Source organism: Ruditapes philippinarum, unplaced genomic scaffold (assembly GCF_026571515.1).
Source record: "Ruditapes philippinarum isolate M1 unplaced genomic scaffold, ASM2657151v2 ctg700_1_1_1_1, whole genome shotgun sequence".
Lineage (NCBI taxonomy): Eukaryota > Metazoa > Mollusca > Bivalvia > Venerida > Veneridae > Ruditapes > Ruditapes philippinarum.
Window position 1 is genome coordinate 88,012 of NW_026855624.1, and position 72,089 is coordinate 160,100.

Sequence of the window (72,089 nt, forward strand, 5' to 3'; positions counted from 1 at the left end):
GTCAGGAGTTTTTGTGTCCTCTATGTGTGGATAACCACAACAGTTTTTCTATTCTAACAGGACACTCCTTACTAGATAAATCACAGTTTGGATCTCTGGGGGGATCAGCTGCACCGAACGCCCCTCCGTTGCCGACAGAGAGGTGCAAGGTGCATTTAACGAAGTTAGTGGACATGTACTGCGCAAACCACGACGCTGTTGGCTGTTCTATATGTTTAAATATCGACCACAGGTATGTTAAAATTTAAGTTTTTATATTCCGATACTCTGTTATTAATATGTATTTTGCAACAACGAAATGATACATCCACCCGTTCGTAACTATGAATTTCTTATTTATAATCTATATATGCCTTGATACTAACTTTTTAACTTTTATGAGTCTAAAAATATCAAAATATTTGTTTACAGTTAAAAATAAAATTTGCAGTTTCCATGAGATAACTGTGACCTAACGGTTGATATATGTTTCAATTGACACAGATGTATAAACACCCCTATTATCACTCCTGTATATAGCCAGATGGATAGCAATTTCAGTTATAAAACCAGATTATGTTCTTTTTTTTTGTCTCTTTTCATAGAAATAATATCTTGGCAATGGATTTCAGAAGGGCAGAAATTGATAACCCGCAACCATTTAACGGATGTGCTTATAATTTAAGTAAATATTTACAAAATGAAACGTTGCAACGGTTTAAAATTACAGGAGGATTAACTTTGCAAATACAGTAAAATCCCTCAATTAAGACCACCATTCGAGACTGAACCAAAGTGGTCTAAATTGCGGGGTGGTCTTTATTGTGAATATTTTTATCATTGCTTACACACCTTTTGATAATAGTCTTTTTTAGTCATTTTGTTTGAACAAACAATGTGTACCTTAACCTACAAATACAATATAAAAGTATGTTATAATTTAACATCTGATGGGAAGGAAGAAATTTAATATCAAATTCTATTTGGTCTGATTTCAATATTATATCATTATATGATCCATCAAAAAAGAAATAAATTCTTCACCTAATCAATGTGCTTAATGCAGCATTCAACCACTTTAAAAGTTACTTATTTACCTTATTTCATACAATATCCCAATCATATAATTCGTGTTTTTGACACCTTGTGAAATCAAGTGTCCTGCCTTATAGCATTCAAGCAGATCATAGCAACATAACAAAAAATCAGATCTAGGTAGGTGTTGACTTTAAATCAGTGGTTTTAATAGTGGGGTCAAATAAAGAACAAAACAAAGAATTGGGACTGAATCTGGTGGTCTTAAAAGTGGATAAGCGAGGTGGTCTTAATTCTGGATCATGTAACCATTGAAATAAAGTACAGAAAGAAACTTCCGTACTTTAAAAAAGTGGTCTTAATAGCGGTGCGGTCTTAATTCCGTGGTGGTCTTAAGTAGGAATTCTACTATACTTGACTTAAATGTTCTTTCATGGGACAATACATGTTTTAATCATCTAATTTCCATATAAATGTATGAGCCTGTGCTTTTTTGGCGACATTTCATTTAAAAATTTATTGAATGATTATTTATCAAATTATTTCTTTTGTCAAACTTCTCCTGTTTGTTTGAATGTCAATATCTTAATCACAGATACTAGTATCAGATTGGTCAAAAACGTCAATTTGGTCATAAAAAAACAATGTTAATTAAGTGGATTTTTAAAAAATACTTTTTACGTTTATTTTGCTTTAGTATAAAGACTGATACTAGCACTTGTGTACATAATCAATATGCAGGTCTTTTGTTAGCTTCAAAACGATAGAAATATCCATTCAAGTCAGCTAAAGCATTTACAAATCAGACAATGATAAAAAAAATTATAATGTTATCTTTCTATAAATAGGATAAACTAGCTAAATATTAAACGTCGGATGTGGCCATTTATAAAAACAATATAGTCACCGCTATGTAAAAGGTTTCCGCGTATATTACAAGTCATTATTGAAACTTGATTCGCGTGTTTCTAAACATTTTCTAGTGAGCTTCTGGTGAAATTATGTTGTCTGTTGTACACCTCTATTCACAATTTGTTTGAACGACACATGTTCCGAAACCATTTTGTGAATTCACATCGATATTCTAAATTTGGCAATTCTAAGGAAATAAACTGGCAATTGTTTAGAAATTAGGGCCAAAAATATAATACTCATGCCAAATTTACAATAGTTAATTTCATTTGACCAAGGTGACGCAGACAGTATCAACTATCTATATTTATGAGACTGATAACTATTTTTTCTAGTTTGTACTTTTGTGAAGAAATAAACAGACAAAAAATGACATCGAATTAAGTATTTTTGTTTAATGTAAAATAAGTGTTGTCATCTATTCCTCCAGGAGTTGTCAGGATGTACATTACGTACCTACATATGTCCAGGGACTGGAGCCATCTTTGCAGACGTCGAGTTTAAAAAGTCAAGTTAATGCCACTATTGTGAAGCTGGAAAGTCTCATGAAACGGTACAAGGATACCAGGGGTGAATTTGACACGAAGAGGGTTTCTTCCCTGAAAGATATCCAAGAATTCAGAAAAGAAATCAACAAAACATTAGATCGATTAGAGAAAGCATCAGTACAAAACATTAACAAACAGTATAAAGATTTAGATATTATTTGCGAAAATGAAATGGCAGATATTCAAAGAATGCTTGATGCATTGAAAAGAGGTAAAATGTCGTTAGAATCATCTGTGACGAATGCATCACAGCAGTTTGTAGTTGATATAAAATGCAAATGCGATGTTGTATATTCAGAAAGTCTTCTAGGACGATCTATGATCCATGAATCAAAGTTTATACCATTTAAAGGAATCAAAGAACTTTTCGATTTTATAAAAACATTTCATTCCCTAGATCAGAGTATGCAACACAATCCACAGCAAATCAAGTCAAATAAAAAATTGTATAAATTAAAAAGTGCAGACACATTTGATATAAGACAAACAGACGAGATGTTATGTGAGATTCGATCAATGTGTATACTTGATTCTGGTGACATTCTAATAGCAGACGTTACGAACAAAGCATTAAAACTGATAGATGGTAAATCGTATAACGTTAAAGACTCACTAAAGGTTCAAGATCAACCGTCAGGAGTATGTAGAGGTCGGATTCATGAGGCGGTAGTGTGTTTAGAAAGTACAGGAATACAATTCGTTTCTACTAAAGAGAACCTTGTACTTACTCAGACATTAAGTATGAATCATGATTGTTTGGGAGTTTGTATGATTTCGTCTCGTGTATATGTCACTGACGGCCAAAATAGAAATATATTCAAGTACGACATAAACGGAAAACTTTTGAAAACAATATCTGGTGATAAAATATTTTCATGGAATCGATTTTTAGCTGGCAGTAACAACTTGAGGTCTTTATATGTAACTGATTGTGACAATGGACTGTTAAAACTTGATCTTGAAGGCAATGTTATTTGGAAACAGTCGGCAAATATTATTGAATCAGCATATGGTGTATGTATTGACGGACTTGATAATGTTTTTGTTACTGGTCATATTTCAAATAATGTTGTTCAAATTACTTCTGATGGAGCGTGTCTTGGAGAGGTGATTACAAAAGACAAGTGTGTCACTCGCCCCTTGGCAGTTTGTTTCGACAGACTGAAGTCAAAGCTAATTGTTGCAGGGCAACACACAGGAATGCTTCACGTCTATTTGTTGGAGTGAAAATACCACTTTCTTTGCATGAAACAAACGTTTGTGTTTTAGCAAATGTCTTGTAGAATTCACTGACCAAGAGAAAAACTATCATACTCTAAATTATATTTTAATGTGCACTTACATACATACATTTCTATCCAAGTTAGTTCAACGGGAGAAGTATTATTTTTTCACGTTAAAATATGATATTTATATATAAATACAATGTGCATGTACATGTATATATCAATATATATATATATATATATATATATATATATATATATATATATATATATATATATATATATATATATATATATATATAAATGAATAATAGTCAGTTCTAACTAAACTTTGTCGAGTGTTTGACATACTCGAAATAAAAGCGTTAAAAGTATTTTGCCTCTCACAGGTGTGGGTTCAATCAGAACCTTTTATCAAGGTAACGAACTATCCATGTAACTTCGGTAAGGTCACCAGTTCTACTCGGGTACTCATTTTAGATTATCTCCGCCTTCCATTTCGAAACCTTGACACCGTAACATGTTTAAAGTGTGTCAAACCGATTTAGATACCAATCAGAAGTGAATCATTTTATTTTTAGTTTACCAAAATAATTTATTTTCTTAAAGAGATCATTCTTTGTGTATTTTTCATCTTAAATATGTTAAACCATTTCCTTTATTTAATACCATCTCATTTTATTTTTCAATAAAAATCAATAAATGTATAATGTTTTTACAAAGCAAATTATAGTAAGTGAATATTTCTGCAGCAATGCATTTCATTGTTCTAAAAACTATAGTTTACAAACAGTAAATAAACATTTCAATAATGGTTTAAAACACTTACAAACGTACAATCATGTACAACTTCACGATCATTGAAAACACAACAACAACACACATATCGCAAAGTCAAATAATTACGGATCCCAAATATACCAATGAGTAACATTAGTATCAATAAAATGTACTGAAATAGAATGTCTCACGTCTTAGGTCCCAAAAATCGATAGTCATAAAGTAAATAGTTAGTCACAAAGTGTAATTATACTGAAATGAATGTCTTACGCCTTAGATCCCATTAATCGATAGTCATGAAGTAAATAGTTAGTCACAAAGTGTAATTATACTGAAATGAATGTCTTACGCCTTAGATCCCATTAATCAATAGTCATAAAGTAAATAGTTAGTCACAAAGTGTAATTATACTGAAAATGAATGTCTCACGCCTTAGATCCCATTAATCGATAGTCATAAAGTAAATAGTTAGTCACAAAGTGTAATTATACTGAAATGAATGTCTCACGCCTTAGATCCCATTAATCGATAGTCATAAAGTAAATAGTTAGTCACAAAGTGTAATTATATGAAATGAATGTCTCACGCCTTAGATCCCATTAATCGATAGTCATGAAGTAAATAGTTAGTCACAAAGTGTAATTATACTAAAATGAATGTCTCACGCCTTAGATCCCATTAATCGATAGTCATGAAGTAAATAGTTAGTCACAAAGTGTAATTTATACAGAAAATGAATGTCTCACGCCTTAGATCCCATTAATCGATAGTCATGAAGTAAATAGTTAGTCACAAAGTGTAATTATACTGAAATGAATGTCTTACGCCTTAGATCCCATTAATCGATAGTCATGAAGTAAAATAGTTAGTCACAAAGTGTAATTATACTGACATAGAATGTCTTCACGCCTTAGATCCATTAATCGATAGTCATAAAGTAAATAGTTTAGTCACAAAGTGTAATTATACTGAAATGAATGTCTCACGCCTTAGATCCCATTAATCGATAGTCATGAAGTAAATAGTTAGTCACAAAGTGTAATTATACTGACATAGAATGTCTCACGCCTTAGATCCCATTAATCGATAGTCATGAAGTAAATAGTTAGTCACAAAGTGTAATTATACTGAAATGAATGTCTCACGCCTTAGATCCCATTAATCGATAGTCATAAAGTAAATAGTTAGTCACAAAGTGTAATTATACTGAAATGAATGTCTTACGCCTTAGATCCCATTAATCGATAGTCATAAAGTAAATAGTTAGTCACAAAGTGTAATTATACTGAAATGAATGTCTTACGCCTTAGATCCCATTAATCGATAGTCATAAAGTAAATAGTTAGTCACAAAGTGTAATTATACTGACATAGAATGTTTTACGCCTTAGATCCCATAAATACGAGATAGTCATAAAGTATAACAGTACTGAAATAGAATGTGTCACGTCTTCAATCAAAAAGTGGTTTCCTCAGCCATAAGGTGGCGCAATCAATGATATACATAGTCACAACACGTTGGTCTATACTATGAAAAAAGCATCCCGATAAATGTTTCTGCTTGATGATTCGATATATTTTTGAGTTATCTCCCTTAAGTTAGACTAGAACTTCTAAACCATTTATGATACTACATTTAACTAATGAAAGATATTTCTGTAGTATAAATGAACCATATCTCTTCATTACTTTTAATTTTCATTATCTCCCTTTATAATATTAAATTGTGTTTGTCCGGAGAATAACGTTAAAAGTATTGACGGTATTTGATTATAGCTTCAAACAGTGAAGAAAGAGTATAGTTAGAGAATGTGAAGTGTTCAGGAATTATAATTCTGCCTTGCTTACTGTCTTTATTTTTTGTACTGATGTGCATTGAAACATATTGACATTTTGTGCAGATCAGAAGAGCCTTAAGCGATATTGTTGCATTCCAACAACAAGCAGAATATTAGCAACAAATGAAAATAAACACAGGTATAATTACAGAACAAAACTAGTACAAACAAGTTGATGTCCGACTACGATAATAATGTGTAGCATTTTGCCCGCACCATTTGCGAGCACACTTAAATATTATGTGTGTAAAATTGTAATAATATGTAAATACATGTAATGAGTTAATTTATACAAAAAATTTTAGTTATCGTAAATCCATCGTCGGTTACCCACGGTTTATATTCCGTACATACTACATTATCTGTTACACGCGGTATATATTCCGTACATATTACATTATATGTTACCCACGGTACTCCGTACATATTACATTATCGGCTAACGACGGTACTCCGTACATACTGCGTCATCGGTTACCCACGGTATATATTCCGTACATATTACATTATCTGTTACCCACGGTACTCCGTACATACTGCATCATCGGTTACCCACGGTATATATTCCGTACATACTACATTATCTGTTACCCACGGTATATATTCCGTACAATCTACATAATCGGTTACCCACGGTACTCCGTACATACTACATTATCTGTTACACGCGGTATGTATTCCGTACATATTACATTATCTGTTACCCACGGTACTCCGTACATATTGCATTATCTGTTACCCACGGTACTCCGTACATATTACATTATCGGTTAACGACGGTACTCCGTACATACTGCATCATCGATTACCCACGGTATATATTCCTTACATATAACATTATCTGTTACCTATGGTAAAATACTTTGATACCTTAGTTGGTAACTAAAGATAAACATATAAAATGTATTTTCTTCTCAAATCTACAATACCCAAATTTTAGACATCTGTCATGTAGCATCATCACCTTGTGGTTCTTTAAAAAAGCTTGGTAAATTGTGCACATTGGGTAAAAATTGGCCCAGCTTTAGCAGAACTTTAGAAATATTTCATAAATCATGCAGCTGCTGTGAAAAATGAGACACTCAATTTTTATCCTGCATCGAAAAATTGTGACTTTTATTACGATGGATCACAGATAAGCAATTTCGGGTCTCAATGGCTACAACGTTTTCTTCTTACCTACGATTAACGACTCGGTCAGTCAGTTTACAGTGACCACAAATGGCATCACTCTTGAGGGTCAGATGTTCAATATTAAGGAGAAAATCACGTAAATTCCACGTATATAACATAAAAATAAATAATTAGATGTAAGCATACAAGAATGTATAATAATATACACAAGGAATGTAAGTGGAAGAAGAGTCATACAGGGTTATCATTTGATAGAATGGTAAATATTGGAAACCTTAAAGAAAGTCGAAATTTGAAAATGTTGTGGACTCAGTTTGATTGAGCCTAACCATGAACATAAAGATGTAAATCTGTTATTATAAAACCGGTAATCTACTACTATGTGCTTAGATTTCAAAACGAAAAATCAGAATAATTTGATGTCCATTTATGAGAGAAGTGCAGAAGAAATATGATACAAACAATCATGTCTTAAAGGTACATAAAGCTTCAGAAATGATAAAAAAAAACATTCTGGAGAAAAGGGGCAAATATGTATTTTAAAATGTTTAGCAAATTGGTTGAAAACATGTTAATGCTTATCATCTGAAGAGAAAAGCGCTTAATATGAAAAATCTTATGATATAAAAAGTAAAATGAAAGCAATATACTTACAATAACTGTACTAATTGCCAAAAACAGATGAAGAAACTGATTGGTTAGCTTTATGGTCAATGAGTAACTTTTTGAAACTGTAACACACACAAAAACACACACAGGCGCGCGCGTGCGCGCACACGCACGTACGCACGAACGAACGCACACGCACACACGCACGCACGCACGCATACACGCACACACGCACACACACACACACACACACACACACTGAAAAAAATCCACATGCAAAACCCTATAGCTTAACAGTGATGTTGATCATTATTCCTGTAAGTTGGTTGATTCTAACTCAGGCACTAAAGGAACAAATAACACAACATAATTGAAAGATTTTTACTACGTCAAGGGCAATAACGCAAATTACAAATTTTACTAACTCAAGGGCAATTACTCTATAAATACAAAATAAATCCACACGTAAATGCCCAGGTGCACAACGTCACATGTTGAGCAACATTCTTGTAATGTTTCATGACGCTAGGTCAAATTATTTTTGAGCTATGTGCGACACAAAATGAGAACTGATGGACGAACGGATGGACGGACGGACGCACAAAAAAGAAAGAAAAAAATCTAGAAATCAAGTATGCTAATTTAAGTTCGCAATAGCTTACGGCTCTTCTGCCATCTTCAGTGACATGTATTACCGAATATAAATCAAAACAAAGGGAGTTCCGTTGCGTTATGGCGCTGCTTGAAATTGCCCCCTGCTGCATTATTTCTTAGTATTCTTAGCGGACCTTATGGTGGGTAAGGTCTATGTGTTCTTGCCTTATTTTTCTCAGTTGTTTGATTACTTTTCTGATTTTGTCGTTCCCCTTTAATTTTTCAAGCCCAATAATCGAAAAGACACTGGTAATGTGATCATTTGTGTGAAAATGTGACGCTACCGATCGTTGTATTTGGTTTTTATACAATTTCATTTGTAATAAAATAGAAGCTTAAAAAGTGAGAGGGCATGAAGTGGAATCCCCTCTGCCCCCCCCCCCCTCTGGAAAAACAAAGCAGTCTGAAGAACAGCTAAATCCCTTCCGCAGTGAATATGACAGAGTACCTCTTGACCTTTTACCAACAATGACCTTTACGTTGTACCATGCATATCATAAGCACATATCCTCACGATTATTTGTGCGAAGTTATTTTAAATCTTCCATAAAGTCAAAAACTTATGGAGAACATATAACTTTGACCTTCGGGATAGCAACCTGGATGTTGAGCTCTACAGATTGTATCATGGTGGGGATCATTTGTGCCAAGTAATTTTAAAACCTTTATATTGTAATTAAATTAAAGAGCGGATATGAAAAACAGATGAGCATCATTGATAATAATTTATATAACATGGCATTATTAAACATTATTGCAGTTTTTAAATATGAATAAAAAGCTATATGCTGCTTTTGTGAATTACACTAATCAATAGGCGTTTGATTATTTGGTAAGAGATGTTATTTGATATAGATTAATCTAATTTGGAATAAAATGTTATAAATAATTAAGTCCGTGTATGAGAATGTAAGGTTACGGGTAAAATAAATAAATAATGTTAGTGAAGAGTTTGAATGCAGTTCAGGACTATTTCCTATTTCATTTTCTATGTATTTAAACGTATAATGTTAAATTAACTGTTAACTGTGCAAAGACAAAGGCTTTGATTTTTTTCTTAAAAAGGGGAAGGCGCAGACTTTGACACTTTTCACTTTGATTTTTTCTTTCAAAGACAAATCACTTGAAATAGATAAAACGTGTACATATTGGTTGTACTGCAGGCGGATCTTTTATTAATAATATGACTTTCGAAAAACTTTCTTTGTACATTATATAAACTGGACCTGTTTGATAAACGTATTGTACCAATTTTAAACTATGTATCGCAGGTATGGTGATTGATTAATAGCCATGTGTTAATATATACATCGAAAGTATTTTAAGAAATTATTAGGAGTTGAAAAATAAAACACAAAATAGTTTTTTATCTATGACGAATTAGGGAGAACATCTTAAAAACAACAAGATTTGTTAACGTTATAATACACTGGTTAAAGTTGTAAAAAATATGTTAAAGTTGTGTATGACCTTATGTGTATAGAATTACAACTAATTTAAAATAAATTCAATGTCCTGGGGTATTATGTTTCAGACTTCATTTAAGTATGGATTAATCAGGGTGTTGAAGATGTAAATATGTTTTAGTACTGTAGTGAAACAAAGATTAACAGATTCATTTATACAAATTGGTATACAACACTAAGAGATTCATCAAGAGCAACAAGTTAGTTATGTATTGTCTTGCGATTTTGGCTTCCAATCATATATCTGTCAATGAGTAATATTGAAAAGTTTAGGAAATCTTTATCACGTGTTAGGACTTCTTCACATAGAAACTGGTAGATTACATTAAACCATAAGCAATGATATATTTGCTCTTAATAAGAAGATGGACTTCATGCGTTATTGGAATGTCCCCTGAACAATGTTTTGAGAAAACAGCTTATAAATAAATATTTTTGGAAAAGTTCAAATACACGTCAATATATTGAATTGATAACAATTAAAAGAAAATCATCAATGTTATTTTCAAAATGTCTGAATTAAGAACAAATCTTGTATACTGTAAATTATATTTGGATGGTTAATGTAATGAATACTTAAGGGAATTTTTAAATTATGTGAAACTTTTTTGCTTTTTAAAACATAATCCCTTATGGGTTTTATAATAGGGTTTTATTCTGTTTTAAAAAAACCAAACGTCAGTCTAAATTTGCATTTTAAAATATATGTTGATTTGTCGTCGTTTCCTTGATAAAATTTTTCTATATGTGCGCATATTTTAAAAGTTTTAAAGCTACAAAAAAAGCTTAAAAATTTTGGTTTTAAAAATTTTGACCTTAAAACTAATGAAAAAAGGCCTCCCCACCCTTTCCCCGGAAACACATTAAAAATGGTGTTTCCCAGTGTTGAAAACCCAAGGCTTTGTTTTCAATCCTTTCTTCTTCTTAAACTTTGTTTTAAATTTTTTTAAACTTCAAAAAATCCCCAAAAGTGAATTTTAATTATATAGTGTTTATGCTCTTTCAACACAATTAGTTGTAGGAATCTTTTTATATCAGGAAGTATTTGACACTTTTGAACTAAGAACAAAAACTTATAAAGGGAATTTTCTCCTGGTTCATATAGCTATGGAAGTCATACCATCAGTTTTAAGATTTTTATTAATTGTGTATTATCCGATTATATATATGTCATATGTACTGGTACATAGCACTGCCCTGTCTGTAACACGAATGTATTTTCTGGCCATTGCTCTTTCAGGAATAAGATGGCAATATACAACAATGTATAACTAGTAAATCCATGCTACGCAAATTGTAACAATTCTCGCCATGTTAAACAAGTCGTCCAATGAAATCATGATTGGCGAATAACATATTTTTAACATTTTGAGTCAAATTTGTTTTCGAAAAAAATGGTGTTGAGGTTTGTGGAAAATAAAGTTGCTTTTAATATTCCTTATTAAAATTTAATTATCTCCGGGTGAATTCTGTTTTCAATCCAGGCAGGTTCCTTCCCTGGAGAGGCCCAAGAAGAATAAGATCTGAACAGCAACACGAGTACGCCCACGTGTACGATCGACAAGGAAACTATTACTTCTGCAACATCCAGGTATTGCCCCAAATAGTACGCCATACTTATATGGACCACACTATCCAAAGTAACACCAAAAATTGAGTCGAATTCCCAACGTGTTCTGAGGTCGCTTTTAAACCAGTCTAATGAGCTCCATGTAACAATCTTAAAGTGAGAATTCAAATAAATAATATAGATAGAAGATCAACACCTTAAATGAACGTAAAGCTGTCGTATAAATTAAGCAAGAAATCAGAAGAATATTAGTTCGAGCATGGGACACAATTAGTGCAACATACGATCAAAGCACAACAACAAATACTTCCGCCAACTAAAAAAGATTTTGCATTGCCAGGTTCTTTACTTTTACAATTAAAAGACGACTTATAACGTAACCTTGTATATTTCATTTCAAATTAAATTTTTAAAAAAAATAAAATAAGTGTTGAAATTTTCCCCCATCCCGTACCGTTTATAAAAAAAGGGCTTTTTTAAAAAAATGTGTTTTAATTTATAAAACTAAATTCCCCAAAAACGAAAATATCATAAAAAAAAGTTTTCCATTAAAAGAACAAGTTTCTGCTTCCTGTCAGCATGGACCAGTTGCTAAATTTTTATTTTGAAATCACTACATACTCGAATGGACTGTTCCAAGTTTCAAGTGAACACTTTTTGGCAACCATGAATAATCAGTATTATTTAAACAAGAGGGCCAAACTGGCCATAGATCGCTCACCTAACACTTCGAACTCATCCAAGCAATATTCTGATCAAGTCTCATGACAGGTTAGTCAAAAATGTGACCACTAGAGTGTTAACAAGGATTTTCTATGTTTGAGCAGTGTCACCTAGTTTTTGACCCCAGGTGACCCATATTCAAACTTGACCTAGAAATCATCAAAACAAACTTTCAGACCAATTTCCAGGATATTTGGATCAAAACAATAGCCACTAGAGTGTTAACAAGATTTTTTTTTGTATTTTTAGCTCCTGTGACCTAGTTTTTCATTCGAGATGGCCCATGTTCAAACATATCCGAGCAATTACCTAGACAAGCATCATGACCAAGTTTGATGAAAATTGAGTAAAAAATGTGACCAGCAGAGTGTTAACAAGGTTTTTCCATATTTGGGCGGTGTGACCTAGTTTTTGACCCCAGGTGACCCATATCCAAACTTGACCTAGAAATCATCAGAACAAACTTTCAGACAAATTACAAGGATATTTCGATCAAAACTGTAGCCACTAGAGTGTTAACAAAGATTTTCTTTTTTTAGCTCCTGTGAACTAGTTTTTTCATCCAAGATGACCCATGTTCAAACTCGTTCGAGCAATTTCTTATGCAAACATCCTGACCAAGTTTGATGACAATCAAAAATGTGACCACTAGAGTGTTAACAAGGTTTTTCTGTTTTTAGCTCGTGTGACCTAGTTTTTCATCCGAGATGACTTATGTTCAAACTTATCTGAGCAATTACCTAGACAAGCATCAAGACAAAGTGTGATGATGATTGAGTCAAAAATGAGACCACTAGAGTGTTAATAAGGTTTTTCTATTTTTAGCTCCTGTGACCTAATTTTTCATTCAAGATTACCCATGTTCAAACACCTCTGAGCTGTTACGTAGACAAGCATCCTGACAAAGTTCGATGATGATTGAGGCGAAAATGTGACTGCTAGAGTTTTAAAGAACAAATGTGGACGGACGATGGACGACAGACGACGAACGACGGACATTCAACAATCCTAAAGCTAGCTCGAGCTAAAGAGATAAATGTCTATAATATCAAACTTATTATTTTCACGTACATAATGTGAAGAATGATTGTACGATTTCCCTTAATACAAAAACTAACTAATTACACTTACATATGTAAAAATCCCGGAGATAACCGACCGCAAAATGTGTTACATAGAAGTTATTTGTTTGTTGTTGTTAAATAAAGAATTAAATTACATCTAACACAAAAAGTTATGATTCCTTTTTCTGTGATTCTTCAGGTTTATCAACCTGACATTTATACATAATGAAACCCAATTAAAAACAGAAATTCATCAACCTGACATTTATACATAATGAAACCCAATTAAAAACAGAAATTCATCAACCTGACATTTATACATAATGAAACCCAATTAAAAACAGAAATTCATCAACCTGACATTTATACATATTATAGCATAAAATCGGCTATTTTCCCCTCTTTTGCCCATGTTATAACGGGACCAAAACCATGTGTTAACATAGTCACGCGCTCTTGTTATAGCCCGGTTTCATCTATGCGCAATACATACAGGGCCCAGTAAACAAACAAACAAAAATGACGATTTGGCCTGTTTGCCAAAGAGTCATGCGCTCTTGTTATATTGAAATTTATTGATTCGAGGGCCTCAGACGCATATTCAAGTAACTATGCCGGAAAAACGGCGTATAGACATAGGTGCTAATCTTGGTTGTCGCCCTTTCTAAGAAACGGACAGTTGTCAATGTAAACAAATACAGTAGAATCTACCTGTCATTCAGTTTAACACTCCGATTAACTTACAAAACTAGATAACACAAAATTAATATGAGAAACTGTTTTTTATTTATGTTAATGTTGATAAATGCTCATTATATTTCTTTAAGAGAATAATGCTTAGTGCCTGACTTTTTTTATAAACTTGTTTGCTTGAAAAAAAAACCCGATTCTGATGTCACTGATCTTTTTTTCTACCGTCAATCTGAAATCATTCTAAGAATTTCTGAGGGTCATGTTTTGTCTTGGGTAGAGGGTAAAGTAACGTAACGTTTTATTTTTTTCTTGAGATAATAAATCTCCAAAGGCCAAGCTTTGTTAAATCAATTAAAATTCAAAATTTCGTTTGGTTCCGAGAATTTTCCAAGTTGTTGGCCCCGGAAAAATGAAACGGATACGTAAAACATAGAATTGGATAAATACCGTCCAAGCACAAGAGTTTAATGTAATTGTGTTTTGTATAAACTATACATCACGAATTTGTTTGAAAATTTTATGCTATAATAGCGTCAACGCACGTTTATTTCGTGTTATAAAGTCTGCAGAGTCCCTCGGAACTGTTGGAGCCCTCGCCCTACCGGGCTCGGGCACCAACCGTTCCTCGGGACTCTGCAGACGTTATAACACGGAAATACGTGCGTTAACCCTATAATGAAACCCAATTAAAAACAGAAATTCATCAACCTGACATTTATACATAATGAAACCCAATTAAAAACAGAAATTCATCAATTTCAGCTTTGTGTTGCTGCAAACAGTCCTGATTATGTCTGATTGTTTAAAAAAGCGAAAATAAAAGTGAGGTACATTGTACCACATAGTGAAATAATTTCAAAAAATAGTCATTGAAAAGTCTAAACTTATATTTTGATTATGTTCATTGTGAAGTTATCAAATATATATAATTTATCATTATTTGTCTCAAAAGCAAAAAAGTGAAAGATGGCTCTAAAACCCTGATTTGATGATTACATTAAATTAACAATCTATTTTCCATTTTATAAGGAAATAAACAGGCCATTCAAATTTTGTTATTAAATGGTCAGCGTCGATACGCTTCAGATCAACCGAGAAATATTGTTAACTTAACACTTGGTAAAAAATGTTTAAATTATTTATGTTGTATCCGTGGACGGAAAAGCCAAAGTAGAACGTCTGACTTTCGATAACCAGAAATGATTTGACCTTTAACTTTTTTTGTTTACCAGTGGAAGCATACCATAAAAGTGTTTACACCTATCTTGTAAGTATTTTAACATATCTCAAAGTAAAATAACTTCATTAGTCAAAATAAGCTTGTTCTTACATTGACTATTACCATTAACTCTTCAATGACTTTGATGATCATCTAAATGCATCAGTTATTCATTTATCCAGATTGTTAAAACTATGAGAGTCATCGTTTAACAGTGACAAGATCATAATTCCTCTATTGTGAGGACTCCTCCGAGGTTTTCTTGACATGACTGGACTAAAAATATTTTAGATTGATATACCATTTAATGTAGATCTAGAGCAGTAACCTAAGTGCAATATTTCAGATAAATTGCTCACTCGGTTTTTCAACAAATGTTCTAAATGACCCATAATTGGTCAAATCGGGCAACGAATATAACACCCCTTCCACCTTTTCATCATGTTACATCTGTAAACTTCCTGTAATATTTACCTTTCTAGCCACCCAATTCTTCTCCCAGAAGATGAAGTAGAATGCATGCGTAATGACATGACAAGCAGCTAGCCATTTTAGCTTCCCCGTAAACAGCATTGATGATGAAAACATTGTGAGAACCTCGACCAAGAAGTAGTACCTAATTCGGACCAAATCCTCCCGCGGAGGTAACCGCACTCGAAACAAAATCAGTGTGTGACCCCATATATGAAAGCACTCTAGTGTAAACAAGAAAAATGCTATAAACGTCTGTAAAAAACTTCCCAACATTGTGTCCGTCTGTTCGTTATTTACTGAAAGAAAAAAATCATGTGAAATTAGTGCAATGCTTTTAAAATCTTAATCACAATTTACCCCGGTGGTCAATTGATGTAACCAATTTAAAATGTTATTGTAGGTATAAGCTTGACGCCCGTTATTATAAAGCTATCCCATCTAAGTTTCGTATTATATCTAATCTAGACGAAGACAATATACAGCCAATATAAATAAGATAAATCAACATATCTCCAATAGTGTCAGTTTTTATTCTTAATACATAAACTTAATAAAAATAATTAAATATAAAAACCACCAAATAAAAAAGTAAATATTACATCCCGATAGTCAACATTGAAATAATTAAATATAGTTATCAATAAATGCATCGCATCAATCTAGATTACTTACTTTGTTATCACCTGAGTAATAAGCGTCCAAAATATTGGTCATGAATTATAAATGTCAAACCGGGAATATGGTCCACATTGCATTTTGTTATCTCCTAATTCACACCAAGAAGTTATACATGCATAGAAAGAATTAAAGTAGAAATAAAATAGGAAGAAATAAAGAATCCCTAAAGAACGCACAAAACGAAAAAATTGATAATGTTGCGGACTCGGTTTGATTGAGCCTGTTCATGGACGGTACTGGGAAATGCTAATTACCGTCCACGCCTCCAGCATCGGTTTAAGCAGTATTCAACATGAAATGGTAAAACTTGGAATTTTGAAACATCCCCAGATGTTTTCATGCGGCAGTCATCATGGAACCTTCAATGTGCCACATTAGTGCCATTCCATATAAAGCGACGTATTGCCCCAAAGTTAAAGAATGTGTGTGTGTTAAACGAAAAACAGTCTGCGGAACTAAATAACATGGAATTTTGAAAGGGAATCAGAGGTTATGATGCCTGCATATCACAGATAAGCTGTCAAAAACAATTAAAAAAAGCAGGCCACATATCCTTATAAAGATGATTAAAAAGTATTCAAGTGGGAAATACTGGAACCACCCAACTAGAAAATAGTCGAATAGAAAGAACTAAGAATACCACACGCACAGCTGAACGATCTTTAAGGATCGGAAATTAAACACTTACCAATATGAAATCCTTAACAGGAATACTGCTTACTTTGATCAAATGGTTACTGAAATATTTGTATATAGATTGAACTTAAATTGAATGAAACAAACACTTCAGAGGTACTAAAACTTTTTTTAAATATATACATTCCTATCATTAACAATACTATAGTAACTAAAATCTAGTAAAACAATGATGACTTTTATTTCGATAACTATCCACATTAAGATGAAGATGTACCTAATGCAATATTTTATGGACTATATTTTTCTTAGTAAATTAGATTTGATCAGGCGTGCAGTCGTATGGATGTTTTGAATTAGTGCAATTTGGTTTTATTACTGGCAAACTACATAACGTTATCATACATTACAAAAATATGTCACAAAGTGATACCATCGAAATTAAAATTTATCTGTACCTCATGGACCATCATATGGGGTATATATTTCTTAGTAAATTAGGCAGTCGTATGAATACATTTTTTGTTTTTTACTAGCAACCTACTTAACGCTAACATACATTAAACAATATTTAACATAGATCTATCATCGTAATTAAATTTTATTGTAATTTAAAAACTCTTTTACAACTAAGTATAAGCAAGCCTGATTTCGTTGGAGATGTGGTTTATTAACTTAGTAGGATTATTGGCCATTCACTGTCTTCACTAAAATTATCAAACCATTTTCTAAAAGAGCATATGACCAAATATTTTTAAGCATACCGTTAGATTGGTGTTCAAGCCTTTTGCAGTTGGACTCTATGCTTTCCTCCATTGATTACATCCGACGGACCTAGTAGAAAACTCTATGATAGACAGTTCTGAAAGATATACTATGCTCGAATATGATATAAGAAAATATTGATAGTTGCTACAGTCTCTTTGTAAATATAAAATAGTTATGGTTTGACTTCACACAAAGTAGATATGTTATGTGTTATATTCTACACACTATAGATGGTCACACAATTAATATATAGTGTTATTAAAATGGTAGATTTTTTTTAAAGAAAAGACAAACTATAGGGGACGCAGTTTCCCGTATACAATTTATTCATTTTTGTATTTAAATTTCATAGATCAATACATATCTGTGATTTAAATATTTTACTTAAGGATGAGCGTAGTATATTTTGTAAGCCTTTCGGTCAGACGGACTGAATTGTTTTAATTCTGTCTGCTATTTCCATTGTATGTGATTTTCCTGTTGCTCTGTCGAGTACTGTTGTTATGGTACATATTAAGATGATCACTTATGGTCTAATGTAACCATGGCTATTGTTAGAATTTCACTTGGCATGGATTCATTTTATGTACACTGTCTCGTCATATAGGGACATATTGGGGCTAAGAGTGAGATTTGGCACGTCTAAAATCGTTTTAAATTTACATATGTCTTATGTATTGTTACATGTTTTTAATGTTTGCAAGTTTTGTGATGCTCTATCTTGTTACATCATCGTTAACGGTACGTGTTTTCTTTCCATTCCCAACTTTATCTCATTTGCTGTTGTAGTGTAACGCCCAGATCTGAATAACTCAATATTAATAAGTCAACACAATATCAAGTTTAAAATGTCATATATATGTGTTTATTTAGTATAAGATATTATTCTATAAAACAATTGTTTAATCAGTGTCTTTAATAATTTCACAATTCTTAAACAAATACGTAAAGCAATAAGAATTAATGTCAACTGCGTATCTAGCATAATTTAACCTGAGTGAGTGAGTCTATATAACATAAAAAACCACACTAAAGAATGTGATATTTTGCTTACCTTAAATAGTAAAAATATATACGCCTTAAACTTTATTAACCCATAAGTCATAACTGCAAATATGCGTTTCCGGACAGCTAACAATTAAGTTAACAATTATGTTTACTCCCTATCGGTACAATCACCGCTTATGTGATGACATGCCCATCAATTAACTAAATTAGGCATATCTTACTCGTGTGTCCGGTGACAGCTACTATCATAATTAATATCCGCCTATGTTTTGTTGACTAATTACCGTCTAATTACCGTTATCCTACACTGTCCTGCCACCGCCCCTTATCCTTACACTCATTGTCCCTTTAACCCATTACGCGATATACACACCTTTTAACGCCTTTTTCACACCCCCCTTTTTGTGGTCTCAAATGGTGAAAAAATGCCTTATTTAGGCCCCCAACACTTGTTTTTGTTTAAGAAATGTTGTTAAAAAGTGACCACTTTTTCGGCGCGGCCCCCAACTAAAAGAAACATCAGGGGGTTGCCAGAAGGGGTGTGTGCCCCCTTCTGTTTGGGAGGTTTGAAGGGGGCGTCAGTCCCTCTCATCACCAAGATAATTTTGGACTTGTGAGAGGCTAAAAATGACCCCAGATCAATCATAAGGTAACGTGTAACCAACGCTGAAAAGCATTTGAGTCTATTTCAATCCACTGAGAAGTTGCAGCACTTTAAAATCAATTTTGATGGAAAAAATCAACGCAAAATAGTGATATTTGGCAATTTTGAGATGTTCCCTCGTTGCCATGGTAACAGAAAATTTAAACCATGAGCATGTTGTCGCAAAGGCAATGGTCTAGAAGTATTGAAGCAGTTTTTATAGTATTACATGTGTGTATAGCAATTTGAACTTGTAACGGGAGACTTTTGAATGAAAACAGCCATTTTTCACAAAATGCTCATGAAGTCATGGGTTAATACCGGATCGGTCCTTATTATTTTGGGTTTAACGGCACATAAGCACATGACTGACCATACCGCGCCGAACACTAAGATTCTTTAAATAAGGTAGTGTTAGTATAAGGTTATAAATCTTAGAATACAGGTTTATTTCTTTTAGGTAGTCGATAAATGTTTTGGAAGGAATAGAGTAAAAAATTTCATATAGATCATATCAGACATTAGGAAACAAAAACAAATATATATGTGGTTAAGGGGACATCATTGAAAATTATGTTAGGAAGGCCTTATCCAAGTCACTGTGAGCTACTCTTTATGTTCCTTGTAGCTTTTGATCATCCAATGCCATATTTAGATAACATCAAATGCATGATATAAATAAAGTCAAAGGATACATTGTATGCGTTATTTATACTGTCCTTTACAGAAAGCAGTAATGTAGATATTTACATAAGCAATGTACTATGTTAATGTTTTAAACACAAAGCAAATATTCATTGGAAAACATTTACAGCATATGCTAAAACAAAATGAATTTGCATTACTTTAGGATCTGATGCTTTAAAAGATTTTAAATATGACATGTTGTTGGTGTTTCATATATATGTTTAAATATTTAATATAGTCGACTACTTAAGAAGAAAAAAAATGTTCATATTGATTTTAAAAAGTCTTTCATATTGCTATAACACATGTACAAATTTGCATAGAAAATAATTGCGTGTTTCGTTTCAATTATATTTTGTACGTCTTTGAGTAAAATTGATTAGGGTCGGCGAGAAAAATAAGGGAAGGTCGGGTTCCCTGAACCACATACGGACATAATCCCCTTCGGACAAAATCCCCTTCATGTATTTTTGTATATCTGGACATAATCCCCTTCATGGGTGGACATAATCCCCTTCATGTGTGAAATTTTGAAGTGGACAAAATCCCCTTCATAAAGTTGCTACCTCGGTTAACATCCCCCTTAGAGGAATTTTGGTTTATAAAGTGGGTATGAGAGCGACATACTGCATTATGCTGTGTGGTAAATATCTTAATGTATAAATAAGTAGAAAATATTTCGGCAGAAAAGCACATTCAATTAGCACATTTTAATCACATTAAAATTGCTTTGTTAAAGCATTCATAACAATCAATCGAGTAGTGCAGTGATCTTGTTTTGATAAAATTATCACTCTTTCTTCAATAGAAATTGTAACAATGGATAGTATATATCAATTAGAATTATCAACTTATACAATCAATGAAACAATTATTGGCTAATAAAAATGTTTTTCATAATAATTTAAAATAATTAAAGAAATTGCCTAATCAAATATGTGTTATGCAGTTGATAATTTACCATAATTTTAATGAAAACTTTTAAACTAAATAAAGGTTAACTATTGATGGATTATTATAAATAAAAAAACAAAAGTTCATTATTCATCAATTTTTAGGGAGTATAATAATACATTATTCATCAATTTTTATGGAGCATAATAATACATTAGAAACCTATGAAACAAGGGGATTTTGTCCGGGTAGTGAAGGGGATTTTGTCCAGCCTTGCAAAAATTTGAAGGGGATTATGTCCACCCATGAAGGGGATTTTGTCCGGGTAGGTGAAGGGGATTTTGTCCGAAGGGGATTATGTCTGACATTCATATTTTTGACCTAATGTACTTTAACTAACAAAACGATTAGCTAATTTATCATCTTAATATATCAATCGGGAAGGGGCCAATTTCTTGTCAGGTGACTTCGGCTGCCTACATAATTAATAAAAATCAATATATTTCCTGGATAGTAATTTCGTTCTGGATGATCAACGGTAGATAATGTTACGATAATTTTACCATTATCAAATAATGACATGATTATAAGCAGTACAATCTGTCTGTCTGTCTGTCAGTCAGTCAGTCTGACGCTAAAATATAAATACAAATCAATTTAGAGTATTACTAGATATGCCCGTGTTCTAATCCACTTGCCTCTGAATATCGAAGGCAAAACGTTTAGTCTTATGTAAATAACTATGATTAACTGTAAAAAATATTTTAATTTACTTACTCCTATAAAACTCCAAAAACGTAATTTATTCGTGTGCAACTCCTTCCTAACACCGCGTACAACTGTTGGTATTCTGATGCGGATAAAGAAAATATAATACTTATGGTTAAATAACATACATGCCTTTTGGTTATTAAATTTCAAACTTTTGAAAGGAATTGGACCGAGAGCTACAATAGCTCATGGTAGTCCTCTCCTTTAACAAAAGCAATATGTTCATATAATACATGGCGTATTATAATCTTAATTAATCATAGTTAAAGCCTATAAAGAGATAAAATGAAGAAAAAAAAATACCAATTGTAAATTATTAACATTTATATACTACCTTCAATAAAAATATGTTTAAACCAAACTTTTGAAAAACGTTATCTAAGTTAAAGCTATTAGATAATTTACTGCCGTCCATGAAAATGCACCATCAACTTACTTGTGTTTCAATTTTGTCATACATGTCATAGTTTTCCATTTGTCTATAATAGGAGGAGATAAGCTTGTATCATGTATGACTATACAACCGGCCCACTTCTAACCCGACGCTTGTATTATTCGTTATTGTTAGGATAATTTGTAAAAACACTCAATCAACGAATAATTAAGCATACAACACTTATTGCTTCAAGTTCTATTAAAAACCTGCAAAATTAAGATTAATAAAATGTTTAACGAATTCACACGAAACCATGGGAGGCTTGCTACTTTATTGGTTGGCCTTCCTGGAGAAATACTTATACTTTCTCATATTGTGGTCAAAAGTTACTGACGAAAATTATCAGAATTTATAAAGATTTTTTTTAAAGGATTTTCATAGTTATTGTTAAACAGCTAAAGAATTGATAAAATGGGGGTAAAGGTATAGACTGAACTTAAGACGTCCTAGATAGCGAATGAACATGTTAACGGAGCAAATTGATGGGCGGATAATCAGTACGATGTGCAATGTACGTATATACTGGAAAAAATGATAGTGGCATAGGCTTTTGCGGACTGATTGCTATTCACATATGGTCATTCACAGCTGTATATTTTCTTTGTATTTCTTGATAATACTCCAAACCTCCGGTTCTCAAAGTGAATTTCCATTTATGCGGATGGTACTCACAATGAATTTTTCATTTATTCATTTTATTTCATTTCAATTTCACTTATACTGTAACCATCCCAGAAAAACGGAGAGCAAAAAGGATGAGTTGAAACAAAAGGCACAACGAACTATTCACCTGTTAGCTTCGCTTTAATAAGCTAGAGGACATACGCAAGGATTGTTTCAGTCAAGTTTAATTGGTGAAAGTGAAGACCAATATAATGTCCTAGAAAATCATAACAAACTTGACAGTGCAATGGAAATCATCAGGATTGGGAACTTTGAACCATCTGATAACCTGAGAAGTGTTGTAAGCATATAATGCATCTGCAGAGAGTAGCGAATCTCAATCTATATTCACAAGCATCGTTGGCCATAAAAGTAAAACGAGCAATCAACATCAGTTTATGTGTTCTTCTTCTGGGACAGACATTAGTGATGGTCATTTTACGAGGTCTATGAAGAACCACGTCATTGTAAGGTTTTCACAGCAGTCTGTGAAAAATGTCTACAGGTATAAGCCTCCGCTTATACACTCGGACCGTTTTTTTTGCAGAAAATCCGTCGACTCGAATGTAAAATACAATTTTAATATAAAAAAAACGTAACAGTATCAAAAATCTTGTAGTGCACCAAAGTATGGCTATAGTACTTGAGATAATTGTAAAAAAGTTTATAGATTTACTGCCTAGTTTAGGCCTGAAAACGGGATAAGTGTTTTTCTTTGAATGCTTCCACTCGGACTTTTCCCGAAACATATAAGAGATAAGGTTGAAAACCTTTTTAAATATTATTTTTAAAGTACCGGAATATAAACTGAGTCATGTCTACACATTTTTCTAGATTGGTTTTAAATATTTCTATCAAAAGTCAGCTTTTCTTAATTCTTTTTATTAAAATGGAAAATGCTCCCACTCGGACTCGATTTCAGAGATGCTCTCAATCGGACCTAAATGTAAAAACACTTTCCCCTTTTCAGGCATAATCTATAAACGTTTTTTACAGTAATCTTAAGTACTATAGCCATTCTTTGGTGCACTACATGATTTTTTGATTCTGTTATGTTTTTTTATATTAAAATTGTATTTTACATTCGAGTCGACGTATTTTCTGCAAAAAAATGATCCGAGGTAGAGCATTCAGCAGGTGCGCGATGACGTAGTATCCTATCATTGTTATTTGTTTTGATCAAATCACGAAGGGCAAATGAATTTACGTCATTGGCAAAATGACGAAAAACAAGCTCTGTATGAAATTAATGAAAATAAGGAGCTCAGCTTGAAGCTGAGTATGATCGACAAATTCGATAAAAGTGTCTTACTATATGACATTTACAGAAACACTATAAATGCCCACGTTACGTGCCTGTCATTAAATCAATTGTAATGTCAACCAAATTGCAGCAGACGATATTTCACTCGCAATCTTCGTGATGGTTTGATTGTTGATTTAGACGTTGAAAAAATATTGCTTTGCACTTATTAAACTATGATCACACAGGAACAGTATTCATAAAATAAAATTGTATCGGTCTATGGACATGGTATATTAAAAGGTCGGTAATACTTTTTTGGCAAAGTTAACGATTGATTGCAGAATTATCTCTCTTATTCTATATAAAAATAATCTGAATATTATTGAAATACAATTTTTTAACTGTGAAGACACCTATTGTTTTTTTGTTGTTTTGTTTTTATTCAAGTAGCACCCACACGATGCCTTTTGTGATCTGCTTGAATTGTACTGACTAACCAAACAAAGAAATTAAAGAAACTTAAAATCAGTTTTTTTTTACTGTCACGTGGATCTTATCTTATGAATCTTAGGAAATCTTCTATTCGTCGGTCTATATGTCACGGTGTCCTACTAGCCGTCTATTGGCTGACAAAGCAGAGCCATGTCGGGGCATCCAGTTCTAGTAAAGAACATAAAAATGATAGATATACTACGGCATTAGTAACATTATTTTGCATACAAAAGATGTTCTCGGTAATCGCTGCTGGAAACCCAAACGGGGTCTCACTCTAGGATATTGTTAGCCATTTAAACTTCAGGAGGATAGTAAAGTTAGAGTAAATTTACGATTTTTATTCAGCAAATTTGAAAAGCACAAGAAACACTAAAATTGTCAATTACGTGGAACGTCCTTTTATATATTTATATTTTCAATGTCATCTTGAAGAATGTTGGGAATTTAAGTAACTCGCGGTCGCTTTATTTGTAGTCAGACGGTGTAACCACTGCGTCCTCTCCATGCTATTAAGTTATACAAATTGGGTAAGTGTTATTACACTTTTAGAAGATTGTCTATTTCCTTCCTTATATGAGATATGGAGACATCTACTCTGTCATGTTTTAAACAAATACCTTGTCATTTTACTGATGAATGTGTCTAGACGTGTATAAATATTTCTTGCTCATTTTCCGCATCAGGATCCTGTCATTGATTCTTTTGCCAACAAAATAGAGAAACAGGTACTATAACATCATTATCATTAGTATACTGTATATGATCTTCATCATCGAACCAATGAAAGAAATAAAAGAAAAACAGAACAAACCAAAACAACGAATAAAATATAACAATTTAAAAACGACCAAGAGAACAAAATAATCTGCATCGAAATATGTACTTATCAACTAAAAAGGTTATTTTCCGCATACGGATCCTGTCTCAACAGATATTGAAACAGGTACAAATGTAGTCATGAATATATTAACACTCACGTAAGAAATGATAATAGAAACAGGTAGTAGTGAATATAAAATTCACGTGAGAGATGATAATAGAAACATTTCATTTTGAATATAACATTCACGTAATAGTGCTACTGAATTGAAATTACATGTATCTTAAAGCTGCATGTCTCCAGATAAGCCAAACTATTTCAAGTAAATCAAACTTGGAAACATGTACTAAGCTTGTACGAAAACTAAAACGATTTCAGATTCAAATAATAATTTACATGTAATGTGCGACTAATGACAGATTTTGCAGTCCTTATTACGATCTTTCTACTTCATGACTAACGCAAGCCTATTTTGACATATTTTGACATATTTGTGGTAATTTACGTAGATTATAAGTGCCGATTGCAACGTGTAAATAACTTTCTTTGTTCACTTCAGAAAATATTTTACTTTAAAATACATTTTCAAAATAATTGTCATGACATCAGCATGAATCCACATTGCTTTGAAAATCAAAAAAGCTCATTGATGATTGGCTGAAAGGTCACGAAAAGGTGACAACTTATTGATATTCGTAAGATCGTAATGCGTAGCGTTAATAAGGAGCTGATTTCAATCAGAGTGTGAATATTCTTTGATTCAATTGCCAGTGTTTCACACTATTATATGACTGACATATTAGTAAACTTCAAACACAAACCAAATATCCAAATTGTAAAGCATTGATAACGTAACATGAATTATTGTTTCGGAAATAAATCTAGACCCAAATATTTAGATGTGATATAGATATTGCATTATAAAAATGATGCAAATACAATATTAATGTTATAGATACATAGATGCTGAAATGTAATATTACTGATTACTATTTAACTCGAATGAAAGACAGAAAGTCCTTAAAAAGGAAAGTTATTCGAGAAAAATGATGTAAATCATTGTAAAAATGCGTCACATCTAATTTATTTTATCGGCTGAATCGTGATTCAATCGTCTACACTCAAAGCATTCATTTTGATGTCAATGACTACAAAAAATCCGTTTACACTTATTATTAGATTTATATGTGAAACAAACTAGTTAAGGCAAAGCAATTATTCAATTCCAGTTATCGCAATTTGCAGGTATCCAATTAAAAGGTTATTTAATAAAGCTCTGAGATTGCTTTTAGATACCATCAATACTAAAAATTCTAAAAGCGTCTATCCTCAAATATGTCTACAAAACTGTAGCTGAAATGTCGCCAAAACATGTATATATGTCCTGGCGTAATTATAGTGTAATACAATTTAACCTTTAATCCGACATATCACAATTTTAAATTTGACCTAGGACCACAACCAATCAAAAAGCCTGCGATATCCTTTATTCATAATTTAAGGATTCTTTTTGTAAACAAAATACTTTAACTTGTTAAATCAAAATTCAACGGGTTTATAGTTGCAGCGGTTTTTTATATATCCGAAAACGTCGCCATTTAGGCGTCCTAAAACGGTGCCTTCATAAACATTTGTCAACAATTCGGATAGTCTCCTTCAAAAACATGAAATATGGCAAAAGAAACCCGACAAAAGTATCTTGTTAGTCAAACAAAAGTTTTCGAAATTATAGGCACTTTTTCAGAAAGTTGGACTAATCTTAAAGATAATATATTAAAGATAATATATGTCGTTGATGGGGTAAAAAACGTGCACGACGTTAAAGCTACATTAAATAAATTTCATAAAAACAGAAATATCGAAATTTCATTAAAAAATTTGGTTTCATATCGACTCCAGATCTTATTATGGTGTCAAGACAACCAAAATGAGTTTTATAAGCATAAATATCTGCGATATCATTGTGGCGAAATCGGAAATACAATTTCAGTTACTATAAGAAACTCCGCCTTCGGATCATCCGTACATCAATATTAAATCAACAAACATGACTATGAGTAGCAGTCCTTATATAACGGTATATTTCCGCATTGTAACGGTTGTTTTCATACAAATTTGATATCTTTATGAGATGATTACTCTTTCCTGGACGCCATGCTCAGTGCACCGTGAAGCTAAAACGGTTAAGTGTGTTTGCACATGAAAATCTCAAATTTGCTGTGTTCCGTTTAGAAACTATAACACTGTGACGTAGCACATACACGAACTGATTATAGTCTTTATTTGCATGTTAAAATTCTTATACGAACTTTAGTGTTACCGTGGGGTTTTCCGTTTAAAATTGTAATTTATTAACAATGTTTGATGAGATTAACAACAATATTGTTAAAAAGGTTACTGAAACTGTACAATGCTTGGTTTTTAGGCAAAATATTTTTTTACATATTTATTAGACGTAGTTTTAATGTTCTCCCTAGTTGCAACGCTTAAAAAAAGACAAAATTTGGTTTTGTGTGCGGACGTGTATATCTAAGATTTGTTTTAAATATTTTACTTATCTCAAACTTATTCAAGTTATGATTGGAATTTAGTAAATAAAAATCTATGGATTCTTTTGCTGGCTAATCTAGGAATTATTAAGTACGGTAGACGAAAATTACAAAATTGTATTTATATTCATTTTCGCACATGTTAAATATTAGCATGTTATTTTATCATGCTCATATTTACGTTTTTAAAATAGATGATATAGAGAATGAAAATGAAACATATTTGATGCTGCTTAAGACTTTTTAATTGCTCCAAAAATCAATTCAAACAACAGTTCAATAATCATAGGTTAGCGTTGTAAGCGCACTTGCGTTGAGCGACATCCAAAATTTTGCAACAAAAGTACTCCTTATGGTATGAGAACATAATCATTTACCCAATCGTACAGCGGCTAATACTTCGAAAGATTTAAGTATATTTTGACGTCACAGCTAACGACGTTGTGACGCTGTAACAAGATTCAAACTGCGTCGTATGTGCTTTACTATGTTTGCGAATATATGCATGTGTTGACCATATTGTGTTTAATTTGTTTAATTGTTATGGGTTTTTTGTCTTTATGAGGAGAATATATTGAGCATCAATATAGTGTATATAAACTTTTAATAAATACTATTGAATTTATGGGTATTTCCGTGTATTTTCACACCTCGTGGTTAGTGAAAAAGTGATATGATTTATTATTGGTAACCAATTTTATAAGAATTCTGAGCAAATCACCTATCCATGAGAAAATCTAACAGTTTAAGAGCAAATTATTTGCAAAATGAGAGATATAAAAGATAACACGTTATGAAAATTCATGAACTTTAAGTAAACGCTTTATTTATGCATGATAACGTTCATCTCCAGTTAAATGTATAAAAGCATTTATTTAATCGTGCATTATGCGTGTTTGAAATATGCAACGTTTTTTGGGTATTTCACTGCAAGTATCACATGCGTATATGCGACCCTACAAAAAGGAAATCTATATTGTTTAAGAGTGTGTTGAACTAACATAACCATAATGACGTTGTTGACATAATATCATTACATTATGGCAAACTTGCTTGTATGCCGCTTTCATGGTGTTAACTACAACGGACCGTACAACTGTCCGCTTCTTGTAAGATCGTCACCTGTGAAAATCCAACCAGTTACAAGCTCTACATCAAGATACTCGTAACCCAATTAAACAAATTCTAGAAATTGATGTAATAATGAAATCTATGTTTCAAATATTTTATGATAATTTTACAATGGAATGAAACATTGTGTTTTGTTATCAATGAACTGAAGAATAAAGGTATTACTGTTGAACAGTCAAAATAAAATTTTAGAACAAAATAAAAACCCAAGCATTTCAAAAGTGAATACCAAATATATTACAAAATTATATACATATTTTGATATAAAATGTTTAACAAATTAAAATGAACGATCCGACAGTCGAGGATTTAAATACGTATAAACTGGATTGTGCATAGAGTGAAATCCCCTCTCGATCGCCCCCACAAAAAAAAACAAACAAAAAAACAAAAACACTAAGGGCAGAAAAAGGACAGCAAAGGTGAACATAAGATCAAGTTTTGTCTGAGGGATAGATATATAGGGAAAAGAAACAGTAAGTTAGACTCAATTAAAATTAAAAGGAAACATTTGTTGATATCATTCGTTTAACAGAGACCTTGTTAAGTAACCATTTTGATTATTATATTTTAGATAGATAGTTAAAATCTAAATGTACAAAAAGAGAATATGATGGTTTAACAATGTATGTCCATCACAAATTTAAGCAACATGTGGAACTGGCTCAATTTTTCAGGTGACTGTTTGTCATGACTGATATTTGGTAAAACATTGTTTAATTAAGAAAATGATTTACTTGTGTGTTTGGCTTATAACACCACAAAGGGTAGTATAAGGGAAATTATTGTTTATCACTCAATATTTGAAATTTTACTTGAAGATATCTTGAGTTTTGAAAACAATGAGAGTTGTTAACGTTATAAAACATTGCAAGTAGTACAAAATATGTCAAAGTTGTGTATGACCTTATGTGTAGAGATTTACATCTTAAACCAAATTCAATGTGGTAAGCCTGCCTGTTATGTATTTTTTTGTGATTTTGGCTTTCAATTATATATTTGTCAATGATTAATATTGAAAAGTTTAGGAAATCTTGATCACGTGTTAGGACTTCTTCACAGAGAAACTGTACTTCATGCATTATTGGAATGTCCCCTGAACAATGTTTTGAGAAAAAAGCTTATAAATAAATATTTTTGGAAAAGTTCAAATACACGTCAATATAATTATGGAATTGATAACATAGCAAAATTAAAATGTTAAAAGAAAATCATCAATGTTATTTTCAAAATGTCTGAATTAAGAACAAATCTTTAATACTTGTAAATTATATTTGGAAGTTAAATGTAATGATACTTAATAGATATCATTATGTGAAACTTATGCTTATTAACATAATGCTATAGTATGATAATATGGTTATTCTGTTTATAATAAACCAAACGTCAGTCTCAATTGCATGTTAAATATATGTTGTATTTGTACAACGACCTTGATATAATGTTTCTATATGTGCGCGGCGTGCGTGTGCGTGTATATACTTTAGACTCATGGGTATATTGCTCAAATTTATTTTGTAATAAAATCTAAAAAATCTGTGAAACAAACATTTAGCATGTTATGTTCAAAATGATATGTTACATTAACAAAGCATAATAAGTTTGTATATTGTTAATAGAAATTTTTTTTATAAATTATATAATAACAATATAAAATGCAAGAATAACTGGGTATAAAAGGAAAGGCTTGCTCAGTTGTGCCATCATCCCATCCCTTTAAAATTGTTTTTTTTTTGTTTTAATTTACTATCACAATTTTTTTTGAATTACGGTATTTGTATATCATAAAGGGTTTGTTCAGTCTTTTATTTTTTCGAAAAAAAAGTTTCACTTTTAAAAGGATAGGTAGGGTAAGCCCAAGACTGGACGAGCACCTGTGCCCATTTGTTTGAGCACCAGTGTTATGCATGCAAATTTGGACAAAAGAAGGACCACTGATTATAACTGAACAGGAACATGCTGACGATAACAGTAACAATTTTTTTTTGTAAAAACGAATATTTTTTTTGTCAAAAACGATTTGAAATCTATTCTCTATTGTATAAATCTAATAAAGAAAATAATAAATCGTAAAAATACTAACATTGGCTCTCCCGCGTGGAGATCTATCTATCATACTGAAGGGAAACAAGTGTGCACATTTTAATTACCACTTTTTTCGCAGAGAGAGTCATTCGTTTTGGCAGTTGCTAATTTCATTTATATAGCAGCTTTATAGACAAGTTAATGCACTAAAAGACTTCGTTACGTGGTACCGATTAATAAGCATGTATCAACTATGTTACACCTAAAATATCTATGATCACAGATATACCGACAACACAGGATGCGCTATCTGTAGAACAGCACGTGGTAAGGCTAATGATATGCATGGGCTATTTTTAAATTACCTCACCAAGACGTTTAAACTCTACGTTAGAATTGCGTTTAAATAAAAGACTCAGTAGATTATAATATAACTCGATCATGCACTAATATTCTGTGTGATTCGGTCACGATCTTTTGGTAAGCAGGACCGCCCTTTGGAGACGGAATACTACTACAGTAACCATTCTCTATTGTATAAAATTAATAAAGACAAAAACCAATTATAAAAGAAACTAACTTTTGCGTCTTGAAAAAGAATTGAAACGGAACAATTTCGTTTATAATTTATTTCTTCCTTCTACTTACGCTTTAAACCGATAAATCAAGTAAAAATAGAAATCCTTTTTATATAAACAAACTGGGATTACCGAAGTAACTAAAATAGCTTAGATTTCCGTAATATTACTTCGTCTGATTCCGCAGTATGACGGAATCGCCCGAATTGTTACGATTGCAATCGGAACTGCCTCGGCTATTATCATTAATCTGAAGAGTGACGGAAAGGGCCGAAAAGTTGCGATTGACACGATTGCAGCGAAAACATAGACTGGTTTCACGTTCAGTCATGCACTAACAAATGTAAGCAGGAAAGCAACTAACCGGAACAACTTTTCCAAAACAAATGGATTGCGGCCGTGGCAGCAAGCCAAAAATAAGAAAAAAATAACGATCAATATTAAGATTACGACCAATATCTGGATCATTTGTAAAATGTGCAATTACTAGACGTAATAATAATGTAATTGTAAAATAGAAGAAAACAAACAACAACGAAAACATGCGTTTCCAAGCAAGCTTTAATTAAGGTTATATTAAAGATTAAAGCTACAAGAATAAGCATTGGAAATGTTTAGTTTTAAATTTTGATCCTTAAAACTAAATGAACACAAGGCCTGCAGCACTTTTCAGCGACAACTACTATCTCCAAAAAGTAGTGCTCCGCAGATGTTGAAAAGCCAGGCAGTGTTTTCAATCCTTTCATTATTATCTAACTTGTTTAACTAATTTTACTTCAAACAGTGAGAAACTGAATTTTAAGTATAATTTTTATGCTCTTTCAACACAATTAGTTGTAGGAATCTTTTTATATCAGGAAGTATTTGACACGTTTGAACTAAGAACAAACTTATAAAGGGAATTTTCTCCTGGTTCATATAGCTATGAAAGTCATACCATCAGTTTTCAGATTTTTATTGATAGTGTATTATCCGATTAATTATATCATATGTACTGATACATAGCACTGCCCTGTCTGTAACACGCATGTATATTCTGGCCATTGCTCTTTCTAGAATAAGATGGCAATATACAAAATTTAATATGTATAACTAGCAAATCCATGCTACATAAACTGTAACATTTCTCGCCTTGTTAAACAAGTCATCTAATGAAATCATGATTGGTGAATAACATATTTTTAACATTTTGAGTCAAATTTGTCTTCGGAAAAAACAGAACTAGAAAGTTGCTTTTAATATTCCAAATTAAAATGTAAGTATCTCAGGGTGAATTCTGTTTTCAATCCAGACAGGTTCCTTCCCTGGAGAGGCCCAAGAAGAATAAGGTCTGAACAGCATCACGAGTACGCCCACGTGTACGATCGACAAGGAAACTATTACTTCTACAACATCCAGGTATTGTCCCAAATAGTACGCCATACATATATGGACCACAGTATCAAATGTGGTACCAATAATTGAGTCGAGTTCCCAACGTGTTCTGAGGTCGCTTTTAAACCAGTCTAATGAGCTCCATGTAACAATCTTAAAGACAAAAGTATGACTTCCCTGAAGCTGCTTTTTATTAGGAACAGCCCATTTAAGGATTCAATATCAAAATACAAAAAACTAAGCTACAAAAAGTATTAGACCTGGGTAAAACTTCATTGTTGTGCAGGCTGGTTTGACTGTGTACTGATGACAAAGGTTCATAAAATTTTGGTTCCAGCAGGTGAAGAGTTTAAAAGATAACGATAAAGTGAGAATTTAAATAAATAATATAGATAGAAGATCAACACCTTAAATGAACGTAAAGCTGTCGTATAAATTAAGCAAGAAATCAGAAGAATATTGGTTCGAGCTTTGAACACAATTAGTGCAACATAGATCAAAGCACAACAACAAATACTTCCGCCAACTAAAAAAGGTTTTGCATTGCCAGGTTCTTTACTTTAACAATTAAAAGACGACTAATAACGTAAACTTGTATATTTCATTTCAATTAATTCTTAAATAAAATCATATAAGTGTTGAAATTCACGCATCTGTACCGTTATATAAAAAGGTACAATTTTAACAAAATGTGTATAATGATAACTATTCAAAGCGACATATCATTATAACAGTTGCCATACAAACAAGTTCTGCTTCCTGTCAGCATGGACTATTTGCTCAATCTTTATATTTTGATTTTGAAATCACTGCATACTCGAATGGACTGTTCCAAGTTTAAAGTGGACACTTTTTTGCAACCATGAATAATCAGTATTATTTAAACAGGACAGGAGGGCTGATCAAGTTTCATGACAAGTCAGTCAAAAATGTGACAAGTATTTACAAGGATTTTCTATGTTTGAGCAGTGTGACCTAGTTTTTTACCCCAGGTGACTCATATTCAAACTTGACCTAGAAATCATCAAAACAAACTTTCAGACCAGTTTCCAGGATATTGGATCAAACAGTTGCTACAAGAGTGATAACAAGATTTTTCTATTTTTAGCTCCTGTGACCTAGTTTTTCATCCGAGATGACCCATGTTTAAATGTATCCGAGCTGTTACACAGACAAAAATCTTGACAAAGTTTGATGATGATTGAGGCAAAAATGTGACTGCTAGAGTTTTAAAGAACAAATGTGCACGGACGATGGACGACGGACGACGGACATTCGACGATCCTAAAGCTAGCTCGAGCTGAAAAAGATAAATGTCTATAATATTTAACTTATTATTTTCACTTACATAATTTGAAGAATGATTGTACGATTTCCCTTAATTCAAAAACTAACTAAAAACACTTACATATGTAAAAATCCCGGAGATAACCAACCGCATAGTGTGTTATATAGAAGGTATTTGTTTGATGTTGTTAAATAAAGAATTAAATTACATCTAACACAAAAATTATGATTTCTTTTTCTGTGATAATTCAAGTTTAACAACCTGACATTTATACATAATTTAAAAAAAGAAATTCATCAATTTCAGCTTTGTTTTGCTGCAAACAGTCCTGATTATGTTTGAATGTTTAAGCGAAAGTAAAAGTGAGGTACATTATACCACAAAGAGAAATAATTTCAAAAAGTAGTCACTGAAAAGTCTGAACTTATATTTTGATTATGTTTATTGTGAAGTTATCAAATATATATAATTTTTACGGGTAAATAATTATTTGTCTCAAAAGCAAAAAGTGAAAGATGGCTCAAAAACACTGATTTGATGATTAAATTTACACTTTCTTCTTAAGTTAACAATCTATTTCCATTTTATAAGGCAATAAACATGCCATTTAAATTTTGTTGACAACGTGCTGCGAACTATTAAGGTTTTATACAGCCATCATAAATTCCGCTTCTTTCTGTGTTTTCAAATGTGTTATAAATGGTCAGCGTCGATATGCTTAAGATCAACAGAAAAATATTGTTAACTAATCACTTGGTAAAAAATGATTAAATTATTACTGATGTTTCCATGGACGGAAAAGCCAAAGTAGAACTCCTGAACAAGAAATGATAAGACCTTAAAACTTCTTTGTTTACCAGTGGAAGCAGACCATAAAAATGTCTTGTCCCTAATATTGTTAACACATATCTTGTAAATATATTAAGATATCTCAAAGTAAAATAACTTCATTAGTCATATTAAGCTTTCTCTAACATTGACTATTTCCATGATCTCATCAAGGACTTTGCTGATCATGTAAAGGCATAATTTCTCCAGATTGGAAAAACAATGACAGTCGTCTTTTATCAGTGACAAAATCATAATTCTTCTATTATGAGGATACCTTTGAGGTTTTTCTTGACTTACTGGAGTAAAAATATTTTAGATTGATATACCATTTCATGTTGATCTAGAGCAGTAACCCACGTGCAAAATTTCAGATAAATCGCTCACTCCGTTTTTCAACAAATGTTCTAAATGACCCATAACTGTTCAAATCGGGCAACGAAAAGCACAACCTCCGCCCCAAAAAGAAACACACACGCACTCGCACACGTAGACACAAACCCCCTTCCCAAAGCAAAGATTTTTTTATCATTTTATGCTTGTAAACTACCTGTAATATTTACCTTTCTAGTCACCCAATTCTTCTCCCAGAAGATGAAGTAGAATGCATGCGAAATTACTTGACAAGCAGCTAGCCATTTTAGCTTCCCCGTAAACAGCATTGATGATGAAAACACTGTGAGAAGCTCGACCAAGAAGTAGTACCTAATTCGGACCAAATCCTCCCGCGGAGGTAACCGCACTCGAAATAAAATCAGTGTATGACCCCATATATGAAAACACTCTAATGTAAACAAGAAAAATGCTATAGACTTCTGAAGAAAACTTCCCAACATTGTGTCCGTCTGTTCGTTATTTACTGAAAGAAAAAATCATGTGAAATTAGTGCAGTGCTTTTAAAATCTTAATCACAATTTACCCCGGTGGTCAATTGGTTGATATCGCCAATTTAATGTGTTATTGTAGCTATAAGCTTAATGCCCGTTATTATAAAGCAATCTTATGTAAGTCTCGTATTAAAACTAATTAAGACATTCGAAGACAATGTACAGCCAATATAAATAAGATAAATCAACATGACTCCAATAGTGTCAGTTTTTATTCTTAATACTTAAACTCATAAATTTAATATAAAAACCACCAAATAAACAAGTGAATATTCTATCCCCACAGTCAACATTGAAATAATTAAATATAGTTATCAATAAATGCATCCCATCAATCTAGATTACTTACTTTGTTATCACCTGAGTAATAAGCGTCGAAAATATTTGTCATGAATTATAAATGTATTACGTTATCAAACCGGGAACCTGTTCGTGGACGGTACTCGGAAATGCAAGTTACCGTCCACGCCTCCACCATCGGTGTAAGCAGTATTCAACATTTTACATGAAATGGTAAAATTTGGATTTTTGAAACATCCGCAGATGTTTTCATACGGCGGTTATCATGGAACCTTCAATGTGCCACATTAGTGCCATTCCATGAAAAGTGACGTATGGTCCCAAAGTTAAAGAATGCGTGTGCCCTAAAAGAAAAAAACAGTCTGCGGAACTAAATTAATGGAATTTTGAAAGGGAATCAGAGGTTTTGATACCTGCATATCACAGATAAGCTGTCAAAAAAGCAGGCCATATATCCATATAAGGATGATTAAAAAGTATTCAAGTGGGAAATACTGGAACCACCCAAGTAGAAAATAGTCGAATAGAAAGAACTAAGAATACCACAAGCACAGCTGGACGATCTTTAAGGATCGCAAATATAACACTTACCAATATGAAATCCTTAACAGGAATAATCCTTACTTTGATCAAATGGTTACTGAAATATTTGTATATCTATTTATCAATTGAAATTAAATTGAATAAAACAAACACTTCAGAGATATTTAAACCTTTTTAGATATATACATTCCTATCATTAACAATACTATAGTAACTAAAATCTATTAAAACAATGATGATTTTTATATCGCTAACTATCCACATTTAGATGGTGATGAACCTAATGCAATATCATATAGAGTATATTTCTCTTAGTTAATAAGATTTGTTCGGGCGTGCAGTCGTATGGATGTTTTGAATGAATGCAGTTATAGGTTTTATTTCTGGCTACTACTTAACATTATCATACATTACGAAAATATTTCACAAACTGATACCATCGTAATTAAAATTTATCTGTACCCCATGCAACATCATATGGGATAAATATTTCTTAGTCGGGCGTGCAGTCGTATTTAGTGGTTTAAATGAATACATTTTTGGTTTTTTACTAGCAACCTACTTAACGCTATCATGCAATAGACAATATTTAACATAGATCTACCATCGTAATTAAAATTTAATTGTAATTTAAACACTCTTTTACAACTAAGAATAAGCAAGCCTGATTTCGTTGGAGATGTGGTTTATTAACTTAGTAGGATTATTGGCCATTCATTGTCTTCACTAAAATTATCAAACCATTTTCTAAAAGAGCATATGACCAAATATTTTAAAGCATACCGTACGATTGGTGTTCAATCCATTTGCAGTTGGACTCTATGCTTTCCTCCATTGATTACTGTATGTAAAATTTATAATATTTATTTTACTATTATAGTTAAAACTGCATTTATGTGATGATTATTGATTCTGTTTTAAAATAATTTTATATCTTACATGAAAAAGATATTGTATGATTTTTTTTTCAGTATATTTTCCTCCCAAATCGTCACATTTATTAACTTACATTGTGATCACGGATTACATCGTGGATGCTGCCACAGGTTTTTCTGGTAAGGTAAATTTAATTCCGAAAAGCGTAGTAGTCACGCCGTCTTAATTATATTTCGTCCTAATAGGGACGGCGAAAAAACGCAATCTGTGCACATCAAAGGACAAAAAAAGTAGGTCACATCATCAAAATCTAGGTCACCTGATATCATAGTTCAATTTTACAACTTAAACTTTGCATATAGTCCAAATTACATGGCTGTACATCAAAGGACAAAAAAGTAGGTCACTGTCCCCTTGGGCAAGGCAAAACTTTTACCCAAGGGTTTAATTCAAACAATCTTGATACAGGTCCACCAAACAATATTTCATGTCAAATATATGTGGCTTTCTGCAATTCAGAAAACATTTGTTTCTGTTTCTACTATGTGTACATAATGAAAATCAATGCCCCGAGGCAGGGCCAATTTTGGCACCAGGAGCTAAATTTGAACAATTTTGGTAGTGGTTCTATGGATGATATTATAAAGTAAACATCAAAGGTCTAAGCCTTGTTCCTTCAGACAAGAAAATGTTTTAATTTTTACCATATCTATATAGTGAAAATCAATGACCCCGGGGAGGGGCCAATTTTGACACCAGGGCTATAATTTAAACAATCTTGGTAGAGGTTCACTAAATAAAGTCTCATGCCAAATATCTGAGGTCTAGCCTTTGTCATTTCAGAGAAGAGGATTTTTCAAAGTTTTTACTATATACATATAAGGAAAACCTTGGAAGTCCTTCACCAAAGGATCAATCCTGCCAAGTTCAGTTGAAATTCGACTAGTGGTTTACCACAGGAAGATTTTTTAAGTTTACTACATAATCTATTTAACACACATGCGGTGGCATAAAATACATTTTCTAACGTTTAACTGTATTATTATTACTCAAAACCGCTAGTACTCAGTGATTTTTTTCTTTATTCGGTTACAATGCCAGAAAAAACAAAGAAACAAAAAGGATGATTTTAAACAAATGGTACAACTGACTGGTTTCCTATGAATGTCCTGTTTTGATAAGCTAGAGGACATGCTCAAGGACTCTGCTAGTGAATTTAAATTGTGAAAGTGAAGACCAATATATTGTTCTTATAATGTTCTTGTAAATCATTCTGAACTTGACAGTGCAAGAGAAAACATCAGGATTGGGAACTTTGAACTATCTGATGACCTGATAGGTGCCATAATTGATCTGTTGAATCATATTGTAAGCATATAATGAATCTGCAGAGAAACGAATCTCAGTCTTTATCCAGAAGCATTGGTGGCCATACTAGTAGGCCGAGCAATCAACAACAGGCTCTTGGACAGACATTAGTGGTGGTCATTTTACGAGGCCTAAGAATAGCAAGAAGAAGCACGTCATTGTCAGGTTCGTGTCACGGCAGTCTTTTAAAGTTGTCTACATATATAAGCCTCTTCTTATCATTTCGTTTTAGGTTGAAGACAGTGAAGTGGAGACAACGTGTTTTAGGTTTTGCCAAACTAAAGAAATGATGAAAGGGTTTGCAGAATTTTCTATACAATGGGAGGTGGGCTGGGGAAGAGAATTTGCTTTTGATATAGTTACAATGTTCAAAAACTTGGTATATAATCATAATTACTGATTTAAAAAAATAGTTGTAATGTAAGTAAGGATATATTCTGTAAACTTTGTATATAATCATAATATAGTTGTAATGTTAGTAAGGATATATACTATCTCAAAATCAAACAAATGAGATTTTATACACTGAATTAAAAAAAAGATCAACAAGGAAGGGTGGCATTTAATGAACGCAACCTCCAAACGACCCAGCAACAAGAACCAGCGACATGGAGCTTTGGAGGACCCCAAACAAAAACAAGACAGGGCGCAATGCAGAGCACAGACAGGATAATCACATAAATGATACTTAAAAAGAAATAAAAGTAACCGACAAGGTAATTAAAGAAAACATATAATTGATAGATTGATAGGCCCACAAAGTAAAAGGCCACAGAGGAAGGGGATTTGAGGAAGGAAGGGGCAAAAAAATAAAAAAGTAAAACTAGGGGCAAGAGGGAAGAAACTTACCGCAGACGAAAAAACAATTAGGGATACAAACAAAAATTTCACCAAAACAATTTGAAACATCAGAGACATACATCTGAGGAACACAGAGGGGCGCCACCACATTTATGTTGTTCATTTTGATGAAACTAAAGAAGATGACTTTTACCAACCGCGTTTAGATGGTTATAAAACTTGGTAAAAATCCTAACTTAATTGAAAATAGATGTGGAGGAGTAACAAATGATTCTTCGATAGTTTTCGATAGTAAATTGAAAATAGATGTGGAGGAGTAACAAATGATTCTTCGATAGTATTCAGGTTTTAGAACTAAGAACAGAAAAAATAGCAATGTTTTATCTTAACAATTGCATTTATTTAATTCTGTAGTTGTACCAATCCGATCGATCCTTCTACATGGAATTGAAGTTATGGGTTACGAACAAATTCAGACTTTGGAGAAATTTCATTTACATTTTTGTAAATTATATGGTATACAGTAAATTGGGCATATCGCCCTTGGGCTTACAACTCAAAGCAAGTGTTTTATGTTTCTGGAGTTACTCTATGTTAAGGACAATAAGATATGTAAACTTAATTAAGTATATAAAAATATAAGAAATATTGTAATATATTGGATAGCTACTCTTAATGATCGTGGTATGTCAGAATATTTTCATCTACAGATAGTAGGTAATTTTTATCACTTTATAGGTATTGTAAAGCGTCAACTGCATGATCCATGTTTTCAAGCCCTTTTCCCGTTTGCTTCATTGTAAATGAGTATTGATCTCTTTTTGTCTGTTTTACCTAGTCATATTTGTATTTTTTTAATGTTATATAAGATGATTTTCTTAAATGACCGTTATTGTTTCTATTTAATAGTTTGTTATAACTAGTTGCATATTACATGGCTTGGTTGAAAACAAAACAGAAACTGTCTTGAAACGTTTATGCAAATACTCAGCTACAATCTATGCTTTTGGTCACTAAGGTCAATGGGTGGCTTGGCGGGGAATGAAGGGATTGGGCTGAGATTGTAAAGTACCGGTCATAATACCAGGTGTGCTTTAAATGAGGGAAAGCATTACTTGCGTAAAAATGGCAGATTTTGACATTTTTTTACTTCATCTCTTTAAATTGGCCTGGTTTCTTTTGACAGGCATCAAAGTACTTTATTTTCCCAATTTCAATCATGCCTTATCGTTTCAAATACGGGATACGCTATTGCCATCTTCCACGAAATTATGCGTAAATCTACGCGACGATTCCAAATAGAACGAAGGGATGTTATCATTGCTGTTGCCATTGAATCAATTAATAATACCATATGCTATCACTTCTAAACGTATTTGGCGGCATTTTCAGTTATCGATATTAATCATTATTTCGTCGTTGACTGACCCTCGTTTAAGTTCCTTATTTGGTGTGATTAAATTACGAAAGGCAAATGAACTTTCGTCATCAGTAAAATGGCGTTAAACAAACTCAGTATGAAATTGATTAGCTCGGCTTGAAGTTAAGTAGGGCCACGATTTCGATAAAAGTTTTTTTTATTTAAATAAATACTCTAAATGCCCACGTTATGTGCCTGCCATTAAATCAATTGTGATGTCAACCAAAGTGTAGCATACGATATTTAACTCGCAATCTTCGTGATGCTTAGATTGTTGATTAAGACGGTTGAAAAATATTGCTTTGCACTTATCAAACTATGCTCACACAGGAACAGTATTCATAAAATTCTTTTATCGGTCTATAGTCATGATATATTAAAGGCCGGTTATACTTTTTTGGCAAAGTTAACGATTGATTGCAGAATTATCTCTCTTATTCTATATTAAAACAACCTGAATATTATTGAAATACAAATGTTCAACTGTGAAGACATCTGTTGTTGTTTTTAGCTCACCTGAGCATATGCTCAGGGTGAGCTATTAGGATCACTCTTCGTCCGTCGTCTGTCGTCCATCGTCCGTCGTACGTTGTCCGTTCATACTTTTAAAACAACATCTCCTCTGAAACCATAAGGCAGATCATAATGAAACTTCACAGGGATGTTCCTTGTGTGAAGCCTTAACAAAGTTGTTCAAAGAATTCCATTCCATGCAGAACTCTGGTTGCCATGGCAACCGAAAGAAAAAACTTTAAATATCTTCTTTTAAAAAACCCTAAGAGCTAGAGCTTAGATATTTGGCATGAAACATCTTCTAGTGAGTGTCTATTAAGTTTGTTCAAATAAAAGCCCTGGGGTCAAAATTGGCCCCGCCCCAGGGGGTCATTGATTTTCCCTATATGCATAAAGTAAAAACTTAAAAATCTTCTTTGAAAGAACCCAAAGAGCTAGAGCTAAGATATTTAGCATGAAACATATTCTAATGAGTGTCTACCAAGTTTGATCAAATAAAAGCCCCGGGGTCAAAATTGGCCCCGCCCCAGGGGGTCATTGATTTTCCCTATATGCATATATAAAGTAAAAACTTAAAAAAAAATCTTTTAAAGAATTCAAAGAGCTAGAGCTAAGATATTAAGCATGGAACATGTTCTAATGGGTGTTTACCAAGTTTGTTCAAATAAAAGCCCTGGGGTCAAAATTGGCCCCGCCCCGGGGTCTTTGATTTTCCTTCTATGTGTATAGTAAAAACTTAAAAAATCTTCTTTGAAAAAACCCAAATAGCTAGAGTTAAGATATTAAGCATGAAACATCTTCTATTGAGTGTCTACAAAGTTGGTCAAATAAAAGCCCTGGGGTCAAAATTGGCCCCGCGCCGGGGGTCATTGATTTTCCTTATATGTGTATAGCAAAAACTTAAAAATCTTCTTTTAAAAAACCCAAATAGCTAGAGTTTAGATATTAAGCATGAAACATCTTTTAGTAAGTGTCTTCAAAGTTTGTTCAAACAAAAGCCCTGGGGTCAATACTGGCCCCGCCTCAGGGTTGTCATTGTTTTTAACTAAATTTGTATAGTAAAAACTTAAAAAATCTTCATTTAAAAAACCCAATGAGTTAGAGCTTAGATGTTTAGCATGAAACATCTTCTTATGGGTGTCTACCAAGTTTGCTCAAATAAAAGCCCTTGGGTTAAAATTGGCCCTGCCGGGGGGGGGGGGGGAGGGGACCTACAGGTGAGCGACCTCAGGGCCATCATGGCCCTCTTGTTTTTGTTTTACTTCAAGTAGCACGCACATGATGCCTTTTGTGATCTGCTTCTTCTTGTCTAAGGAAAATTTCTATTCGTCGGTCAATATGTCACGGTGTCCTGCTAGCCATCTATGGACTGACAAAGTAGTGACATGGCGGGGCATCCAGTTCAAATAAAGAACATAGAAAAGAAAAAATATACTACGGCATTAGTAACATTATTTTGCATACACCTGAGATTCTCAGTAATCGCTGCTGGAAACCCAAACGGGGGCCTCACTCTAGAATATGGTTTGCCATTTCAATTTCACGAGGATAGTTAAGTTGAAATAGTATATTAACGAACAGATAGTCAGCAAATTTGCAAATCACTATAAACACTGAAATTGTCAATTACATGGAACGTCGTTTTATATATTTATATTTTTAAATGTCATCTTAAAGAATGTTGGTAATTTAAGTAACTCGCAATTGCTTTATTTGTAGTCAGACAGTGTAACCAATGTGTCGTCTCCATGCTATTAAGTTATACAAATTGGGTAAGTGTTATTACACTTTTAGAAGATTGTCTATTTCCTTCCTTATATGAGATATGAAGACATCTACTCTGTCTTGTTTTAAACAAATACCTTGTCATTTTACTGATGAATGCGTCTAGACGACGTTTATAAAAACTCCTTGCATATTCCCGTATCCGGATCCTGCTATTGATAATATTGTCTAGGTAGTAGTGAATATAACATTAAAGTGAGGAATAATACTAGAAACAGGTAATAGTGGGTATAACATTAACGTGAGGAATAAAAATAGAAACAGGTAGTAGTGAATATATTAATAGTTACGTGAGAAATGATAATACAAACAGGTAGTAGTGAACTTAATAATACAATGACTCTTCTTGCAGATAAGTAAGATTTAAAGTAATTATCTCTTTTCGTTGGCAATTCTCTGATGACATGACGTAGAACATTACTCTGTATCCGACATAAAATGTAAAACTAGGAATGTCAGACTTATTCCAGGAGAATTTGTGAACAGATCTGTAGGGGATTATGTTTATAGAAACCGTTCTTGTCCTGTACTAATCACGCCAAATCTCTCTCTATCCTTATTCGATCTTTATCAACGAACCAATGAAAGAAACAAAAACAATAGAACAAAACAAACAAACAAACAAACAAACGAACAAACAAACGAATAGCAATTTGGAAACGAACACGAAAACAAAATAAATCTGCATGAAATGTTTATTTTTCCATTTTTAATATGTTTTGTTGAACTGGTGTAAATAGGTTCAGATTAAATTAAGCTATTTCTTGCACGTAGATCTTATTCTCATAGTATTTGTTTTCGCCTACATTGTATTTCGGATTGCCCGAACAATGCAATAAAAACGTCTTAAATAGCAAAAGAGTATTGTCCGTAGAAGTTTAAATTGTTGAATTTTGTCAGAAAAAATATGTTTGTAGTAATTTGAAACAAATGAACTGGAAATAATAAACTCAATTTTTAGTGGCCAAGGTTGTTTTTGACAGCTTTATGGGCAACGCCATGTTGGTTCTCGAAATCGTAAAAATACCTACTCAATTTGGCTTTCCAGCTGTTAAAATTAGAAACCGCATCGTTTTCAAAATAAGCTTGCTGATGATTAACTGTTTGAAAGATCATGAGAAGGTGAAAACTTATTGGTGGTCAGATCCTTATGCGAAGCGTTAATTAGAAGCTGATTTCAATCAGATTGTAAATATTTTTTATGCTCCCCGAGCGGGGGAGCATATAGTCGCCGCCTTGTCCGTCCGTCCGTCTTTCCGTCCGTCCGTACAAACCAGAGCTACATTATGGGGTTTGGTCTATTGTTCTCATAACAATAGATGTCTTTGATGTCATTCATTCCGTTTCTCTTGTGGGGTTATTTTCTGCATTGTGGGGTTAAAAAGAACAAAAGAAATAACAAAAGAAAACCCCATAATGTAGCTCTGGTAAGAACATCCGTCCGTCCGCTTTTCTTGTCCGGGACATAACTTTGAAACAACAAGAGGTATCAACATGAAACTTTGTAGGTAGATAGATCTCATTGAGTAGGTGTGCAGTGCACAAGAACCGTAACTCTGCCTTGCCTAATTTTTAAATTATTCCCTTTGTTTATTTTTGCACTTTGAACTTTGTCCGGGACATAACTCTAAAAGTATAAGAGATATCAACATGGAACTTTGTAGGTAGATATATCTCATTGAGTAGGTGTGCAGTGCACAAGAACCGTAACTTTGCCTTGCCTAATTTTTTAACTATCCCCCTTTGTTTATTTTACACTTTGAACTTTGTCCGGGACATAACTCTAAAAGTATAATAGGTATCAACATGAAACTTAGTAGGTAGATAGATCTCATTAAGTAGGTTTGCAGTGTACAAGAAACGTAACTCTGCCTTGCCTAATTTTTGAATTATTCCCCTTTGTTTATTTTTACATTTTGAACTTTGTCCAGGACATAACTCTAAAACTATAAGAGGTATCAACATGAACTTTGTAGGTAGATAGATCTCATTAAGTAGGTTTGCAGTGCACAAGAACTGTAACACTGTCTTGCCTACTTTTGGAGTTATTGTCCTTTGTTAGTTTTGACACTTTGAACTTTGTCCAGGACATAACTAAAATTATAAGAGATATCAACATGAAACTTTGTAGATAGATAGGTTTCATTATGTAGAAGTGCAGTGCTAAAGAATCATTACTCTGCCTTGCCTTATTTTGAAGTTATTGCCCTTTGTTTATTTTTACTTTTTGACTTTTGTCCAAGACATAACTTTAAAACTATTAGAGATATCAACATGAAACTTTGTAGGTAGCTAGATATCATTGGATAGAACTGCAATGCTTAAAGAATTTAAACAAAGCCTGGTCTAATTTTGGAGTTATTGCCCTTTGTTCATTTTTACACTTTCAATTTTACATAACTCTGAAACTATAGGTGATATCATCAGGAAGCTTTATAGATAGATAGATCTCATTGAATAGAAGTGCAGTGCAAAAAACATAACTCCGCCTTGCCTAATTTTGGAGTTTTTGCCCTTTGTTCATTTTTTATACTTCAATTGCCAGCGTCACATACAATTATATGGCTTAAATATTAGTAAACTGCAAAGACAAATCAAATCCAAAAATATAAGCAATGGTAACGCAACATTGTATCATGGTTTCTGAAAAAAGTCTATGCCCAAATATTTACATGTGATATCAATACTGCACTGTAAGAAATATTGCAAATATAATATTAATGTTACATATACAAAGATACTGAAATTTACTGATTACTATTCGACTCGATTAAAAGACAGGAAAGTCCTTAAAAGGGCAAGTTATTCTAGAAAAAAGAATAAAAATAACTGTAAAAAAATGCGTCATATCTACCTCATTTCATTGACTGAATCATAATTCAGTCAGCCACACTCAAAGCATTTAACTTGATGTCATTTACCACAAAATATCCATTTATGCAACATTTATTATAACACTAATATGTGGTACAAGCCAATCCATTACTTTATATAGACGTCTTTTCACGCCTTTACACCCCTTCCTTTTTTGAGGGGCCTCAAATAGTGAAATAATACCCTTTTTAGTCCCCAAACACTTGAGAAATGGTGTGTAAAAATTGATCACTTTTTCGGCGCCATTCCCTATCAAGTAGATACATCAAGGGGATGGCAGAGGGGGGGGGGGGGTTGTGCCCCCTTTTGTTTGGGTTTGAGGTAAAAATCCAAAAAAAAATTTGGACTTGTGAGAGGCTAAAAATAGCCTCAGGTCGACCTTAAGGTAACGTGTAACCGACGCTATAAAGCCTTTGACTCTATCTGAATCCATTGAGAAGTTGCAGAACTTTGAAATCAGTTTTGATGGAAAAATCAACGCAAACTATTTTGGCAATTTTGAATGCACCCTCGTTGCCATGGAAACAGGAAATTTTAGATTGAGTATGACGTTACAAAGGTTATGGACCAGTCAACTTTTGTGCCAAGTTTGAACAGCATTGAAGTCTTTTTTACAGTTTCAGCGTAATTTGAACTTGTATCAGGAGGTTGTTACTTGAAAACAGCCATTTTTCACAAAATGCTCACGAAGTAATGGGTCAAGGCAAAGCAATTATTCAATTCCAGTTTTCGCAATTTACATGTATCCAGTAAGTTATTTAATATAGATCTGAGATTGCTTCTGCATGCCATCATTTCTTAACTTTCTTAAAGTGTCTGTCTTCAAATGTGTCTGACAAAATTTTAACTGAAATGGCGCCAAAAAAGTATTTAAATATGTCATGGCGTAATAATAGAATAATGCAATTTAACCTTTAGTACGACAAATATAACCTAGGAGCACAACCAATCAAAGTGCCTGTGATATCCATAATTCATAATTAAAAATTTTTATTTGTAAACAAAATACTTTAACTTGTTTAATAAAAATTCAACGGGTTTATAGTTGCATCTTTTTTATATATCCGAAAATGTCGCCATTTGGGCCCTTCATAAACATTTGTCAACCGTTCATACAGTCACCTTCAAAAACGTTCTGACAAAAGTATCATGTTAGTCAAACAAAAGATTTGGAAAAATATAGGCGCGTTTTCAGAAAGTTTGACTAATCTTAAAGGAAATACATGTCGTTGGTGGAGTAGAAGAATGCGCATGCCGTAAATGATCTCCGTCGTTGCGGCGCTTATAAAACGCTGGTGCCCAGGCTGGTCTGGATCCAAGCTGGTCGCAAACGCACTGTCTTGGTGTTGTCGTGACGCGGCTCAAATGTGCTGTGTCGTGTGCTGCCTTGCAGAAAATTTTAATGCGATTGTTTTACAAAATTAAATTTAATGAGTTGCATTAATTTCAGATTTATGATTTATTTTAACGTATTTATTCTATTTATCTAAAACGTCTTCTATGAAATCAAAGTCTTTTACTGTCTAGTCTAAACAAAAGCTACAACATTTTATTTATATCTATATTCGTACGTGTTATTTGTTTTTTAGCATCTTATTTTACCATACACATTTGTTTACGTATTTAAATGATATAGAGAATAAAAATGAAACAATTTTTATGCCTTCACTTTGAAGGTGCGTATGACTTTTCAATTCCCCACGATCAAATCAAACAACATTTCAATAATAATAGGTTTGCGTTGTAAACACACTTACGGTGAGCGATATCCAGAATTATTCAACAAAATGACTCCTTTACTCATTCACCCGATTGGTTATAAGGCATCGACCAAATGTTGCATATAACGGCTAATACTGTGAAAGATTTTAGTATATTTATGACGTCACAACTTATGACGTTGTGACAACGTTAAAACTGCGCCGTATGCGCATTACTATGTTTGCTAATATATGAATGTGGTGACCATAATGTGTTTAATTGTTATGACTTTTGTTTCCTTGTAAAGAGGATATATTATGAATCAATATTAGTGTTTGTTATATGAACTTGTAATACATATTATTGAATCTATTGGTAAATTTCGGGTATTTATGGATTATCCTTCGTAGTTAATGAAACATTAATTAATATATTAATGTTTGGGATATACAATTTTATTAAAAAAACTCTGAGCAAATCAGCTATCAATGGGAAAATCTTACAGTTTAAATCAAATTATATGCAAAATGAGCGATGTAGAAGAAGATTAGAGATGTGTACATTATGAAAATTCATGAAATTTAAGTGAACGCTTTATTTATGCATGAGATATTTCATCTCCAGTTAAATGTATAAAATCATTTATTTAAAAGCAAAGTAATTTATGCGTGTGTGAAATACTGATTTTTTTCTGTCTTTTTGTGAAACCGGATATAAATAGATATAACCGAATTGTAAATAAAGTGGAATCCTCCTTTCCCCGCCCCCCCCCAAAAAAAAACAAACAAAAAAAAACAAACAAAAAAACAACAAAAAAACAACAACAACAACAAATCAACAGCAACAAAAAAAAACCAAAAAACAAACAAACAACAAATAAACAAAAAATGTGAACATGAAGTCAAGTTTTGTTTGAGCGACACATAGGGAAAAGATAAATAAATTAGACTACAATGAAACGAAACGTTTATTCGAAAATATTGATATCATTTTTTTTAATAGAGGCATGGTCAAATGATCTTTGTAACTGTTGAAATTTTGATTATAATTATATTTGAAAATTCACAGAAAAAAATCTAAATGTTCAAAAAGTGACAGAGGTGGTTTAATAATGTATGTTCATTATAAAATAAAGCAAGCTTTTGGTGTAAGAATATCATATTGCAGATGCTGTGAAGAAAATAACAAGGACAAATAAATACTAATATATGCGTAAATATGCAATGCAGCAGCGTGATAGACAATGTTTTATGTCGAATTGATTTTAAGCAATTTATTTCACATTTTGAAATAACAGACCCAAATCGTTTGACTGATCATTGCTATGTGCACTTTACCTTAAAATCTTGTAAAAGACATGAAAATGAAGACAAAACTGAAAATGATTATTCTGATATACCTTACAGTTATAAATGGGTAAACAGGATTAGGAAATGTACACATTCATGTTGTTTAAGTAGTAATAGTGCTATGAATGTATACTGAACCAAAAAAGAAACTTTTGCAAAGTATGTGCCAGTTGTTCAAGGGTACCACTTAGATGTACACACTTATATACATGTAGTAGCTTGTAAAACTCGTTTTGTTTGCAAAATCGGTCAGCTAATCCCCGTATAAAAGCCCGATATGTTTATTCAACGTAAAAATCGAGTTTCAAAAGGATTGAAAAACTGTACTAACATATCTACATTCAAGCTTCGAGAAAGTTTCTTTTTTGTTTCAGTATATTTGTAAATATTTGTCAAAATGTTGATGACGCTGTAAATAGTCATGAAACAGATCATCTTTGAACACTTTCTGTAATATTTTGCAAGATGTATGTAATCTATTATTTAAAAGAAATGTTACAAATAACATTAACTCTAACATAAGAAAAAAGTAAGAAACATAGTGATGATGATCGTAAGATTAAAAATTTAAAGAAATATTTTACATGTCTGAACATTTGAAGAAATGTAAATGCAAGGGTTAAAATTGTATCAGTTCTTTGTAATAAAAAATCAGGAAAATGAAACTTTTATATGATAAGGAGCAAACACACATGTTAGAAAATGCTAGGACTTGTAATGCTAGGTTATATTGAAAAATGTAAAAAAAAAGATACTGTATCTAATGAAAATAATCATTGTAAGTTAACCACAAGAGATTTCAAAACATATTTTCAATTTGTAAATAATCCAGAGCCGATAAAGTTGTTTTTATTTTAACAATATATACCTAAAATAAGAACAAAATATCATATTCTCTGAACTTAATGTTCCTTTCCACGTGTACATGTTGGCTGTTCTTTTAAATATGAATTTCGAAAGACTTTTTAGACAAGCATTGAATTCGTTGTATTCAGTTGAAAAAGAGCTGATAAGAATTCCTCGCAAGTCAGATAAACATAAACTGAATCTGTTTGATAAAGATATTTTACAAATTCTATACCATGCCTCGCAAGTCTTGATATTGACTGGTTGTCATGTGTTAGAACATATACATCTTAAATATTGTAAGAAATTGTTAAAAGACAAACATAATGCTGCAATATGGTAATGTGGTTATGCTGTTCATATTAAACGCAAATTCAGTCTCAATACGTGTTAAAAGTATGTTGTATTTGTACAACGACCTTGATATAATGTTTCTATATGTGCGCGGCGTGCGTGTGTATACCATGTAATCATGGGTATATTGCTCACCTGTATTTTGTAATAAAATCTAAAACATCAATGAAACAAGCACTTATCATATTAAGTAATAAAATGATATGTTACATAAACAAAAATATAAGAAGATTGTCGATTGTACTTAGAAACAAATCTTTTATAAAGTTTATGAATAACAATACAAAATGCAAGAATAACTGGGTTTAAATGATAAAAAAATAACCATCGATATTAAGATTACGACCAATATCTGGATCAGCTGTAAAGTGTGCATTTACCAGTAATATTAATGTAATTGTAAAATAGTAAAACAACAACAACAACAACAACAAAAACAAAACAGAAACATGCGTTTGCAAGCTCGCTTTTATTAGTGTAATATTGAAGATTAAAGCTATAGCAATTTGAGAATTGTACAGTTTTGAATTTGTATCCTTAAGTCTAAATGAACACAGGGCCAGCAGCACTTTTTCAGCGAATCGATAAAACCAAACTAGAAAAATAGTGTTAGGATATATCGAAAATAAAACCTCTACAAATATATTAACACTTTTTCTTATTTATCCTCTCCGGGTGAATTCGTTTATCAATCCAGGTAGGTTCCTTTCCTGGAGAGGCCCAAGCATAATAAGGTCCGAACAGCAACACGAGTACGCCCACGTGTACGATGGACAAGGAAACTATTACTTCTGCAACATCAAGATATTGTCCAAGATAGTACGCCATACATATATGGACCACAATATCAAATGTGACACCAATAATTGAGTCGAGTTCCCAACGTGTTCTGAGATCGCTTTTAAACCAGTCTAATGAGCTCCATGTAACAATCTTAAAATACAAAAATATGACTTCCCTGAAGCTGCTTTTTAGGAACAGCCCATTTGAGGATCCAATTTCAAAATACAAACACTGAGCTACAATCAGTATAGAGCCGGGTAAACTGCACTGATGTGCAAGCTGGTTTGACTTTATACAAATGGCAAAGCCTAATCACATTTTGGTTCCAGCAAGTAGTAAATAGTTAAAAAGATAAAAATGATAAAGTAAGAATTTAAATCAATAAAATAGATAATAAATCAACACCTAAAATAACCGTTAAGCTGTCGTATAAATCAGGCAATAAATCAATAGAATACTGGTTCGAGCTTTGAATATAATTAGTGCAAAATACGGTCAAAGAACATCAACAACTTCTTTCGCCAATTAAAAAAGGTGTTGCCAAGTTATTCCTCTTTACAATTTGAAGACGGCGAATGTTACGAATAATGTTACCTTGTAAAATTCAATTCTTAAATTAAAACATATAAATGTTTAAAATTCAAGCATCTGTACCGTTTTAAAAACAGGTACAAATTCAACAAAACTTGTTACATAATGATGATTATTCAAAGCGACAGATTTTAATAAATGTTGTCATACGAACATGTTCTGCTTCCTATCAGCATGGACCAGTTGCTCAATCTTTGTATTTTGATTTTAAAATCATCACATACTCGAGTGGACTGTTCTAAGTGTAAAGTGGATCCTTTTTGGTAACCTGGGATAATCAGTATTATTTAAAAAGATAAATGACTATAATACTACATTTTTTTTCAAATTCAAATGAGTAATTATAGCACGATTTTCCTAAATACAAAAAACTAACAACATGTATTGTTTGATTTTATTAACCTGTCAATTCCATATTCATTATACGGTCAATGCACAGAATATATTAATATTCGATAAATGTTCGGTAAATTCCGTGAGAGGTACGCAGTAAGATGTGATTAAATCCATCTAGTTTCGATGAATTAGTTACACTAACCATTATAGCGAAATAGGGTAAACCACGGGTATAGACAAAAATGTTTTTCATGTAGTAAGATTGAGACAATGTATATCCAGTTTTTTTGTTTTTTTTTCTTCTTATTCATAATTATTTTCAAAATTTTTGAAGTTATGGGTGTTCTGTTTTAATATGTTTTGCACTCTTTTGTATATATTATATTTTTGTATATAAGTGATACTAAAAGTTCATTCGGATTATAATAAATAAATGTAATTTCAGTGCCGTAAAATACAATGCAAAATGTGACAATTCAGTGTTTTTTAGTTGTTTCATATCCGTATGACAATTTTGCAAGCGCTTGGCCATATTCTTTAAAATATACCTTAAAAAAAACCCGAACAAGTTTAAAAAGAATGTCAAAAGAAGTGATCGAACCTCGGACCTCTCATACATCAGGTAATCACGTTAACCGACTGTGCTTTTGCGGATGTTACGAGAACCTACATTAAGCTAGTGGAAGTTTTCCAAACGTTAATGATATACTCCATATTAATTCTCGTAAAATAAACGGACAAACCCGAAGTGGGATTGAATATTTAAATGAGTGCTATAATGTATTCATTATTGACAGGTCAATAAAATCAGACTTTAAATAAGTAGAATAGATCACTTACATATGTAATCATCCCGGAAATAACCGACCGCAAATTTTGTTATATAGATGTTATTTGTTTGTAGTTGTTGTTAAATACGGAATAAAGCTACATATAACACAAAAACAAACACATTTTCTTTTACTTGATTCTTAATTACGAGTTTAAATCACATTTCTTCAAAATAATCTTAGATATTAAAATCTGTTTGCCCAAATGACATCCTGAATTCCAGACGGCTTTCTCATGAAAACATGAAGACTGTAGCTCAAAAAATGAGTTCACAACTGATCATTAGCTTGCGATTATATAATTTACTATCAACAAAATTCATGAATGATTGATAAAATAAACAATTCTATAAGACGAAATAGTTACACCATGGGTTTAAACAATTAATATTCTTTGTGAAACTGAGCAGGGTAATTTATTCTCTTTCTAAACGTACCGATATTTTAAAGTACATCACGTTAATCAAACTTTAAGTTGAAATCACGTTGAAAGGAAAAAATAGCACAATCATACGCCTTGCAAGAAATTATATTTTCACCTTCGTCACTTACTACTCTTAAAAATATTCGTACATTATATAGTGAACATGGTGAAAGCCTGATAAACCGTTTCTGATGGAAATCATTACATACATGTAAAAAAATCCATTTTAGAGATGTTTTACCCATTTTAAAAAAAATGCCAGCCTCATCGCAGAAAACCCTGTAAATCCAAGTGACGTAACTCTTTCTGTAACTCTTTCTGTGACTTCCTAAAGACACGTTTAATTCTTTTTCTAATAACCTGACTGATTTTTATTGATTAATGATATTTAAATAGGTGTAAGCCAACCTTACGTAAAAAGCACATTTAAGTAGAATGTCAAAGCTAAATCATACACAGAGGCCAATGTTTATGATCTCGCTCCTAATTTCTAATACTTTCACCTTTGCGTCTACTAAACAGCCAGTTCGATCTTGCAATAAAGCATTCAATGCAATTAATTGTGGTCCCAAATCGCCATTTGGTTTAAACAAATTTATTTTTAGTTCGATTGTGTTGAAAGCTATAAGCTTATTGAAACACTCTCGAATCCGTCCCTGGAGCCAACCAGTACTAAGCAATGAATGTAAAGTTTCTTGCTCAAGGAAACCACTGTTGTACAGCGTCCACCGGATATAGCCCCTAAAAACACCGAAAACGAAAGTAGAAAGCTGTACACTGAGTACACCTAAGGTAATGTTTTAACTTATTTCTTCATCATAACTTCATCGATTTTTCCAAACTAAACAATTTTGTGAAGCTAAATGGTTCTTGTTTCAGAGCAATATTTGCTTTTGTCTGCAAATTGAATACTTTGTGTTATCTTGGCGATAAAATGTAGCGTATTTGTTGATATGTGCGAACGATGTTGATATTTACCACTAAATCAAGCTCAAAACGCATTTGCTGTATCAAAATTTGCCATTTAACACAAACTATAGTCCTCCCTCTACTTATATTTTGAGTTTACACCCTTCAACTCGATCTGCTTTTAACAAAATTTGCAAAAAACGGCCTTGCCTTGGGTACAGAGTCTAGCAAAGAAAACAAATTTAAGTGAACGGGGTATGTAGTTTAATGTACAGGGTTTAGTAGATGTGTACGGTGTCTAGCAGTCAAATATTTTTAAAGTATAGTCTTTTATATTATTTTTAATTGGAAATAATCTCATTTCAGACTAAACATGGGTAGATTAGAGGACGATACAGAGGTATTTGGTAAATAATTTAACTTTTTTTGTGTTTTGAGCCTAACAGTATAGCTGCGTTTAATTTGTATTGTCATGCCATCAGCTGAATAGTGTCTGTCGGTATTTATGAGACATGTTGAAGAGTCTTCTGACCAACTCGCTGAATGGGAATGGTCCGAATGGGGATTTATATATATACATGTATAACTAGCATACACATAAGACATGAGGTTGATAATTGATCAGACAATTAAAAGATTCTGCACGAGTGTCATTTTCTACAAAACGGCATTAGCACTGTCTTCTATAAAACAGTTTTAGCCGCCTTATATAATCTATTAATCGACTCAAAAGATACCGGTAATAATATGCCGAATAGACTCTTTAAATGTTTCATATCACTCTGCATTGGTAACGCATTGTTGAATTGAAAACATAAAAAACCATTATTATTATCATCATCTTCATCATTGAATAGTCATCTTTATCATTATAATTTTTAGAAAAAGCAGCAACAGAAGCGGCAACATTGTATTTATTAAACAATATCGAAATCACAAGTGAGGCCACCCGAGTTTGACTGCAAAAAATTATGAAAGACTTTATAGCCACAAAAGTTAAATCTAATGATTAACCTTACTAATCAAGGCGGATATTTTATCAAAGCTCATTAACATATGTTTGTTTTTCAATGAAGTCTTAAGACCAGTGAAATAATAACCCAATATAACAAGTTTAGATCAAGCATAACCCAAACATGGTTTGAAATTGTTTAAGACAAATTATAGAATTTGCTGTACATAATGTGCTACCTCTATGGAATGAAATTGTGGTCTTTTGAGTTTTACGATTTCCTTATTAACTTTTAGGCACGAATAAAAAGTGGTATAGCAGGACGGAAACTGTTTACTGCAATTAATATACATGTTGCGCAACATGTTTACAATTTAAACATTTTCATCTTTTATAAAATTAATATCATTCACTTCACAATCCCTGCTCCCGACATTAATCGTTATTTCTTCATCAGCGTACGTGTATATGCTCTGGTACTGAATTTATTTTACAGAAAATGACATTCGTTTTCCTACTACACCCCGTACAATCGCTAACAGTTTTCCATCTACACCCCGTACACATCCGTGCTAGACTCTGTACACAAGGCAAGGTCGTTTTTCGCAAATTTTGTTAAAAGCAGCCCAAGTTGAAGGGTGAAAACTCAAATATAAGTAGAGGGATGGCTATAGTTTGTATTAGCGGCGGAATTCGATACAGCAAATGCGTTTTGGGCTGGTTTTAGTGGTAAATATCAACATCGTTCGCAAATGCAACAAATACGCTACAATTCATCACCAATTTAACAAAAAGTATTCAATTTGCAGACAAAAGCAAATATTGCTCTAAAACAAGAACCATTTAGCTTCACAAAATTGTTTAGTTTGGAAAAATCAATAAAGTTATGATGAAGAAATAAGTTAAAATATTATCTTGGGTGTACTCAGTGTGAAGCTTTCTACTTTCGTTTTCGTTGTTTTAGGGGCTATATACGGTGGACGCTGTACAACAGTGAAACAACGGCTTGCCCCTGACAAGGTTTGAACCCACGCGGTTAGCAATCCTTAGATTACTAGTCCGACTCGTTAACCACTCGGCCACGCCGCCATATAAATATCCATTTAATGAATCACCATTTAATATCGATATTCTTCTTTATAAACTTCTTTTGTTTAACAAGATGAAAAAAACCCATTGATGCAAAATAATTTTCACGGATAAATCAGTAACTGACTGAAAATTATAAAGTAAAAGATGGCTCTAAAACAGAGATTTGATGTTAAAATTCACACTATCTTCTTAACAATCCATTTCCATTTTATAAGGAAATAAACATGCCATTTAAATTCTGTTGACAACGTGCTGCGAACTATTAAGGTTTTATACAGCCATCATAAATTCCGCTTCTCTCTTTGTTTTATAAAATGGTCATATGATATACCATTTTATGTAGATCTAAAGTAATAAACTAAGTGCAAAATTTCAGATAAATTGCTCACTACATTTTTCAACAAATATTATAAATAACCCATAATTGGTTAAATCGGTCAACGAATAGCACACCCCCTCCACCCTAAAAAGAATCTTTTCATCTGGTTACGTCTGTAAACTTCCTGTAATATTTACCTTTCTTGTGACCCAATTCTTCTCCCAGAAGATGAAGTAGAATGCATGTGAAATTACTTGACAAGCAGCTAGCCATTTTAATTTCCCCGTAAACAGCATGGATGATGAAAATACGGTGAGAAGCTCGACCAAAAAGTAGTACCTAATTCGGACCAAATCCTTCCGCGGAAGTAACCGCACTCGAAACAAAATCAGTGTATGACCGCATATATGAAAGCACTCTAGTGTAAACAAGAAAAATGCTATAAACGTCTGTAGAAAACTTCCCAACATTGTGTCCGTCTGTTCGTTATTTACTGAAAGAAAAAATCTGAAATAAGTGCGATCCTATTTAAGTCTTTATCGCAATCTGCCTCAGCAGTCAACAGGTTGATGTCACCAATTAAAAATGTTATTGTAGCTATAAGCTTAAGCTTAATGCCCGTTATCATAAAGTTATCTTATCTAAGTCTCATATTATATGTAATCTAGACGAAGACAATGTACAGCCAATATAAATAAGATAAATCAACATAACTCCAATAGTGTCAGTTTTTATTCTTAATACATAAACTTTATAAAATATTTAAATATAAAAAACACCAAATTCAAAAGTAACCTTTCGATCGCGGTCAACATCATTGAAATAAATAAATATAGTTATCAATAAATGCATCGCATAAATCTAGATTACTTTCTTTATCACCGGAGTAATATACGTTATTTTGGACATGGAATAAATTTTAAATATATAATTTAAAGTTATCAAACCGGGAATATGGTTTACCTTGCATTATGTTAAGTCTATCTTTTAATTCACAGCAGGAAATTATGCATGCATTTAATAACACTTACCGCTCCCTATATGATATCCTTAACATGAGTAATCCTTATTTGATCTATTGGTTATTGAAATATTTGGATATAAACTGAACATTAATTTAATAAAACAAACACTTCTTAAAAACTACATCTTCTTACGATTTAAATATTTCTATCATTAACTATACTATAGTAACTTAAATCTATGAAAGCAATAATGGTTTTGATATCGGTAACTATCCACATATAGATGGAGATGTACTTAATGCAATATCATATGGAGTATATTTTTCTTAGTAAATTAGATTTGCTCGGGCGTGCAGTCGTATAAATAATTTGAATGAACGCAAGTTGGTTTTATTTCAGGCAAACTACTTAACGTTATCATACATTACGGAAATATTTCACAAAGTTATTAATTAAAATTTAACTGTACCTCATGCATCATATGGGGTAAATATTTCTTAGTATATTAGATTTGCGCGGGCTTGCAGTCGTATGAGTGGTTTTGATGAATACAATTTTGTTTCATTACTGGCAGCCTACTTAACGCTATCATACATTAAGAAAATAGTTAACATAGATCTACCATCGTAATTAAAATTTAGTTGTTATTTAAAAACTCTTTTACAAATAAGTCTTATTTCATTGAAGATGTGGTTAATATACTTCGTAGTATCATAAGTAATAGTCATTTTTCTGCTTTCTTCACTAAAATTATCAAATGTTTATTAAAAGAGGCTATGATCAATTATTTCAAGGCATGCGGCATGCTCAATATTTTTCAATTGGACCCTAGGTTTTTCTCTTTTGATTGCATCTGACGTATCAAGTGGAATACTCTATGATGGACAGTTTATAAGATATATGTACTATGCTCGAATCTGATACTAGTATTAGAAAATATTGATATTTGCTACACAGTCTCTTTGTAAATATAGAATAAACATACACGCTCTTTGTAAATATAAAATAAACCTGTTTTGACCAATCGCAACTACTCGGCCCTTTTCGTCAGTCTTCGGATAAGGACCTCGAACACAATAGTAAGAATACACAGAACGGATGCGGTATTCCGGTCTAACCTACGCTAAGAAACTAAACATGTAAACAAATAGTAATTTAATGCTGGGAGTTGTTGACAAGTTTATTTCCAATATATGTAGTTAAAGTCCACCTAAAATAAGTGAATTCATATGTAAAAAAGCAAACAATACAATATTTATATATTTACTAATATGGATGTAGAAACCGAAAGTACAAAAAACCAACCTGTTGACATTTAGTTGGATTTGTTTAAAATTGAACATCAGTGGGCATATTTAAATTACAAATTGTTGTCAGACATATTTTCAACCAGAAGAGTACCGGAACAGACATTAGATGTCAAATATATACATTCGTTTTACATTATCTCTGTTTCTGTTTACATCTGTAAACCACGTGGTAGAACTACTTTCAATCCGTATTGTTTCCGAGGTTATTATAGATAATAGCCGAGGCAGTTCCGAATGCTGTTTTGACTTCACACATTGTCAAAGTAGATAGGTAATGTTTCAAATATTTTACACACTATAAATGGTCAGAATATAAATATATAGGGTCAATAAAAACTGGCAGATTTCTTTAAGAAAAGACAATTACACTTAACATGTAATAGGGAACACAGCTTGCCATATATAGTTTATATTCTTGTATTCAATGAGACATATTCAGTAAGTATTTCATAGATTTTAATACATATATGTTAAAATATTTTACTCAAAGATGAGCGTAGTATATATCATAAGCCTTTCGGGCAGAATTGTTTAAATTTTCGTTTTCTTAAGGCATCGAGTACTGTTATTATGGTCAATAGGCATTACCTTTTTGTACATATTAACATGATCATTTATGTGTGTTTTTTTATTTCATCTAATGTAATCATGACAATTGTAAGAATTTCACTTGTGGAGACTCGGCTCGTCATATAGGAACACAATGGGACTAAGAGAAAGATTTGTCGCGCCTAAAACCGGTTTAATCTCCCCTCTGTGTTTCTTTACATGTGTCCTGTATATTGTTACATGTTTTGAACGCTTGCATGTTTTGTGATGTCCTCTCTTGTTAAATTGTCGTTAACGGTACGTATTTCCTTTCCATTTTCACTCTTTTCCAATGTCACCCCTTATCCTTCGCACATTGGCCCTTTAATACCGTATCGGTCCTTTTTATTTTGGTTTTAACGACACATAGACACAAAGTTAGCCATACCTCTCGAACACGATACCAAACTTAAGGCAACAACAACAAAATATATATGTGGTTCAGGGGACATCATTGCAGAATTTATGTTAGGTAGGTAGGTAGGTAGGTTTTGTGACAGTGAGCTACGTTAATGTTGTTAAAATAGATGACACCTGGCATTTGACATATACTTATGTCGAGAAACATAACCATCATGAGAAATTATGTCTTTTGTCCAGGCTTTCGGTTGACCATTCTCATCGTGTATATCCAGTAACTCAGAAATGTGCAGATAATGCAGGAATTGTGCAAAAGTAACGCAGAATTGTGCAATTTAGTGGATAAAACAAGCACAGCGATAAGTAAATATTTTTAGTGTACACCATATTGGAAGAAATGAGTTAGCGCATACGGTTGCTGAGACATTATACTTTAAATCTCATCAAATATATTTTCATGATATTTATTTTTTTAAAGATCATTCATGAAAATGACGACCTGATTTGTGTTTTGATGGCGATTTTTAGTTTCATTGATATCTTTAAATACAATAATTAATCCAATCTTCTCTTGTTCTAAATTTAGTAGATAAAACGTTATTGAGAGCATATTGACGAGGTAACGCCGAATTCGTGAATGAAGCACTAAGCAACGGCGGTTATGTCATTAAAAGCAGCCGCATGCGCTAATTCATTTCTTTAAATTGTATTTAGAATAAAATATTTTGGTTCGTTTACTTACTGTGTTATTCATTTTGGCAATAGGTTTCACAGATTCTGCGTTACTTTTACAATAATTGCACATTCCTGCGTTTCTGGATATTCACTGTGATTCTGGATTTATTTTTTATCTGATAAATGACGCACGCTTTTATAGACTTTAGGAGATAACTGATCAAAAATCTGTTAGAAGTACATGTACAATCATAGCACAGAAAAGTTTAAATCGCTATAAGACGCTATTTAAAGTCTTAACGTCTGAAAACAACTACAAAAAATATTTATCTTATCCCTTTTCCGTAGCACGTTCTACTTAAGTGATGTTTATAGTTTGTATTTAGTTCAAACGCGTAGACGAATTTAACATACAGTAGTTAGACTAACACTGTGTTGCTATATAAAAAAAGTAAGACACGTATACACCTTTATCATGTTTAATGCCGTATATAGTGTTCACGTTAAACTAAACTGACCTGTTAAATATATATTCCCTGTTAAATATATATGTACAAATATTCATACAAGAAGTCTTAGTAACATTTATCGCGCACTAGCCTCAGTGCGAATTGATCGCATTTATATAAAACAGTTAGGCAATGTATTTGTAACAATGAAGGTTGGAAAGAATATAAGATACCAAACATAAGGCAACAACAACAAAATATATATGTGGTTCAGGGGACATCATTGCAGAATTTATGTTAGGTAGGTAGGTAGGTAGGTAGGGTTTGTGACTGAGCTCCCTGTAGCTTTTGATCATCCAGTGCCATGTTTAGATAATTATATTAAACGCAAGATATACACTAATTCGAAGAATACTTTAAATGTGTTATTAACACTGTCCATTCTAGTCTAGTACAAAGCAGGCGTTAAGATATTTACATAATTATTATATCTAAATGCAATGTTCTCTGCTTTTGTTAAGGGTTTGACACAAAGCAAATATTGGAAAACATTTACAGCATATGCTAAAACAAAATGAATTTGCATTAATTTAGCATCTGAAGCTATAAAGGATTTTAAATATGACATGTTGTTGGTGTTTCATATTTACATTTAAATATTTAATATAGTCTACTAAAACACAGCTGTATTTTATAAAAATCTGTGTATTTCTAGTTAATACTCAAAACCTCCGGTTCTCAGTGAATTTCCATTTATTCGGATGGTACTCACAGTGAATTTCTATTTAATATGCTGTAACCATCCCAGAAAAAAGTAACAAACAGGATGAGTTGAAACAAAAGGCACAACGAACTTATCACCTGTTAGAGCTTCGCTTTAATTAGCTAGAGGACATACGCGCGGATTGTTTAATTGGTGAAAGTGAAGACCAATATAATGTTCTAGTTAATCATTATAAAGTTGACAGTGCAAAAGAAAACATATGGATTGGAAACTTTGAACCATCTGATGACCTGATAGGTGCCGTAATTGATCTGTTGAATCATATTGTAAGCATATAATGAATCTGCAAAGAGTTACGAATCTCAGTCTTTATTCACAAGCATTGCTGGCCATACTAGTAGGCCGAGCAATCAACAACAGGCTCTAGGGCAGAAATTAGTGATGGTCTTTTTACGAGGCCTAAGAACAGGAAGAAGAAGCACGTCATTATAAGGTTCGTGTCACGGCAGTCTTTGAAAGCTTTCAACAAATATAAGCCTCCTCTTATCATTGCGTTTAAGGTTGAATACAGTGAAGTGGAAACAAATTGTTTAAGATTTGGCCAAACTAAAGAAATGATGAAAGGGTTTGCAGAATTTTCTATACAATGGAAAGGGAGCTGGGAAAACGAATTTGCCTTTTGATAGTTTAAATGTTAAAAACTTTGTATATAATCATAATATCAGATTAAAAAAAATAGTTGTGATGTTAATAAGGTTACATACTGTCTCAAAATTAAACGACTGAAATTTGATACACTGAATTAAAAAATATGATGAACAAGATCAACAAGGAAAGACGGCGTTCAATGATCGCAACCTCCAAACAACCCAGCAACAAGAATCAGCGGTAAGGAGCTCCGAAGGACCCCACACAAAAACAGGACAGGGCGCAGTGCAGAACACGGACAAGATAATCACATAAATGATACTTAAAAAGAAATAATAGTAACCGACAAGGAAATTAAAGAAAACAATTAGTTGATAGATTGATAGGCCCACAAAATAAAATGGCACAGGGGAAGGGGATTCGAGATTTGGGGAAGGGAGGGGCAAAACATTAAAAAAACTAGGGGCCAATGGGAAGAAAGTTACCGTAGACGAGAAAAAATTAGGGACACACACAAAAGTGTCTCCAAAACAGTACGAAACAACAAAGACATACATCTGAGGAACACAGAGGGGCGCCGCCACATTTATGTTGTTCATTTTGATGAAAGTAAAGTAGATGATATTGACCAACCGCGTTTAGATGGTTATACATACTTGGTAAAATCGTAACTGAATTAAAAAAAAAGATGTGGAGGAGCTACAAATGATTCTTCGATAGTATTCAGGTTTATTCTGCTTAAGCCAGTGCTAGGGGGCGTGGACGGCAACTTGCACTTTCCAGCACCGTCCATGAACAGGCTCAATCAAACCGAGGCTGCAACATTTTCAATTTTGTTGTGTTGGTCTTTCTTTAGGGATTCTGTTTTTCTCTATTTTAGAATTAAGTCTAGAAAATTCAGGAATGTTTTCTGTAATCCAAAATTATGTCTGCAAAATTCTTTACAATTGCATTGATTTAATTCTATAGTTGTACCAATTCGATCCGATCGATCCTTCTACATGGAATTGAAGTTATGGGTTTCGAACAAATTCAGATTTTGGAGACATTTCATTTACATTTTTGTAAATTATATGGTATACAGTAAATTGGGCATATCGCCCTTGGTCTTAGAACTCAAAGCAAGTGATTTATGTTTCTGGAGTTAATTTAATAATGTTAAGGACAATATGATATGTGAACTTCATTAAGTATATAAAACAATTCTTTCTTTTCGTCAAGAAATATTGAACTATATTGGATAGCTACTCTTAATGATAGTGGTATGTTAGAACAATTGCTTCTACAGAAGGTAGGTAATATTTATCATTTAAAGGTATTGTAAAGCTTAGACGTTTAAAGTCCAATTCATGTTTGCATCGTTGTAAATGAGTATTGATCTCTTTGGTTTGTTTGCTTTACATAGTTGTAATTGTATTCTTTTAAAATGTTATATAAGATGATTTTCCTTAATGACCGTTATTTTCATTCTGTTTAATAGTTTGTTACAACCAGTTGCATTTTACATGCCTTGGTTGAAAACAAAACAGAAACTGCCTTGAAACGTTTATGCAAATGCACAGCTACAACACATGTTTTTTGCGTATGTAAGGATAAATGGTGGCTGTGCGGGGTATGTAGGGATTGGGCTGGGGTTGTAAAGTACCGGTCATTATACCAAATGTGCTTTAAGTTAGGCAAAACATTACTTGCGTAAAAATGGTAGATTTTGAGATTGTTAATACTTTATCTCTTTGAATTGGCCTGGTATCTGTTGACAGGTATCAAAATATTTAATTTTCCCAATGCTAATCATGCCTGGTCGTTTCAAATACGGGATACGCTATTGCCATCTTCCACGAAATTATGCGTATATTTACGCGTGGATTCCAAATAGAACGAAGTGATATTTTTATTGCTGTTGCCACTGAGTCAATTAATAATACCTTGTGTTATCACTTCTAAACGTTTTTGGCCGCATTTTTAGTTACCGATATTAATTATTATTTCGTTGTTGACTGACCCTCGTTTAAGTTCCTTATTTGGTTTGATTAAATCACGAATGGCAAATGAATTTTCGTTATTGGCATAGCGATTAACAGTCTCAGTATGAAATTGATTAGCACAGTTTGAAGCTAAGTAGGGCGACGATTTCGATAAAAAGTTTCTTTTATTTAAATAGAAGCACTCTAAATGCCCACGTAACGTGCCTGTCATTAAATCAATTGTGATGTCAACCAAATTGTAGCAAACGACATTTAACTCACATTCTTCGTGATGGTTTGATTGTTGATTCAGACGTTTGAAAAGGTATTGCTTTGCACTTATCAAACTATGCTCACACAGTAACAGTATTCATAAAATTCTTTAATCGGTCTATGAACATGATATAATAAAGGTCGGTAAAACGTTTTGGCAAAGTTAACGATTGATCGCAGAATTATCTGTCTTATTCTATATACAATACGGTAACAATAATTAACAAACTTTCAACTCTAAAGACGTCTATTGTTAATTTTTGTTGTTTTTGGTGTACTTCTTGTAGCACGCAAATGATGCCTTTTGTGATCTGCTTCTTCTTGTCTTTTTAGAATAAAGAGTAGAACCCTCGCATTCTAGTGACTAACCAAAGAAATTAAATAAAAATCAAATCAATACTTTTTCCTTTCACGTGGATCTTATGAATCTCAGGAAATTTTCTATTCGTCGGTCAATATGTCACAGTGTCCAGCTAGCCATCTATGGACCGACAAAGCAGTGACATGTCGGGACATCCAGTTCAAATAAAGAACATTAAAACGAAAAATATACTACGACATTAGTAACATTATTTTGCATACACCTGAGACATTCTCACTAATCGCTGATAAAACCGAAACGGGGGTCTCGTTAGCCATTTCAACGAGGAGAGTTAAGTTGTAGTAAATTTACGATTATTTGTCAGCAAATTTCGAAGCACTAGAAACACTGGAATCGTCAATTACATGGAACGTCCTTTAATATATTTATATTTTTCAATGTCATCTTAAAGAATGTTTGGAATTTAAGTAACTCGCGGTCGCTTTATTTGAAGTCAGACGGTGTAACCACTGCGTCCTCTCCATGCTATTAAATTAATACACTTTTAGAAGATTGTCTATTTCCTTCCTTATATGAGATATGGAGACATCTACTCTGTCATGTTTTAAACAAATACCTTGTCATTGTACTGATGAATGTGTCTAGACGTTTATAAATACTTCTTGCTCATTTTCCGCATCAGGATCCTGTCATTGATTTTTTGGTCAACAAAATAAAGAAACAGGCAATATAACATCATTATCATTAGTATACTGTATATGATCTTCATCATCGAACCAATGAAAGAAATAAAAGAGCAACAGAACAAACCAAAAGAACGAATAAAATATAACAGTTTAAAAACAAGCAAGAAAACAAAAGAATCTGCATCGAAATGTGTGTCATTTTATTTTTATTGTTTTGTTGAACTGGTGTATGTATTCTTTTAAGTCCTAATTAAAAGAGGAAAGTTCTTCGACCGAAAGGATGAGAATCATTGCAAAGTGCATCACATCTTACTCAATTTATTGACTGAATCATAATGTAATCACATACACGTAAGCGTTGGTTTCTAGATGATCACAAAATATCATTTATGCAACAATTACAATCACATTATTATGTGGTTCAAGCTATTTAAGGCAAAGCAATTAGTCACCTCCATGTATCGCAAATTGCACTTATCAACTAAATTAGTTATTTAATGTAGATTTTACCATTACTGAGATTGCTTCTGGATACCGTGATTGTTTTTATTTAATATGTGGTTAATATGTCAATGCCTTATATCAGACGGTCATTGGCCAAATGTTTTGTATGTTCCCTGTCTCTGCATGTTCAAATATTATTTACGCTTTGTCAACAGAACTTTCTCCATAAATTGTAAAACAAATTGATTATGCCAGCTTTTAACACTTTGATTGTAGAAAATAGAACACTTTGGATAATTGAGGCAATTTTCGTTGTTAAGAATTGTAAGTACGTTGATTAAAGTGATAAACAACTATAAGATTCTCTTTCTCCTGATATCTTTGTCGGTTATAATTGAAGAAGTCTGACATTCAACTTTAGATTTGTATCAGTTATAACACATTTTGACTCTGCTTTACCAAGCAAGCGCATCATTTTTTGCATTTTATCAATGTGTAGAAATTGCATTCACATTAATATGACATGAACACACTAAATTAAACCGATTCTTTCGAGTTCTTGTTTTTGCATTACTCTGGAGGGGGTTTCCCGTTCCAGATTAATTTGTAATCATTTGAAAGCATTACTTTCTTACATAAATGCCATACTTGTACAATGTAAGCTATCTCATTATTTATATAGCTTCTCATCATATACATGATGGAAACTCGTATATTATGTGAATCACCAGTAAATATGAACTATTTCCGTATAATATATCTTTCGTTTAAAATCCGCATAATGATAAAGCATATTTTGATTACATATCAATTACTTTAACTACCAAAATCTAGTAGTCAAATACTAATGACAATACTATTGTACAGATATTATAGATTATATTTCATGAAATTGGCTTTGATCTCTATAATATGTTTATTCTTAGGGCAATGTATTCTTGTCAAGTGTCTTAGATTACAATGCACCATAATCTGATTTCTATGGAGAGTGAGCCAATGATTGTTCCCGACTGCACCGATCAACATCGAACTAAGAATCAAACCAAATGATTGAATTTTTGTAAACAATCAACTATATAATGCGAAATTTTTCTATTTTGATTGGAAGGAATTACTTTCTACAACTAAATGTAACGTATATTCTGACAATTAACAAAGACATACAGCTATGAAATTGATAAAAGAGGTCTAAGAATGAATACCGCAGTTTCATCTGTGTACTACTAATTTTGCATACTTCTGCAGAAAACTACAATGTTAGGTTTACCTGAGAATTCAGTTGCTGCTGGGAACAGAAAACGAGTGACTGACTCTAAAAACATTGTCAGTAGTATTTTCTTTATTGTTACGACGATAGTGCAGTTGATAAAGAAAATATTCCCTTTCAGAAGAAACAACTGAGTCCATTGTTCAAGGTGTGTCACCAATTATATAGGACGTCTGAAAGAACGTTATTTAGTTGGAGAAACTCCATGCCGCTTGATTTGTGGTCAGAAAAAAAATGTTACTGTAGTGTGCAAAATATATAGCACTAATAACATAGATGGTTTTAAAGACTCGCCTGCAAGAGTTTACAAGTACTAGGTTTAGTTGAAGCAACTCGCGATCGTTTGATTTTAACCAGATGGTTTTACCACTGTGACAGCGCCTTCTCTCAACCAATACAAATTGAGAAAATGTAATTTCCAAATTTAGAAGATTGTCTATTTCCTTCCTTTTATGAGATATGGAGACATCTACTCTATCATGTTTTTAACAAATACCTTGCCATTGTATTAATGAATGTGTCTAGCCATTCATAAAAACTTCTTTCACATTGCAGTATCCAGATCCTGTCATTGAATATTACTGTCAACAAATATAGAAACAGGTAGATGTGAATATAATATTCACGCGAGAAATGATAATAAAAACAGGTAGTAGTAAATATATTAACATTCATGTCAGAAACGATAATAGACACAGGTAGATGTGAATATAACATTCACGTGAGAAATGATAATAGAGAATATATTAAAAATTCAAGTGACAAATGATAATAGAAACAGGTAGAAGCTAGTGAATATAACATTCACGCCATAAACGACAGTGCAGAACTGCAAATGGACAAGACAAAACTTTATTGAGTTACAAGGCCACCGGTCCATACGCACATTAATTATTATAAAACAAATATACATTAAAGACATAAAAATACGTATAGAAAAGTGACAGAATTTATCATAGAAATTATTTGATAGCACTTATTATCTTAACAAAGACCGCATCTATTTCAGTTTCTAAGAGCTATAATTATATAGAAGGATATTTTTTGTACATATACAGAAAATGGACAATATCTATAATCACGCTCAATACAAATATTTCGCGCAGTTTGTATGATAAACTATATGTCGAGGAAGACGCTTCTATTCTTTTATTTTTAATTTTCAGACAATAAACACATTTGACTGGTAAATAAACGTTTTCAGAATGCATATAATTCATCAATTTCACATTTTAACAATTTTAAATATAGGGGAATTTTAATCTATTTACAGATACTGATAAAAATAAGATATAAAATTTAATGTTATATGATAAGCATGTACTTGAACCTTTAACAGTAATTACTTAACTCACAAATGATACAATAAAAAATTTAATTGAAATAAAAATTAGTAAAAAATGCAGATCCAGTGAATCAGTTGATGATTTGAAAAATGCACAATAAATGTCACTCACAATGTCGGCTGACCCATGATTCAATCACCTATACTAAAAGCATTGCGATTGGTTACAATGACCACAAGATTCCATTAAGACAGCAATTATTTTCACATTAATTTGTGACACAAGTCATTTATAGCAAAGCAATTATACACTTCTATTTATCGCAATTTCCACTTCACCTGTAAGAAGGTAATCAAATATAGATTTGACTATTATTGAAATTACGTCTAGGTACCGTGATTGCTTCTATATAATGTCAATGGCCAATGACCATGGCTTATTTTGAACGGTCACTGCCCTCAGATTGTTTTCCCCTGTCTTTGCATGTTCAAATATCATTTGCGTTTTGTAAACAGAACTATCTTCATAAATATTTGAAGACAAATTGATTCTGACAGAAAAATATAATTTAATCCGACTGGTAATTAGAACAGTTTTAATAATGATAGATGAAATGTCTTTGTTGAGAATATTATTCCCATTTCTCATTCATTCGTGCCTTCTCATACATTTCGTGCTTACAGAAAATACGCTCGTGCGCATCGCGTGCGTATCCGATTACTATGCAACAGTTTTGACAACTTGCAGGCTAGCACTCATCAACAGAAAATGAGAAAAAACAGGTATTAATCCATGAATATATTGCTAAATCGTGTCCAAACATTGTTACTTCTGCTATAAAACACAAAAAAAACTCACTTTTTATTCATAATTTGCAAAAAATCCAACTTTTTTGTAAATTTTCCTGTTTCATATTTGCTGGCGTCCATTTTTTATGTCACGTGACAAAATTTCCTTTGCTCCGTGTTAGATTTATCATTATATACTATTCTTAAAAAGTGACACGACAAAATATAATGATCAATTAACATTCAATTAACATTTGCAATTTTTTAATTATATCTTTGTGATGTGCATCCTTTTGTTCTTGAAGGGAGCAAATTAATTTATATCTACACACACATAAACAAAATGAGCATATTAATTAAGGCTTCTAGACAGTAAATAGGATATCAAAATAGTTAGGTCAGATGTTGCTATATTGCATGGAAGGTCAGATACTCTATTAGGTTTTCCTGCAGTATCCTTCTTAATCTGAACATGTTTTAGCATAAAATAATTGTCATAATTTCAGACTTCTCCTAGACATTGGCAGAAGAAATACAGAGCCTATTCATCAGAATCATTATTAAATGCTTACAAGGCTGTAAAAGATCAAGGTGTAGCTGTTAAGAGAGCAGCTCTACAGTTTGGGGTACCAGTACAAACTTTGAGAGACAGAGTGAAAGGTTACATTGACCCTGTTCATTTTAAGACAACAAAGGAAACTTGTTTTAGAGATGATGAGGAACTGACCCTTGTTGAGCATGTTGAGACCATGGCTGAGCTTGGGTATGGATATAGTAACACTCAGCTACAGCATGCTGCTGGTGAATTAGCCTTTGACCTGGGGAAAAAGAGTACCAATAAACCTCTTAGTAACAATTGGCTATATGGCTTTCTTAAAAGATGGCGTAACAGATTAAGTACATTGAAACCATCAAAACTTAACAGCAACCGTGCAAGGTCCACCACACCCGAATGTGTAAAGAAGTATTATGAAAACCTTGCTGCTATTTTTAATAAATATAACCTACACACAAAGCCACAAAACATTTATAATATTGATGAGACTGGGTTACAACCTGACCATAGACCACCTAATGTAATTGCCCCTACAAATAGTAAACCACAAGCTATAACGTCTCCAAGGTATACAACTACTACATTGATTGGCTGTGCAAATGCAGCTTGTAATTCTCTGCCACCATAGTTTGTATTTAAAGGAAAGAGATATCACCCTGACTTGATGAAAGGAGCTACAGTAGGCACAGGTTACTCAATGTCGGACAGTGGATGGTCAAATGCTGTCATCTTCAGATCATACCTTGAAGAACATTTCCTTCCACATGTGAGAGATCAATTAAGTGTTGATAACCCTGTACTAGTTCTGTATGATGGTCATGCCTCTCACATTAATGAACCACTGGTCAAATGGGCAAGAGAACAGAACATCATACTTTTTGTTCTCCCTGCACATACAGCCTCTAGATGTTGGCATGTTTGGCCCACTGAAATCATTTTATTACACAGAATGTGCAATGTATATGAATAAACACATGTGTAAAACTATCACTCGATATAAAACTGCCAGCTGGCTTGTTAGGCTAACTTGAAATCCAATGACACCAATCAATATATTGTCAGGTTTCAAGAAAACTGGAATCTTTCCACTTTCTCCAGAAGTACCCATGCAAAAGTTGCTTCCGTGTGAAAGTTTTAGAGAAAATAAGCCACTGCAAAAAGCAAAAGCACTGAAAGAAGGAAAAAATGCTGTAGAGGAATTTTTCAAACAAAAGTATGAAAACCAAACAAATAATGATGAAAAAATGAAAAATGTGAATGCATGAAAAAGGCCATAAAAACAAAACCTAAAGCAGGAGGGCAGGCAATAACAGAAGATGAATATTATACAGAATTGGTTGACTATGAAAAATCAAAAACTACTAACACTAAAGAAGCAACAACATCAAAACAAAGCAAACAAAATAAATCCAATGATAAGTCCAATGATATGAATGTGGGCATTTCAACAACAATGTACAACCCAGTCCCTTCAACTAGTGGTGTCCGAA

At 32.6% G+C, this 72,089-nt stretch overlaps 3 protein-coding genes and 1 long non-coding RNA gene across 5 annotated transcripts in view; 1 reads left to right on the forward strand and 3 right to left on the reverse strand.

Moving 5' to 3' along the window:
- The window catches only part of LOC132743940 (uncharacterized), a 5,078-nt gene extending 1,356 nt beyond the window's left edge, over positions 1-3,722 (forward strand). The window contains exons 1-2 of one of the 2 annotated variants that reach the window (XM_060732541.1): positions 1-232; positions 2,357-3,722. The exon at positions 1-232 is cut by the window's left edge and continues 1,356 nt beyond it. In XM_060732541.1, coding sequence (XP_060588524.1) covers positions 1-232; positions 2,357-3,701 — 1,577 coding nt within the window. In that variant the 3' untranslated portion in view covers positions 3,702-3,722. The remainder of the gene's footprint in view (positions 233-2,356) is intronic. The other variant, XM_060732542.1, reaches the window with a different exon arrangement.
- A 7,854-nt stretch (positions 3,723-11,576) lies between these two features.
- On the reverse strand, positions 11,577-17,731 carry LOC132743941 (uncharacterized). The gene is made up of 2 exons (XM_060732543.1): positions 15,924-17,731; positions 11,577-11,900 (listed from the first exon to the last, which is right to left on the reverse strand). Exons 1-2 carry the CDS (start codon positions 16,194-16,196, stop codon positions 11,622-11,624), a joined length of 552 nt encoding a protein of 183 aa, XP_060588526.1. The 5' UTR covers positions 16,197-17,731; the 3' UTR covers positions 11,577-11,621.
- Positions 17,732-32,757: 15,026 nt separating this feature from the next.
- LOC132743943 (uncharacterized) lies at positions 32,758-37,475 on the reverse strand. The gene is made up of 3 exons (XR_009627640.1): positions 37,220-37,475; positions 36,005-36,300; positions 32,758-33,478 (listed from the first exon to the last, which is right to left on the reverse strand). It is a non-coding gene; the product is annotated as an uncharacterized LOC132743943 (long non-coding RNA).
- Positions 37,476-50,579: 13,104 nt separating this feature from the next.
- On the reverse strand, positions 50,580-58,542 carry LOC132743944 (uncharacterized). Its single transcript, XM_060732544.1, has 3 exons — positions 58,326-58,542; positions 57,492-57,787; positions 50,580-51,991 (listed from the first exon to the last, which is right to left on the reverse strand). The coding sequence occupies exons 2-3, from the start codon at positions 57,762-57,764 to the stop codon at positions 51,704-51,706; spliced, it is 561 nt and encodes a 186-aa protein (XP_060588527.1). The 5' UTR covers positions 57,765-57,787; positions 58,326-58,542; the 3' UTR covers positions 50,580-51,703.
- Between the last annotated feature and the right edge of the window lie 13,547 nt (positions 58,543-72,089).

Bases quoted from the DNA above. Each gene is read 5' to 3' on its own strand.
- LOC132743941 (XM_060732543.1), bottom strand. From the start codon at position 16,196: ATGTTGGGAAGTTTTTTACAGACGTTTATAGCATTTTTCTTGTTTACA. The intron at 11,901-15,923 runs GTAAATATTACA...TCTCACTTTAAG, and splicing joins AGAATTGGGTGGCTAGAAAG to ATTGTTACATGGAGCTCATT.
- LOC132743944 (XM_060732544.1), bottom strand. From the start codon at position 57,764: ATGTTGGGAAGTTTTCTACAGACGTTTATAGCATTTTTCTTGTTTACA. The intron at 51,992-57,491 runs GTAAATATTACA...TTGTATTTTAAG, and splicing joins AGAATTGGGTCACAAGAAAG to ATTGTTACATGGAGCTCATT.